The following is a 70,454-nucleotide window of genomic DNA, read 5'->3' as shown; positions in this document are numbered from 1 at the left end:
CCACTTGCTCTTGCCTCTTAATGGAACTTATCACAGGGCATTCTAACTCTCTATTTCCATAGCATCTCTTCCAGACCATGAGCTTTTGGAGATAGGAACTGTGTCTTACTAAAAACACTTACAAAGTTGTTACCCAGATGGCCCAGTGCTGACCCTGACAAAAGATCACCACCCAAGATGGCATATCAAAATTGCTCCAGTTTTTCCCTTCCTTGTCAAACAACTTGCAATGACTCTGCTTCTTAAAGTGTCCCTGCCTCTCCCACCTCTTCCCTTACACTCCACATTTGCTCCTTCACTTCTCCAACACTGGCTCCAAAAATGTTTCCCCTTGAACTCAGCCTCCCTTCTCGCTTTTGTCTTTTTTTTTTTTTTTTAAGATTTTATTTATTTATTCATGACAGACACAGAGAGAGAGGGAGAGGCAGAGACACAGACAGACGGAGAAGCAGGCTCCATGCAGGGAGCCCAATGTGGGACTCCATCCCGGGTCTCCAGGATCACACCCCAGGCTGAAAGTGGCGCTAAACCACTGGGCCACCGGGGCTGCCCTTCTTTTGTCTTTTTTAAAGATTTTGTTTATTTCTTTGGAGAGTATATTTTTTTTATTTTTATTTTTTTTATTTTTATTTATTTATGATAGTCACAGAGAGAGAGAGAGAGAGAGAGGCAGAGACACAGGCAGAGGGAGAAGCAGGCTCCATGCAGGGATCCCAATGTGGGACTCGATCCCGGGTCTCCAGGATCGCGTCCCGGGCCAAAGGCAGGCGCCAAACCGCTGCGCCACCCAGGGATCCCTCTTTAGAGAGTATAAATGGAGAGAGGGGCAGAAGGAAAGGGAGAGAGAATCTCAAGCAGACTCCACACTGAGTGCGGAGTCCAATATGTGGCTTGGTCACATAACACCGAGACCATGTCCTGAACCGAAAATAACAGACACTTAACCGACTGAGCCATTCAGGCCCCACTTTTGTCTCCTAACTAGACTGCAGAAGGCCAAAAGAATTGCCTAGCAAGACTAAGCTGTCCTCAGGAGCCAGACAGAAGAGCTGAATGAACCCTCCTTAGGGAAGGGGAACCAAAGAAATATTTTGTCTCCAGTGTCCTGCCTACAGAAGGAATCAATGAATGAGAAAATGTAGTGAGGTGTTATAAGTCCAATTTTTCACAAAGAGAAACTGAGGCGCAGAGAGGATTGGTGGTTTTCCCAAGGTGACACAGAGAATAATGGCAGAATTTGTCTCCCAAACCTGTCCAAGTAGAAGCCTCAGCCCCACCACACCCATCAGACCATCCCAACCCCTCCTTTCTCAGACAGGGCCCTCTGACCAAGAGGTAGGTACCCTTGGAGAATGGGCTTGGGGTCACTCTGTTGCAGGATGAAAGCTGGAGCCAGGATTCGTGCCTGCAGGTGGGCAGCGCCTATGTCATTGTGTACTCCATCGCGGACAGAGGCAGCTTCGAGAGTGCCTCTGAGCTCCGCATTCAGCTGCGGCGCACGCATCAGGCAGACCACGTGCCCATCATCCTGGTGGGCAACAAGGCCGACCTGGCACGCTGCCGGGAAGTTTCCGTGGAAGGTGAGCCCTCTACTCCCCCCTCTTCCACTTCCTCTCAGCCTGCTGACACTGCTACTTCTCCAGTGCTCTCCATCTCAGGGGCTGTCACCCCACCCCCAATCCCTGTCCCCATCCTGCATCTATTTGCCTAAGCCTGAAAGCTAGGAACTATTCTTGCTTCCTCTCCCACTCCCCCAAACCAGTCCCCAGATCCTGTCAGGTCCACCTCCCATAACCCCATGTTCCCTTCCCCCTATGCCCACCACTTCTGCCCTATCCAGGCATCTCCACCTTAGCATGGGCTAGCCCCTGTACTTCTGTCTCCCCATTCAATCAGTTCTCCTCGCCAGCTACCAGAGTTTTCCAAAACCAGATCTGACCTTGTCATTACTCTGCTTAGAAATTCCCCATGGCTCTCCCATGCCCTCAGTCAGAGACACTTTATCCACCAGGCATGACAGGCCCTGTGCCTACAAGCTTTCCAAGGGTTTACATCTGGGATCTGAAACAATTATTAGTTCCAAAACACAGTGAGAAAATTGCACATTAAAATTTCACAAAGCTTTAGTCATCTACAAAACACAATATGGTGGCAGCTGAGAACTGCGAATCAAAACGTTTGGTTATATGTGATTTGTATTTAAAGTGGAATAGAGAATATTTGGATACGTTTGATAATATGTGGGACCCATAAAGACCTCAAAATGACCCTTCTCACAGGGCAAAAATCTAAAAAAAAAATATGAAAACTGAGAGCCAGAGAGGGTAAGCCAGTTCCACCAGCCACTAGGGACTAGAACCGAGGCCCCTGTCTCCCAGCCCAGTGGCTTCCTGAAGATAGAAGACCATTTTCTGAGCAGACATCCCCAAATTCCCCAACATAATCCCCGGGGGGAGATTTTGTTAAAACGCTGGTTCCCAGACCTCATCCCACCCTAGTGAATCAGTCTTTCCTGGTGGGCTCGGGAATCAGCATTTTTAACAAGCCCCGCCCCCCGCCCCCGGATAATCCTGATACACAGCGCAGACCCCTTACCTGGCGTGCAAGACCCTTCCTAGCTTCTCTGTCTTTCCAGCCTCCTTCTGCTACCAGTTACCAGTCACTGCCCTGGGGACTAACTCCTCAGAGCCAGGTCTCATTTCCCGCCGAGTCCCCTGGCGCCCAGGGCAAGGTAGGACCAAAAGAAAAAGTGCTTGGCCTGGGACTCAACACCCTTCTTCCCACCTTTATGTTCCCCTCTACCTGGCGCACCCGGCCCCGCCCCGCAGAGGGCCGCGCCTGCGCAGTGGTGTTCGACTGCAAGTTCATCGAGACGTCGGCCACGCTGCAGCACAACGTGGCGGAGCTCTTCGAGGGCGTGGTGCGCCAACTGCGCCTGCGCCGCCGGGACAGCGCGGCCCCCGAGCCCTCGGTGCCCCGGCGGCGGGCGAGCCTCGGCCAGCGGGCCCGCCGCTTCCTGGCCCGCCTGACGGCCCGCAGCGCCCGCCGCCGGGCGCTCAAGGCCCGCTCCAAGTCCTGCCACAACCTGGCCGTGCTCTGAAGCCGCCGCCGCCCTGGGGTGACGGAACACTGGGCTGCGCTCCGAGCTCCGCGATGCCACCGAGGGGCCCCGCGGGAGTCGCCCGGAGTCTGCGCAGTGGGCTGTGCCTGCCGGCTGCCCCGGGGGCAGGAGCATCTTTGGGGCCGCAGCTTCAAGGACCTCTCCGCCTCGGGAAGCAGTGGACAGACCATGGGGCCGAAGCCTCAAGCTGGACACAGTAGGGATTTTTATGCGGTGCGAGCCTTTTTGTAAAAATCTTCCCTGTCCCTGGGCTCTGGCCAACTCCCCACAATAAACCAGACCAGAGGGGTATCCAGTCTGAATGCCCAGATCTCATCTTTTGGGCTCTTCCAGGCATCTCCACCTCCCACTCTCCCGTCTACACTGGCTACAGACTGGGTTAGCCTGTCACCTGGTTCAAGTTAAGTCAGTAAAATCACGGGACCCTTCTCTCAACCACTGGGCATGGCCCCTGACGCCGGTCTTTGAGGGAGACCCAGTGGTGCACAGACAACCACATTCAGTGTGATGACCTCCTATTTTCTCATAAACCCGTTGTTTAGATTATAGATTCATAAAATCCTATCTGGAAGGAATCTCAGCATTCATCCTCACAATATTATAGCTCTTGTTTGTTAAGAGCTGTGTTTTAAACTGTCCCAACTAGTAATTAATCTTCACAAACCCTGTTTACAAATTAGAAAAATAGAGGCACAGGACAAAGGTTCATACTCAAGATCACATAGCTGCTATAAGTGAAGTTTTCAGGATTCCAACCCAGGCTTGTCAGGCTAGAGTCTGTGCCTTATCCACAATACTCTTGGAGAATGTGACAAAAAGCTATAGAGTCCCAGGGAAATGGACTTTCAAGCACAAGTTTGCTTACAATTTAAAGTGGAGGGGATGCTTGCCTCCGTGAAATTCAATCCATTAATCCCCAAGATGGACACCCTATTCAGTCCATCTCATTCATTTTTCTGAATGTGGAACCTGAAGCCCACGGAGGGGAAGTGAGCATCCCAGAGTCACCCAGCTAGTGAGAGTGAGGACCAGACCCCAGGGCCCAGCCTCCTCTGTGCAGGAAGGAGGAGGTAGTGAGGAATCCAGCCTGGCTGGGGCTGTGGGGCTAGGGCTGGGCCTTAGGGGTCAGGTCAGGAGTTTCCAGCTGAAGGGGCAAAGGGTGTCACTACTTTGAGAGGAGAACAAGAATGGTTTGGAAATCATGTCCCTAATGCCTGACACCCCCGCCCCCAACCAGCTGCCTGCCCCGATGCCTCAGCCACCAGGAACACAGTGCCAAAGAAGACCAGAGCTTGAGCAGATGAGCCATATCCTCTGTTTTCCAGCCCCCGATCTTGCCAGGAGGGCACTGATGGGATTTATTTCCCCATCCTAACTCCAGCTTGGGGAAGGGAGGAGAAGAAGGAGGGTCTTCCCCCACCCCAAGCTGTCTCTGGCCTGCGGTCGTGGGGGAGGGGCTATAGTTGTGGAAAGTTGGCAGAGGCAGCCGGCAGCAGCCGGAGAGTGGAAAAAATGATATCAAACCCGGAAAAATGCAGGCCGGATGGAGGGCCTGAGTCGGCCCTGGGAGGTGAGAGGGAGGGAGGGGGCCCCACAGGCTGAGAAAGGAAGGGGAGCCAGGGAGAGAGCACAGGAGCTAGTTTTGAGAAAACTGCAGGTAATCGCTGTCATTCCTTCCTTTCTTCAGCCACAAATATTTACTGAGGGCCTACTAAGTGCAGAGCACAGTGCCAGGCTCTGGGGAGATATGGGGCTGAAGATCAGGGTGGTCATGGAAGGCCCTGAGGATAACTCAATACAATCCTCTCAATCCACAGATGGGGAGACTGAGAACTAGGGAGAGAGAGAGAGAGAGGGCTTACCCCAGGCCTCTCAGAGTGTGGAAGAAGTCCTTGAGACCAGGACTGGGGATGGGAGAGGAGGAAAGAAAGAAGGAAAGAGTGCAGACAAGAGTCAGGGGGAAGGAAGAGTATGCAGCCAGCATGGCAGGACAACTCAGTGGTTGAGGTAGGTCATGAGTTCTGTGTTCAGTCCTCCATCTGTTTCTTAGCTCCCCCATCTATAAGATAGAATTTGTGGCAATTCCCTCCTTCAGGGTTGATGTGAGCATTAAATGACTTAAGATGTTGGGTACCTGGGTGACTCAGTCGGTTAAGCAAATGCTTTCAGCTCAGGCCATAATCCCAGGGTCCTGAGATTGAGCCCCGAATCAGGCTCCCTCCCTGCCTAGTGGGGAGTCTGCTTCTCCCTCTCCCTCTGCCCCTCCCGGCCCACTTGTGCTCTCACTGTCTCTCAAATAAAATCTTTAAAAAAATAAATAAATGACTTAAGATGTGTAAAGTACTTAAAACATTTCCTGCATATAAGAAGATTCACTAAATGTTGGTTTCTACTTGCATATCTTAAGACCTTGGGGGAACCAGGGCTTGTTGAGAGTAGACTATTCGGGCAGCCCAGGTGGCTCAGCGGTTTAGTGCTGCCTTCAGCCCAGGGCCTGATCCTGAAGACCTGGGATCTAGTCCCATGTCGGGCTACCTGCATGGAGCCTGCTCCCTCTGCCTGTATCTGCCTCTCTCTGTGTGTCTCTCATGAACAAATAAATAAAAATCTTAAAAAAAAAAAAAAAGAGTAGACTATTCTGGGACTGTGAAGACTTGCTTGGAAGTCTTTGCCCTGCTATGACACTAGAGGACTTTAAGAGAGTCTCTTCCCCTCTTGGGCCTCGGTTTCCCCATCTGTAAAATAATATGAACTTGTGTCATATATTCATGGACTCACCCATTTACTGTCTATCTCCCCCACAGGAATAAAAGCTCTATGAGGGTTAGGGCCCTCCGTGCTGCTCTCTCCCCAGCACCTACAACAGTGCTTGGCTCATAATAAACAAGTGATCGGTAAATATCTGTTGAATGGATTGATGAACTGATCCGTTAAATGGCCCTTCTCATCTTGACCTCCCTGATTCTAGGAGTCTGTGAATAAGGCATAGCTGGGAAAACATGTGACAAAACCACAATACTCCTCCCAGGGACATGGCCCATTATAGTTTAGAAAGTTCCTTTCTCAGATTAAAGGGGAAAGGAGAGAAAATGAGTGGGAAATATCAGACAGAACATGAGAGACCTAATTCTGGGAAACAAACAAGGGGTAGTGGAAGGGGAGGTGGGTGGGGGGTTGGGGTGACTGGGTGATGGGCACTGAGGGGGCACTTGACGGGATGAGCACTGGGTATTATACTATATGTTGGCAAATTGAACTCCAACAAAAATACATACAAAAAATAAATAAATAAAATAAAAATAAATAGAAAGTTCCTTTCTCATCCATTAAAAAAAAACAAAACCTGTTTTAGCTTTTTCTATGTGCTAGACCCCATAGTACATGCTTGGTACATATGTTCTCATTTAACTATCACCACACCCATCTACTTAATAAGTGACATTTAACAGATGAGCAAATTAATAGATTGAGGCTAAGAAAACCCAAGAAATTTGTCCAAGAAAAGATAGCAGGGTTTGCACTCAGCTCAGGCAGGAACTGCTTTCTTCATTGTACAGCTGGGGAAACTGAGGCCCAGACAAAGAAGATGAATTGTCCAAAGGTGTGTGGTAATAGCAAGCAATTACATCACTCCATGTATCAGGTACTGTTCTAAGTGCTTTTAATATATTCAGTCCTCAAAACTGGTCATATTATCACCATGCCAGTTTTCAGCTGGAGAGCTGTAACACAGAAAAGCCCAGTACCCTGTCAAATTTGTACAGCTAACAAATAGCAGGGTCAAGATTCAAACCAGGGACATCTAGTCCTGTGGTTTGTTCAGGGCTTGCCGACTTTACACCATCTGTCAGTGCAGCAAGTCCAGAGCGGGCTGGTATAGAAGAGGAGGTGTCTTTGACCAGCACCCTGCTGCCTGGACTGGGGGCAGGGCAGAAAAAGCACACTGAGAGTATCCTCAGCTGCCAGCTGGGACTTTCCACCTTGAAGGGAGAGTACTGTTTTGGAAAAAATGATAAAGCTCTGGAAAGACAAATGTCTCCCAAGGGGCCCCAAGTCTCTTCAGAGTCCCTCCTCTCCTCGCAGTGGGAGAGGGCCACAAACTGTGTCGGCCTGATCCAGATGAGATGAAGGCCACCTGGAACCCGACACACCCCAGCCAGGCTGCTTGAATACTGAGGATCACTGGCCTTGGATGGAAAGTTCCAGTTTCTCAGCCAAGGGCACGAAGCTTCCACTCAGGGACCCCCCGCCAAGTAATCAGGTTCAGGCTGACACTGCTTATCCTTGGATGGTGGCAAATTCCCATCTCCTAGGGGCACCCCAAACCTCCCTCTATTCAGCAAACTTGGACATGGTGTGCTCTGAAGAAGGATAAGGAGGGTAAAGAACGTCCCAGCTGGCTGCTTTATAAAGACTAAGCTAAGGATCCCTTCAGTGCTGCCATGACCATGTGGCTTTAGGTGAGTCAAAATAGACAGAGTGAAGGCCTTAGGGTAGAATTCTCTACTTGACTGTCTCTGTCTCAAGAATTATTTGACTATTCTAGTTCAACAGCTTGAAAAAAATATACAAGTTCCGTTTCAATTTCATCAGTGTTCCCTTCTGCTCTGATCGGGGTTCAGTTAAAAATAATACTAATGATGGGATGGGAGCTCTGGGTTCAGCAACGTGTGCAATTTTCCCCAGCTCCATCTGGTTCAAGTTCAAGGCAAGGATAGGTCATTGTTTTGGTTACTATGCTGCCTAACAAACCACCCCAAAGCTTAGTGGCATAAAAACAATCATTTTATTATGCTTCTACATTTTGTGAGTCAGGAATTTCGGCAGGGCAGAGTGGGTACAGTTCCTCTCTGGGGTCTCAGCTGGGAAACTTGAAAACTGGAGTGACTGGAATCACCTCACAAGCCTGGAGGTTGATGCTGGCAGTGAGCTGGGATCTCACCTCCACATGCCCCCTCTGAGGGGCCTGGCCTCTTTACTTCCTGTTGTTACTCTAACAAATCAACACAAATGTAGCAGATTAACACCGCACAAATCTATTATCTTACAGTTCTGTACAGTAGAGGTCCAACATGGGTCTCACTGGGCTAAAATTAAGGGGTCGGGGGACACCTGGGTGATTCAGTGGTTGGGCATCAGCCTTTGGCTCAGGTCGTGATCCTGGGGGCCTGGGATCTAGTCCCACATCGGGCTCCTTCACAGAGAGCCTGTTTCTCCCTCTGCCTATGTCTCTGCCTTTCTCTGTGTGTCTCTTATAAATAAATAAAATCTTTTTAAAAGTATAAAATAAAAAATAAAATAAAATCAAGGTGTCATCAGGGCTGCATTCTTTTCTAGAGGCTCCAGAGGAGACTCTGTTTCTTTGCCTTTCCCAGCTTCTAGAGGCCTACACTTTCCTTGGCTCATGATCCCTCCCTCCATCATCAATGGCAACAACGTCAGGCCAAGTCCATCTCTTGCTTCCATCTCTGGTTCTCTCTCCCTCCTCTGCCTCCCTCCCCACCCTTGTGATTACATTCAGCCCACCCAGATAATCCAGGATAACTTTCCCGGTTTAAAGTCAGCAGATTAGCAAACAATTCCATCTGCGACCTTACCAGGATAACTTCCCTATTTTAAAGTCAGCATATTAGCAAACAATTCCATCTGTGACTTTAATTCCCTTTTGCCCTGTAACATCACATATTCACAGTTTCCAGGGATTAGGACATGGACATTTGGGGGAACTAGTTTTCTGTTCATCACAGAAGGATGGAATGGAAGATATGGCAAGGTGATGGCTGGGTCTCCACTCTCCCCCAACACACACACACACACACACACACACACACACACACACACAGTCTTGTTGTAATGAAGAAATAGAGAAAATCCTAAATCGAAGGGCTTCCCTCCTGGTAGGGTGTTAGGGGCAGTAGAACACTCTTCCTAGCATCTATCTAGCCTTGCCTCCCTTCCTCGGGTTCACACTTCTCTCCAGGAGGACCAGCTTCTTCAGACCTCTACTGGGCAAATCTCCATCCACCGTTCAGAGGACCTTATTCCTTAGCCACAGATGGAGGTCTTGCCTCAGAATTACGCCTCTGTCCCAGCAAAGCATCTTCCTAAGTCTGAGTTAAGACACCATGTGACACAGCAGGGCAGTCAAGGGTGCTCTTAGCTCTTCTGGTCTTATAGAAGAACCTAGAGAACAACCCACTACAAACCCAGCCTTCTGCAAAATCTGTCCACCTATGTGAATGAGGATAGACGCCTTGCACATGACTGATTGCCTAGAAGGCAGCTGTTGAATCTTTTGTACATACATATGCACGCGTGCATTAACTCTAAACCCTAAACCCAGGGGTGACTAACACAAATGCTCACAGAGTCAGATAGGTAAATCAGTGAAGTTGACTGGTGAAGCAGACATTAGGGCACACCAAGGTGTGCGGCCAACTGGAAGCACCAGCCTTAGGTAAAGGGAGAGAAAGAGATCAAAGCTACCAATTACTGCTGTTTGGAAATGAACCCTGCATTGCCCAATATTTCAGTTCTTCCAAGAAATCCAGCAAGCCAGATATTGATGTGAAGTATACCAATTCTTAAATACTAATTGCTAATTTTAATTTTTAAAAACACTGGACAGGAGAAGCCAAATATGTCCACCAACCAAATTCTGACCAGAGGCTGACAGTTTGTAACCTCTGGTCTAAACCCAAATAGTGATAGATAAATGTGTTCTCAGCCATTCCTCCATCTGCAAGGTTAACCCTCAAACCATGAAGCTAGTACTTAATTATAAAGAACAACTTGTTCCTTTTTTTCAACTCCTCCCCCTGGCCTCCTTTTCAAGAGTGCCTCTTCAAGCCTATTAGGATACCAAAGGTGCCCAATGCCAAGTAGTATATATATTTTAAGTTGAACTTTGAATTACAAAAATAATATATTTTAATTATAAGAACAAATCAAAACAATAGAAAATATATGGTAAAAAGTAAAGAGGCATTTATCTACTAAGCTGCCCTCAGCCACACATGATAGAAATCCTTATAAGGATATTTTCTAACAAGATGTTCAGAGACCTTAAAAATGCCAGGACACTGGGTCTGCATCTCCATAATTCTCTTGGCATTTCCTTCGTGGTTGCAATATGGCTGCAATTACTCCAAGGATCACATCTTCACACCAGTATCCCAAGCAAGAATGGAAAGGAAAAGGTCAGAAAGAGGGTTTCTTGGAGTGCCTGGGTGGCTCAGTCGGTTAAGCATCTGCCTTTGGCTCTGGTCATGATCCCAGGATCCTGGGATCCAGCCCCATGTTCTGCTCCCTGCTCAGTAAGGAGTCTGCTTCTCACTCTTCCTCTGCTCCTCTCCCTTCTTGTGCTCTCTCTGTCCCTGTCTCTCTCTCTCTCTCTCAAATAAACGAAATATTTTTTTTAAGTTTCTTTTTATTGAAAAGTAAATCATTCTCCCAGCAATCTCCCTTCATATCTCATATCTCAGTAGCCAAACTGAGGGCCACCACTGCTATAGGCGGAGCTGAGAAAGCAATTATGTGGCAGAAGAAAGAGGTTGCCGAAGCTGGCTTGGGCCAGTCATGATTCATCCCTTTGCTGCCCTAACAAGATGGCTTTTGTGAGCAAAGGAGAAATGGGGAAGGTTGTTGAAGGGGCAACTTTAGGATTTGCCACAGAACTCCTTTCTCTCCTAGTACCACTCCTCTCTCCAGGGGTTTCCTACCATGAGCAGTGTGGGGTGGATCCTTGCAGATTTTTGAGCATATATATATATATAATATATATTATAATATTTATATATAAATATGTGTGTGTATTTATATATAAAATATATGTATAAAATATATATTAATATATGTATATTTATATATGTATATATATAAAACTATAGGCTATATAACATATATATAATACATGTTACAAGAGGCATTTGTCTATTTTTCTTTTCTTCCACACTATCAGAGCTATGATTTTGCCTGGCTGTTCTCTTTTCAATGGGATCAAAAATAAATCCCAATTGCTCTAAACCAGGGATTGGTTTAAAGATGAACCAACAACCCAGCTATAACCAAGAAGACGTGAAGGAAGTTTCATTGGAAGGTTCTAGAAAAAAAGTTTATTTGCTTAAAAAAAGAGCTGGAAAATAAACAGAGCTGCAGCAGGAAGAGACCATCCTTTTCCTTCTACTAGTCATTGAGGTATATGAATGTGATACCTGGAAATGTAGCCACATTTCACAGTTGCAACAGGATCTAATTGGAGGATGGCAAGCTACAAAAATGGGAAGTACCCAAATCTTTGATGATGAAGTCAAGTCACTGAGTTACCCATCACTGCATTAAGCTGGTCCACCTCTGGACTTATTGATATGTAAGATAATATATCTTCAGTGCTAAAGCAAATTATTTTGGAGATTTCTGTATGAAAGTCAAAATCATCCATTTCATATACATATATAGGTTTGTTTGCTCTTTTTCACATAAATGGAATCATATGGGTTGGCACTGAGTTCATTTGCAAGGAATGAAACCTAATATAGCAGTGATGGAAATAAATATATTTCTCAAAAAAAAAAAAAAAAGAAATATATTTCTCCTTCATGTAAAGAAGTCCAGAAGCAAAAAAAAAAAAAAAAAAAAAGAGTCCAGAAGCAGCTAGCCTATGGCTGGCCTGGCATTCCACAGGGCAGGGACATTGACTCTTTCTATCTTATGGTTCCACCATCCTCAGTATAGTATGCTTCTCAAGCTCTAACAGTCACATCCACAATCCAGCCAGCAGGAAGTAGGAGGGAGCCAAGAAATGAGGGTGGACACAGCCTCTCAGAAGATACACACATGACTTCTGATTATCTCCCATTGGCCAGTGCTTAGTCACATTGCCACATTTGATTGCAAAGGAGTCCAAGAAATGTACTTTACCCTGACTAGTCATGTGTCAGCTCAAGATCAGGGATTCTCTGTTTAAAGAAGGGGAGAATGGACATTGAGAGGCAACTAGCAATCTCTGCCATGATATGTACATATTGGATATAATTTGATTTTTCCATTCAATGTGCCCTGGCTTTCTATCAATGTCAGTACATATAAATTTACCTTGCAATTTTGAGGTTTATTTTATTCTTCTTTTTCTAGCTTCTTTTTTTAAGATTTTATTTATTTATTTGACAGAGGAAGAGCACAAGCAGGGGAGCAGCAGAGGGAGAAGCAGACTCTCCGCTGAGCAAGGAGCCCAATGAAGAGCTCCCAGGACCCTGGGATCACCACCTGAGCCAAAGGCAGATGCTTAACCGATTGAGCCACCCAGACACCCCCTTTTTCGAGCTTCTTATGATAGGAAATTATATTATTTACTTGTTAACTTTCTTCTTTTCTAATATGAGCATTTAAAGCTATTTTAGGGGGCACCTGGGAGGCTCAGTGGTTGAGTGTCTGCCTTTGGCTCAGGTTGTGATCCCTGGCTCCTGGGATCCTGTGTCCCACATCCGGCTCCCCGCAGGGAGCCTGCTTCTCCCTCTGCGTATGTCTCTGCCTCTCTCTGTGTGTCTCTCATGAATAAATAAATCTTTTTAAAAAGCTATTTTAGGAAAAAACTATATAACTTATATGAAGCTATAAATTTCCCTCTATGCACTGCTCTAGATGCAGCCCAGAGATTTTGTGTGTTGTGTTTCCACGATCATTCAGTTCCAAATATTTTCTAATTTTCCCTGTGATTTCTTCTCCCATAGCCTATTCAAAAGAATGTTGTTTAATTTCCAAATATTTAGGGGGGAGGGGGCTATACATATCTCCTAGATCATTAATTTCTAATTTAATTTGATTGCAAATTTGAGACTTGGTTTATAGTTCAGCATCTGATCTATCATGATCCATGTTCCATTGTGCACTTGAAAATAATATTTATTCTGGGACTCCTGGGTGGCTTGGTGGGGTGGTTGAGCATCTGCCTTTGGCTCAGAGCATGATCCCGGTATCTGGGATCGAGTGCCACATCGGGCCCCTTGTGGGGAGCCTGCTTCTCCCTCTGCCTGTGTGTCTGCCTGTCTCTCTGTGTTTCTCATGAATAAATAAATAAAATCTTTAAAAAAAAAGAAAAAAATTCATTCTGCCATTACTGGGTATAGTATTGTAAAATGTCAATTAGGTTCAGGTGATTACCAATGCTGTTCTAGTGTTCCATGTGCTTAGTGATTTTATCCCTAATGTTTCACCAATTGCTGAGAAAGTCACGTTGAAATCTCTGATTATAATCGTGTTGTAACTATTCTGCTTTTGGTTGGTCTGTCTGTTTTGTTTTTACCTTGTTCTTTTTCATGGGTATAAAATATTCCACAATATGGATGCACATATTCTATCCTTTGAAGGACATTTTATTACTGTAAATGTTTTAACCTTATAAGTAGTGAGGCAGTGAATATTTTTGGACCAAAAGGAGAAATGCAAGATTATTAGGTCAAAGAACATGCACATTTTACATTTTGTCGGACACTGCCAAATGGCCCTCCAAAAGGACTACTTTTGTTTATATTCAGACCAACAGTGTCCAATTCCCTACACCATGACCCACATTAGATATTACTAGTTTCTTTCTTATTTGATATTTTCTTGGGCACAGGATGAGGGAAGGTTGGAAATGAAGATGCCTATTTGCTTACTTGGCATTTCCCTGATTGTAACAAAGTTAAGTAATATTGCTCTCAATGACCATACCCCTTAGCTTCCCAGAACCCCAGTGAAGCTTTGAAATTACAGCTTGTAAGGGTTGGATTAAGATCTCAGCCAAAGCTAGCCAAAGCTATTCTGCTCTTCATTATCTGCCTAAAACATAGGGGTTTTCTTTCTTTCAGTTACCAGAGCCTTGGTTATAATAGGAGACCTAGGGACACCTGGGTGGCTCAGTGGTTGAGGGGTCTCTGCCTTGAGCTAAGGTCGTGATCTCAGTGTTCTGGGATTGAGTCTCACATCAGACTGCTTCTCCCTCTGCCTATGTCTCTGCCTCTCTTTGTGTGTCTCTCATAAATAAAATCTTTAAAAAAAATTTTTTTAAGAATAGGAGATCTGTAATCAGCCAGATCTGAGTTTGAATCCCACTGGCTCAGCCATTTGACATCTGTGACCCTAGACATGTTACTTAGTTTCTCTGAACCTTTGGACCCTCAGTGTTACAAAGGGGATGGCAAGCACTTTGCACAGGTGTTGTATATATAGATTAGAAACCGGGTATGTAAAGAACCTAACACAGCATCTGGCACCAACTAGGCTCTAATAATAATTAATAAAAAATAGGTATCCATTGAGCACTTGCCATTTGCAGAGAGCTGAGCTAAACCCTTTTCTCAGCTTATTTCACAACAGTAAGACACAATATCTTTTACAGATTGGGAAAACTTGAGGTTTTGAGATGAGTATCTTTTCTGAAGTTACCCAGTTATTAACCAGCTGAGCTAAGGATTAAATCAAGAATGTCTGACTCCTGGAGCACTTGCCTAACTCAACTGGTAAAGCATGCAACTCTTGCTCTCAGGGTTGTGAGTTTGAGCCCCGTGTTGGGTGTAGAGATTACTTTAAAATAAAATCTTAAAAAAAAAAAAAAAGTCTGACTCCCAGGCCTGCTTCCCAGGGTAGCAAACTCATTTTACAGATTAAGAAACTGAGGCCCACGGGGACCCTTGGGTGGCTCAGCAGTTTAGTGCCTGCATTTGGCCCAGGGCGTGATCCTGGGGTCCCGGGATCGAGTCCAGCATCTGGCTCCCTGCATGGACCCTGCTTCTCCCTCTGCCTGTGTCTCTGCCTCTCTCTTTCTGTGTCTCTCATGAATAAACAAAATCTTAAAAAAAAAAAAAAAAAAAAGAAAGAAAGAAAGAAAAAGAAACTGAGGCCCAGGAAGATAAAATGGTATACAACATTAAGTGGTCAGGGGGATGCCTGGGTGGCTCAGCAGTTGGGCATCTGCCTTTGGCTCAGTTTGTGATCCCAGAGTCTTGGGATCAAGTCTCACATCAGGCTCCCTCTGAGGAGCCTGCTTCTCCCTGTGCCTATGTCTTTGCCTCTCTCTCTGTCTCTCATGAATAAACAAATAAAATCTTAAAAAAAAAAAAAAAAAAGAAAAAGAAAACAACTAAGTGGTCAAGGAGCAGCAACCAGTTGACCAAGTATTTCCCCTCCTTCTGGGTCCTGGTGACCAGCTGGAGGAGAGGGTGGAGAGAATGGAGGCAGGGACAGCTCCCCAGCAGAGGAGTCAAGAGCATGGAAAATGTCTCTTTCAGCCAATTTTCCTGAGGAACCCTGGCTGAGGCTCAGGGCTGGGAATAGAAAGTGTGCAGGGAGGAGGCAGCAGCCACGTCCCTCCGTCCATCCGGAGAAGCTGTTTGCAAAGTCCTGCTGAGAGAGACGAGTGGGCTGGGGGTGCATGGAGAGGAACAGATCGGGGAGGCCAAGTCTCTGGCATCTGCCCAGGGCCTGGTCTCCTGGGAGAGGAGGAGCAGGCGTCCCCGAGCTCTCTGCTTCCTCCTTGGCCTCGCCTGCTGTGCCAGCTCCTGCTGTGCCCTCCCCACTCATCTGGGCATCAGCCATCCTGGAATTGAGACGCTGGCACGTCTGACTCTCCAGGGATTGTGCACAACCTAGTCAGAAGGTGCGGTGACCAGGAAGAAGGATCCATCTTACTCTCAGACAAGGGCCAGGGCTAAAGAGCTTCCTCAGCGGCCTGATCTCTATGACATCAGTGTGCTTCCTCTGCTCAGGAAATCTCCCTTCACTACTCACAGTGTTTGTTACTCCACCATTATAGATACAGCGGAGGCTCATGTTCAGACAGTGTGTCAAGATATGGCCATACCAGTTGTCAAGATATTTAGAGATTTGCCTACTTATTGTTAATAACCCCTGTCCTGGGGCACCTGGGTGGCTCAGTGGGTTAAGCATCTGCCTTTGGCTCAGGTCATGGTCCCAGGGTGCAGGTATCGAGCCCTGCATCTGACTCTCTGCTGGGCATGGAGTCTGCTTCTCTCTCGGCCTCTGCCTACCTCTCTACTTACCTGTGTGCTCTCTCTCTGTCAAATATATAAAATCTTTTAAAAATAGTAATAATAACCCTTGTCCTGGGTGCCTCCACGTACCCCTTAAGCAAACTGGCCACTCTGGACCCTCCTCTGAGGCTACTTAGCCCTCCCGGCTTCTAGCTGCCATGGCAGGGCAGTCCAGGCCTGTGTGGGTAGGTCGGTGAGTGATGGTCATAACGGTTGTTAATACTTTTCATATTCCTGGAAACAACACTTGGTCTTAAAACGTCTCTTATTTAAAGGCAGATAGAAAATGAGTGAAAACATCAGTGAGGGAGACAGAACATGAGAGACTCCTAACTCTGGGAAACGAACAAGGGGTGGTGGAAGGGGAGGTGGGCGGGGGGACGGGGGGACTGGGTGACGGGCACTGAGGGGGGCACTTGATGGGATGAGCACTGGGTGTTATGCTGTATGTTGGCAAATCGAACTCCAATAAAAAAAATAAAATAAAATAAAAGATATATTTCTAGAAATACAAAAAAAAAAAAAAAAAGGCAGATTGCGGTTCGCCTGCGCCGCGCGGGGAGCTGCCGCGGGACCCAGTGCCCTTCCGCCCGCCGCCCCCCGCCGCCACAACAGCACGTTGAAGCTCGGCTTCCCGGCCCAGGGCGAGTTCCCCGACCTCGGCGGCCACGACAACCACACGGCCAAGGTGCTGACCCCCGAGCTGTACGCGGAGCTGCGCGCCCAGAGCACCGAGCAGCTTCACACTGCGCGGCGTCATCCAGACCCGCGTGGACAACCCGGCCACCCCTACATCGTGACCGTGGGCCGAGCGGCCGGCGACGAGGAGTCACATGACGTGTTCAAGGAGCTCTTTGACCCCATCATCGAGGACCTGCACGGCGGCTACAAGCCCAGCGATGAGCACAAGCCCGACCTCAACCCCGACAACCTGCAGGGCGGCGACGACCTGGACCCCAACTATGTGCTGAGCTCGCGGGTGCGCACGGGTCGCAGCATCCACGCCTTCTGCCTCCCCCCGCACTGCAGCCGTGACCATCGAGCAGCTCGCCGTGGAAGCTCCGTCGAGCCTGGACGGCGACCTGGCCGGCTGGTGATACGCACTCAAGAGCATGACCCAGGCGGAGCAGCAGCAGCTCATCCACGACCACTTCCTCTTCGATAAGCCCGTGTCGCCCCTGCTCCTGGCCCGACGCCCGCGGCATCTGGCACAATGACAATAAGACCTTCCTGGTGTGGATCAACGAGGAAGACCACCTGCGGGTCATCTCCGTGCAGAAAGGGGGCAACATGAAGGGGGTGTTCACTCCGTTCTGCAACAGCCTCACCCAGATTGAAACACTCTTCAAGTCAAAGAATTACGAATTCATGTGGAACCCTCACCTGGGCTACATCCTCACCTGCCCATCCAACCTGGGCACAGGCCTGCGGGCAGGTGTGCACATCAAGCTGCCCCACCTGGGCAAGCATGAGAAGTTCCCAGAGGTGCTCAAGCAGCTGCGGCTTCAGAAACAAGGCACTGGTGGTGTGGACACAGCTGCTGTGGGTGGCATCTTTGATGTCTCCAACGCAGACCACCTGGGCTTCTCAGAGGTGGAGCTGGTACAGATGGTGGTGGATGGTATGAAGCTGCTCATCGAGATGGAGCAGCGGCTGGAGCAGGGCCAGGCCATTGATGACCTCGTGCCTGCCCAGAAGTGAGGCCCCAGCCCGCATCTGCCACCCCACCAACCCCACTGCTTCCTAACTTATTGCCCGGGCAGTGCCCACCATGCACCCCTCTGATGTTCGCCACATGGCGGCTGAGCCCTTAGCCTCGCTGTAGAGACTTCTGTTGCCCTCGGTAGAGTTTATTTTTGTGATGGCTAAGATGTTGCTGATGCTGAAATAAACTAGGGTTTCGACCTGAAATAAAATAAATAAATAAATAAATAAATAAATAAATAAATAAATAAATAAATAAATAAAATAAAGGCAGATTGATAGGAATGTAGAGTGAAAAAGACCTTGGGGAACTTATTCAATTTCCAGATGTGGAAAAAAGCCCAGAGAGAAGCAAAGACTTACCCAAGGTTACACAGCCTGTCAGTATAAGAAAGCACTACAGTGCAGGTCCCTGCTCCTGACAAAGCCCTTGGGTGTCAACCTCTCTGGCCCCACAAACACCGAATTTTATTTTATTTATTTATTTATTTATTCAAACACTGAATTTTAGAGGAGATGGTCTTCCAGGTGATGTCCAGGTGACAGACTGGGAGGAACCTGTCTCGAGGCATAACTGATAGCCAGTCAATTGGCTCTTGGACCTTGTAATCATAGTCATGGCAACAGTGTCCTTGGTCACTATCTCCACAGCGATAGTTGTCACAGCAACCACCACCTGGGGCCCCAACTTCCTGACACCAAGAGCCTTAAGATAAACCAGAAGCAAGTCTGTTCCACAGCACTGACCCAGATCAGAGCTCTGAGTAGGAAAGAGACTTAGCCAACATCACACAGCAAGTCGATGAGGAAGCCAAGCATCCTGAGTCCCCAGGCCAAGGCTCTCACAGATGCCCCGCCCTTTGACTGACACCTCCACCCCTGACCCATTTTTCTGCCTGCCTCGGTGCTTCCCACATTCCTGCAGCCCTCGAGGACTCAGGATCTCCTTCCCACGGCATCTCACCCTTGGCTGCCTGTCAGCCAGATCATCCTCCTGGGAACAGGCTGACGTGAGCTTAGTGTAGGACTCATCGCAGGGGTTTTCATCATTAGTTGGGGCTCCCTAGAGACCAAAACGCCTTCAACACCCTTTGCCCACCCCCTCAAAAGAAGTGATCTCTAATGGCAGAATTTCAGGCACTATTAAAATTGAGGGGCTCTTTTTGGGCATTCAGGCCCTGTTCCCTGTATAACGCCAGAGTTGCTGCCCCACTGTGGAAAGAGCTCTGGCCTGGGAGGCCCAGCTGGGATTCTAGCACAGCTCTGAATCTGATTCCCCGCTGTGCTTTTACCAAGTCCCTTCCTCTCTCTGGGACTCTGTATTCCCCCCCAGAGAGATGGGCACAAGGATACTATTCTTCTGGCCTCCTTCAGCACACCACCATCATAAGGCAGCTGGAGACCAGGTGCAATCCAGTGTTTTAGTATTACCAGAGAATGATGTGGTTTAAAAACCTGGCCTTCCTTCCTCATTTCTCCCTTTATGAAGAATGTAATCTTAGGATTGGAAAGATGGTTTCAGTACAGGGAAGAGTCTGAGCCAAAGCATGAAGGCTGAGAGAATCTAGGGACCTAAGAGTCACTAGTATGTTGAAGTGTAGGTATAATGCTGGGGGCAAAGAGAGAATAGGCTAGAAGAAAAGGCCAGATGTGGTTAAACACCACCAATGACTAGTTCTAGGATGAGGACATTGCCTCAGGGACTTCCTAAGACAGTCTCCAGCCTGGGTCCAACCCATGTACTTCTGCTATTGTGAGACATAGCCGTGTTGGATGAGGGACAGCCTGGAGGCCAATGAGAACACACCAGGAATCAGTCCCTCATCTATTAATTCATGAGTACTTATTAAGTGCACCAGGCTGTGTGACCCTGGGCAAATCATTTAGCCTTTCTGTACCTCAGATTCCTCACATGTAAATGAGGACAATGAAGATGCTGACCCATAGGGTGGCATGAGGATCAAATGGGTTAGTTACTTATAAATGTCAAGCACACTGCATGGGAAGTAAGTACCCCATGAATGCAGATTATAATTACCAAGATGATGATTGAGCATCTACCACATGCCTGGTCCTCTCTAGACAGTAGATGTGCAGGGTAAAAAGTGGTGAACACTGTAGATAATTCTGCCATCCAGGGGCTCACAGTCTAACACAAGGGATAAACCAAAAAAGAAAACTGCATAAAAGCAGAAATAATTTTTTTTAATTACAGATTGTTGCATCAGATCTCAATCTTAACCCCCAAATTTAGGCATGCAAGAAGTACTCATTTTTTTATTTTCTCAGAAAGCAAATTAATTTCAGGAAGTCTGGCTGGCTCAGTCGAAGAGTATGTGACTCTTGATCTTGAGGTCTTGAGTTTGAGCCCCACATTTCGGGTAGAGATTACCTTAAAAAAAAAAAGGAAAGAGGGGCAGATGGATGACTCAGTGGTTGAGCATCTCCCTTGAGCTCAGGTGGTGATCCCGGGATCCTGGGATCGAGTCCTGCATCAGGCTCCCTGCAGGAAGCCTGCTTCTCCCTCTGCCTATGTCTCTGCCTCTCTCTGTGTGTGTCTCTCATGAATAAATAATTAAAACCTTAAAAAAATAAAATAAAAATAAATAAATAAACAAAAACAAATTAATTCCTATCTTTATTGCCCTTGTCCTTCTATACTAGAGAGAAATTCAGTCTCTGCCCTTACTGAAAACTATTCCCCACCAAGATAAAAGAAGGGAAGCCGGGGGCCTCTCCCTGGCACTGGACCACTCTGGCTGCTGTGCCCAAGCCCTGTACAAGCCCCAAAGTCCAGCAGCCCCTGCTTCTAAGCCTGGGGCCTCGAAGTCTTGCTGGAGGCTGGGATCACCAGGCCTGGATCCATCCCCCATAGAGTCTGGCTGCCTCTTTTGGGGACAGTGTCAAGAAGGGGACAAGAGGATCCCCGATCCCAGACTCCATCGACCTTCCTTCCCTCCTAGAGTTCCTAGGGTTCCTTTGCATCTCCCATTGCCCTTTCCCTCAGAAGAACTGAGCTCTCTCTACAACAAGAATTTGCAAACTCAACAACAAAATAAGTGTGAAGCTTGCTAACCAGATAACTCATGCCCTACCTAGAGGGGGCAACATAGCTTAGCCCACAAACTGCCATCAAGCAGTGTGGTCTAATGGTTAGGAGCCCACATTCTAGAGCTTTGCTGCCTGGGTTCAATACTGGTGTTGCTGCTCACTATCTGTGAGCTCCTAGGCAAGCTACTTAGCCACTCTATGCCAGCTCCTTTAGCCACAGAAAGAAATACCACTTGTACCTACCTGTACAACAGCCTCACGGGAGGAAGCACTTGGAACCATGCCTGACATCAGTAGGTAGTCAATAAATATTAGTGCCCATGACATGAAAACAAAGCCTGAGATTGCTGGAGCCTCTAAAGGTTCAAGAGAGTCCAAATATCCAAAGTTTTATTTTGAAATCACTCTGCTTTTTAGCTTTGGCAACAGAGTGAAAACAGTTTTTGAATGTGTGAACGTAAAGGGTGTACAAAACACATCTGTGAGCAGGACTGGACCTAAGAAGCTGGCACCTTCCACATCTGTTCTGCAAAGTTTAAATGTATAGAAAATGGGGGACGCCTGGGTGGCTCAGTCGCTGAGTGTCTTTGGCTCAAGTGGTGATCTCGGGGTCCTGGGATCAAGTCCTACATCAGGCTCCCCACAGGGAGCCTGCTTCTCCCTCTGCCTATGTCTCTGACTTTCTCTCTGTGTTTCTCATGAATAAATAAATAAAACCTTAAAAAAAAAAAAAAGTAGAGAAAATGGAAGCCAAAAAGGAAAGAGTCTTGGAGACAGCTTCAGCTTTGAACTCTATGACCAAACCTTCCCTACGCAAGAAATACAAAAAGGAGAGGAGAAAATAGAGACAAAAACCACAAATTGATTTCTCAAATTATCCTAGTACATAGCACATTACCCACTGCAGAGTTATGTGCTATGAGGATTATTTTTTCTTTTAAGACACTGAGATAAAAAATGTAAGGTAGCATTAAAGCTAAGACTCATGCGAAAGAGCTAAAAAATCCAGGTGAGACGAGTGCCTGGGTGGCTCAGTCAGTTGAGCCTCTGCCTTGGGCTGAGGTCATGATTCCGGAGTCCCGAGATTGAGCCCCGCATTGGGCTCCCTGCTCGTCAGGGAGCCTGCTTCTCCCTCTCCCTCTGCCTGCAGCTCTGCCTGTTTGTGCTCTCTCTGTCAAATAAATAAATAATTTTTTAATTTAAAAAAGAAGAAAAAAGATATTGAAATATCCTGGAAGAGATGATGTGGCCTGGATTGTCCAGCAGCCTTGGATATGGACAGCCCCCAGATTTCTGTGTCTGGATTGGCCTCAAAGTCAAAGGCTGTATTTAAGCCTCAGAGCAGACCTACTGCTTTTCCACAGCCAGTGTCCTGAGGACCATCTTGGATATACTGGTGCCGCCCAAGCTGTGTCGGTTAATTGGCCTAGGCTGCCCTCTGCTGACAGAAGGGGACATTAGCACAAGGGAGTAGCTGCCTCCCAAAGAAACACCACCAGATTGAAAGAGAAAGATAGAGGACACCTGTCCCCGCAAAATCTTCCCTGTCTTGGTTAATGTCATCTTTGTCATCCAGTAGCTCAGTTCAGAGATGCAGGACTCAGTTTCTCCTCCTTCTTTACACCCCATCGCGGAGTGTTGTTGATTCTATTTTTTTTAATATTTTATTTATTCATGAGCGACACAGAGAGAGAGGCAGAGACACAGGCAGAGGGAGAAGCAGGCTCCATGCAGGGAGCCCGATGTGGGACTGGATCCCGGGACTCCGGGACCATGCCCTGGGCCGAAGGCAGCCATCAACCGCAGAGCCACCCAGGCGTCCCTGATTCTATTTTCTAAATAAAATCCCAATTCAGAAATTTCCTGAGTATATCTTTTATTTTAAGATTTTATTTATTTGAGAGAGAGAGAGAGAGTGAGTGAGCGAGAGAGAGAAGAGGCAGAGGAAGAGGGAGAAGCAGACTCTCTGCTGAGACCCAGAGCTTGATCCTAGGACCCTGAGATCATGACCTGAGCCAAAAGCAGATGCTTAACCCACTGAGCCACCTAGGTGCCCTTCCTGAGTATGTCTTAATCATACCCACTTTTTCTATCTCCACCAGCCCAGCCTAGCCAAAGCCACTAGCATCTCTTCTTTTACCATCACTGCTTTTAATTTGTTCTGGCCAATCCCTTTCCCACTCAGCAGCCAGAGCTCTCATGATATCCTCGATTCCAAAATTATTTCTCCTCGATTTGTAGTCCCTCACTCCATGCAGTGTTGAGCCAAACAGGGTAATCCCTGAAAGACGCAATGCGCCACCTCTGGGAATAGTCCCCTCTTTCCACATGGTGTCTCAGACTCTTGCCATTCTGCTGGTTCCTCTCCTTCCTCCATCCTCCCCTTCATTTTTACTTATCTCTTTCTCTCCCTCCTGTTCATTTCTAATGCAAAGCAGATTTGCCATTTCTGTTTCTTCAGCACTTGCCAGACAGAGCTCCTAAGGTCTCACATTCAGCTCATGCAGATTGTCAAATTATTTCCCATATTAAACATATACACCTTTCTCTCCCTAGGAAAAACACCCATGCCAAGACGATGACACTTCCACCATGAGTGCATTGTGCATCCTGTGGCTCTTAACATTTCATCATTCCAACACCCTCTGGCTTAGCCTGTGATTACAGAAATCCTCACTGACCCCTGACTCAGACCGTGTAATGGAACTCTCACCCACCCCAGAGGCCTTTTGGACATCATGACCACACTGAACCAAGAGGGTTTTTGAACCCAGGAGCCTCCGGGTTTCAGAGGCAAATCATTACATGTTAAGTCAGCTCCTGGGGTACCATTTGTAGCACAGAGGTTTGCTGTGAAAGAGAATAAATACAGCATGCAGAGATAAGCAGAGAGAGAATCTGGCAGCATAGATGACCCAGTTGCTGGGGGTAACTGAGGCCCAGCTCTGTCCCTGCCTATCCTGTCCAGTTGTCCAGTGGTTCGGTTATTTACACCTTCCTTGGAATTCAAGAGCCAAACATTCCCACCTTTCCCTAAAAGTGCTTCCGGCTAAGTTTCAGTCCTCACAAACCAAAGAATCCGAATCCGACTCACTGTCAGAAGGGCACTTGTCATTCCTTTTGCAGATCCAGCCTCCATCCCCAGCCCCACAAAGAACAAACGGAACTCTGAAAGGAGTTTTTTCTTCAAGTCTTCAAAGATCTTATATTTTTTTCTTTTGTAAGTAGGCTCCATGCCTAACGTGGGGCTTGAACTCATGATCCAGAGACCAAGAGTCATAGACTCCAGTGACTGAGGCAGCCAGGTGCCCAATGTATTTTCTTTTTTTTTTTTTTTAAGATTTTATTTATTTATTCATGAGAGACAGAGAGAGAGAGGCAGAGACACAAGCAGGCTCCATGCAGGGAGTCCAATGTAGGACTCAATCCTGGGACTCCAGGATCACGCCCTGGGCGGAAGGCAGCGCTAAACTGCTGAGCCACTCAGGCATCCCATATTTTCTGAATCTCAGAAGCAGAGGGATGAGTTCATCATATTCATTCCTTCATGGCAGACCATCTTCACCATTTTCTGGCAAAGCTCCTGTTTTGTTTTATTTATGTACATTTTGTTGTTGTTGTTGTTGTTTAAAGTTTATTAATTTTTAGTAATCTCTGTACCCCATGTGGGGCTCCAGCTCATGCCCCCCTGAGATCAAGGGTCCCATTCTCTTCCACTGAGCCAGCCAGGTGCCCCTGTTGTTATTGTTTTATTTTTATTTTTTAAGATTTTATTTATTTATTCATGAGAGAGACAGAGAGGCAGAGACATAGGCAGAGGGAGGAGCAGGCTCTATGCAGGGAGCCCGATGTGGGACTTGATCCCAGGATTCCAGGATCACTCTCTGGGCCGAAGGCTTATCGCTTAACCGCTGAGCCACCCAGGAGTCCCTTGTTGTTATTGTTTTAATCCCCAATTCCCACTCTCATTGGAATCCCTCTATTGGGAACCATTCAAATGTGCTTGATGTATACTCTTTAATAATAATATTCTAAAATATTCTTGTTAGATTTTCAATGTTCCTATGTGATATGTACTTTTAATTTATGCAAATCATATCATACATTTCTTAATGCTCATCTCCACATTTTTAAAAAAGATTTTATTTACTTATCTGAGAGAGAGGGAGAGTGGGAGAGCACAAGTAGTGGGAGGGGCAGAGGGAGAAGCAGACTCCCTCTTGAGCAGGAAATGGAAGTGGGGCTCGATCCCAAACCCTGAGATCATGACCTGAGCCAAAGTCACTTAATCACTGAGCCATCCAGGTGCTCCTCAGCTCCACATTTTAAAGATCTATACATGTTGTTAAAGATTAGGGAGATTATAAGGAAGGCATTTGGTACCCTACCCAGATCCCCTTCAGGAGACATAGTGGCTGAACCCCTAGCTGTTGGGGGTGTTGACTGAGAGCCACTCACCATGGCCACCTTCTCTGGAGAATTGCCCTTGGTCAGACAGGAGCCAACCAGCCAGGGTTTCTCTCCCCTGACTCCTAGCTGTGGCCAATGACAAACACGTACACGGTGCAAGAGGCCTGGGCTCAAAGCAGGAACAATACTGTGGTGAAGTCTGTGCCCCAGAGCTCTCTTTTCAGGTCACCGTGAAAGGAGTCTCTGGCCAAGACCTCCTCTTCACTTAGCCTTTTATCTCCTGCATTCCCTCATACCCTTCCTCCTCCTAAGAACATTCCTCCTTGGAATCACTTAAACAAGAATCCTCACCTCAGGCTCTGCTTCTACTTGACCCATGAAAGTGACCATACATTATCCTCCCAACTGGTACCCTTTTGAGAGTGCAAGGGCTTCTATCACTAATGAGGCCAGTGCAGGGCACTTGGGTGGCTCAGTCGGTTAAGCATCTGCCTTCAGCTCAAGTCATGATCCCAGGGTCGTAGGATCAAGCCCCACATAGAGCCCCACAACAGGCTCCCTGCTCAGTGGGGAGCCTGCTTCTCCTTCTCCCTCTGCTGCTCCCCCTGCTTGTGCTCTCTCACTCTCTCTCTCTCTGTCAAATAAATAAATAAAATCCTTTAAATAATAATAATAATAAAAGGGCATATAGCATGATTGTTCTCCCCAAACCAGGAGGCAACATCACCCTTGCTTAGTGTGCTCTCAGATTGTTGCTTCTTGTTGCTGCCCAGCATCGCACGTATATACATCCAGCATATTTTGTCAATCCTTTCCCCAGTGACACATGCCTAGGTTTGCTTTAACCTCCTGCTACCAAGAAAAATAACAAACACTGCTGGAAATCCTTCGATCTGTCCCCTAATAGACCTGAGCAAGAATTACTCTAGGACTGTGGAGCTGAAAATAATTCACATGAGCACTTTGGGCCTCCAAAAAGATTTTTCCAAATGAGGATTTCAGCCTTAAGGCAAGAAGGTGCAGAGGCACCAAAGTGTTTCTCTCTGTTTCTTTTATCTTAGTAAGCCCCCTGGGATACTTATGCCAACTCCATCCTGCTAGAAATACAGGGGTTCCTTGGGATTCCCTGACTTTGGAACCCAACACAGAGCTGATGTTCAACTCAAGCTCTGAGGGATTATAGGGTGAGAAAGTAAAAGCTAGGTTGAGAGAACAATATATTCACTCATCCATATATAAACATTTATTGAGCACATTTTTGTGAAGGCCCTGTGGTCTTGGCAGATAATAGGAATGACAAACATTTATACAGTTTTACTGCTTTCTGCCCCATTCTCTCAGAAGATCAAGAAAATGGGACTACCTGGGCCCTGGGTTGGGCCCACGAATAAAGAGCTTCTCCTACACCAACATTTCTCAGACTACCTGTGCATGTGGATGGGCTGGAGATCCAGTAAGATCTGGGGTGGAGCTGAGATTCTGCATTTCTTCTAGGTTCCCAGGTGATGCTGATGGGGCTAACCTGGGCACCACACCTTCATTAGGAAGGTCCTACAACCACAATACAATCACACCCAAACAATCCATATTCAAATTTCCTCATTCATCTGAAAATTTTCTTTACAGCCTACTTAAAAATGTTGTGACCCAGGATCCAATCACGGATGGTATTTTACACTTCTCTCCTTTCATCTGCAACAATCCCCATGGAGTTGTTTTTTTTTTTTTTTTTTTTTTTACATGGTACTGACATTTTCAAAGAGGCCAGGCTAGTTCACTTGTAGAATATTTCACAGTCTGTATTTTTCTGACTTTTTCTGATGTTCCTTCATGAGTAGATGTGGGTCAAACATGTTTGGCAAGAAGGCCACACAGATGATGTGTCATGCGCATCATAGCACATCTGGTCATTTTATCCCATCCCATCCCATCCCATTTTGTCACTCCATCATAAAGGAAACTTTTTCCTTTTGTAATTAATAGGTAAGCTGTAGGGTAATGCTCTAAGACTGTATGGATAGCCTGTTCCTCAAAACTGACAACAGTTTCAGCATCCATTCATGATCTTTGCTTGTTATTTTTAGAAATAATTAAACATTTAATATTATGCATAAATGCATAATATTATGCAAGTATGTGTGTAAGTATATGTGAGAAAAAGTTGGAAAATCTGAAATCCGGGGACACCTGGGTGACTCAGTGGTTGGGTGTCTGCCTTTGGCTCAGGTCGTGATCCTGAGGTCCTGGGATTGAGTCCCACATCGGGCTCCCCACAGGGAGCCTGCTTCTCCCTCTGCCAATGTCTCTGTCTCTCTTTCTGTGTCTCTCATAAATAAATAAATAATCTGAAAAAATCTGAAATCCATCCACAGTGACTGAGTATGAGTGAACAGGAGAGTGGGGCTACATCCTTCTCTAAAACAAATATTTGGTAATTTATCCCAGACACTAAACAAGCTACATTCTTGACCTCAGTTCAGATATCCTCTGGGAAAGTAACCCCGTAAAGGAGGCTTCGGCAGATAAAGCCTCAGGGCACCCACCTACAGACTGCCTCATCCCTGTTTTCAGACAAAATCCAGACAGGTCTGCTCCAAACCGGAAATCCAACACTCCAGAAGCCTTGACAGGATCTTTCTGAGCTTGGTCACCCCCTTAGTTCCCTGGGTCATATTCACAATCTCTGACTCCGGAGTGTAAAGAGAGATGGCCAGATCTGCCCTAGACAAACTAAATCAAATGCTCAGCCCAGTGGGAAGCAGGAGTGTCTCCAATTTCCAATCACGAACTCTCAGATGAGGAGGCACAGAGCTGTGAGGCCTGGTTGCTGGGCAAATCCTGTGACTTGAATTATTGATGGATGAATTCATCAGGCACACTGCCTTCATCCATCCATTCAAGTCATGTCCAGCTTATTGAAAAACACAGCCTGAAACTGTACTCCATCTGCCCAGAACTAAGTTATTCCGGTCCAAACTCCTTAGCTTCCTTGTAGCTGAAATGTTGCAAATAGCAAAGGCTTTGGAGTCCTACAGACCTGAGTTCAAGAGTCTCCTCTTCTATTCTGGCTGTATAACCTTGGTCTGGCTAGTTTAGCTTACCTCTGTGAGGCTCAGTTTCCTCATCTGTAAAATGGGAGTAATCACCTCTTACTAATGTTATGGAGATAAAACACACACAGACACACAGACACCTACACATACATGAAGTTACTAGTTCAGTACCTGGCACACACTAGACTAACAACTCTTTTTTTTTTTTTTTAATGTAGGCTCCATGCCCACTGTGGAGCCCAACTTGAGGCTTGAACTTACATCCTGAGATCAAGACCTGAGCTGAGATCAAGAGTCAGACACTTAACGAACTAAGCCACCCAGGTGCCCCAAAACAACTCTATTATTCAAACTCTTATAGTCTGGGATATCTGGGTGACTCAGTCAGTTAAGCATCTCAACTCTTGATTTCAGCTCAGGTCGTTGTGATCTCAGGGTTATGAATTGAGCCCTGCAAGGAGCCCCACCTTGGGCTCTGTGCTGGATATGGAGCCTGCTTAAGATTCTCTCTTTCCTTCTCCCTCTGTCCCTGCCCTCTAAAAAACACCCAAAACAAAACAAAAAAACTTCTTGTAGTCTGACTTCTTACCTCTGCCTGCCCTCCCCGTGAAACCCATGTTCCAACCCCACCTCACCACCTGTTAAGCTTGGACCAGGCCATGTGATTTTATATTGTGTCATTTATCAACTTATACCTTCTCAGCTTTAAATCTACTTGTTTTGTCTGCTCCGTACTAATGGAGCTGGGCCTTGTTCTCTCCTTTCCCAGCTGGCATGGTTAAGCTTTTTCAGTACAGTGTACCAAAGGGACATCGGAGAGGAATGGATCTTCTCTTCCTCGCTTCGGGTTGGCTTACCTTCTGGGTTCCTGGAGAGCATGCTTTTTTTCTCCACTACTTACTTGGCCCAAAGTTTCTCTAGTGGTAGGTGTCTGCATGGTGCAAATTTCTCAGTTTGCCTGCCACATACTTTCTCCAGCTTTTAATTAGGACAGCAATTGCATAGGCAAGAGTCCCAGACAGCACGGGGCTGCACCCAAGTTCAGGTTGCTCCTACCCATACCTCCTCAGCCCTAGACACACATACTTTGGAAGCTCCACAAGACTGTCCACCTGCAGAGCCAGCCACCTGGTATCTGTCCTCTGAAACTGACGGGAACCACCCTGGCCCAAGCCACGTGCAGAAGTGAACTAGATTCCTAGAGAGGGAAGTCCCTTTGAATTACTTAAGTCCATTAGCACACTATGTAAAACATAAGTACACACGGACATCCTCCAGATATCAAATTTTATTTATTTTATTCATTTTATGGTCTATCCAACATCTTCCCCAACCACCGCACTAAAAATGCAAGCTTTCAGTCTCCGAGTATTGAGACGAACTCTTGCCTGTATTGTTCTTCTGTGTCCCCAGAGCCCAGGACAGCGTCTGGGCATCAAATATTTAAGGGGTTAAGGAACAATTGAATATTGGATGAATCAGTCATGAATGAACAAATTCTTAGTTATTAGGATGAGGACTTGAGGGGAGCGGAACAGCCCGGGTGGAGGACGTCGGCGAGGCCCGGGGCACAGGACCCTCAGGTCTCGCTAGGGACGGCGGATGCCCACCGCGGTGGTTGCGAGTTCCCTCCCCCACCGCTCGGGAGTTGCTTAGCAACTGGTCGCCCAGCCCTCCGCCACCGGTAGAGGGCGCGCGGGCGGGGAGACGTGAACGCGCACGCGTGCGCGGCGCGGACCGGCGAGGGCTGCACGTCACTTCCTGTTTCTTTAAGGGAACGTGGCTTTTCCCCGCAGCGCCGGTCTTCCCGTCTGTGTCTCTGCTGCGGCGGCCGGAGCGGACCCCGAGCGCAGCGTCGCCATGGACTCGGCCCTCAGCGACCCGCACAACGGCAGCGCCGAGGCAGGCGGCACAGCCAACGGCACGACGCGGCCGCCTTCCACGCCCGAGGGCATCGCGCTGGCCTACGGCAGCCTCCTGCTCATGGCGCTGCTGCCCATCTTCTTCGGCGCCCTGCGCTCCGTGCGCTGCGCCCGCGGCAAGGTAGGGTCCGAGGCAAAACCGCGCGCGCTTTCCATCTCCTACCCGGGACATGACTGACACGGACCTTCCGCACGCCCGCCCTAGCAGGACAGACACCTCCTCTCCCCGGACGCTGACCCTTGCCGGCACGGATCACCACCGCTTCCCCACCCCGAGCCCACATCCGGGAGCTGGCCTTAGCTGCCCCGGGATCTGACACCTTTTCAGATAGGGACCGGCTTCTACCCCCACTCGGACCCTGACACATCCCTTCCTCTGTGCATCATGCTGCAAACACTGTCAGCCTCACATTGCGATTCGGGCATGTATTGTTCTGAGCCTGCTGGACCCAGCCAGCCTGGCCCCACTCTCTGCTCCGGCTGCTTATCCCATATGGGACACACCTCATCCTGCGCTCTGAGTCAACCCGCATCTGTACCTGATGCGCTCTGGTCCTGACAACTGAATGGTATAATCCCCTGTCATTCCTCCCTTGGAAACCTTGCCACATCCACCCTAGGGCAAATTCTAGCATCCAGACCCATCCTGAAACGGTGACACCTGTCTAACTGGAATCTGTGGCCTGTAGTGTGCTCTTCTAGAACCACCAGATCAGGCCCTTGCACCACCTCAGAAAATTAACTCAAGGATATAGCCACAGCTCAGGCCCCAGTTTTTGCATCACTTCTCAGACCAGTTCCACTCAGCCAGCCCCTCAGAACCTATCATCCTAGCACCTCTTTTTTTTCTTTCTTTCTTTTTTTTTTTTTTAAGCAAGCATAGACACCTTCTTTTGCTGATTTGCTCTCCCTAACTGGTAGACACTCAGTCTTGGACCTGTTCTAGACCGAGCCCAGACCCTGTTCCCAAATCCTCACCCTGTTCTCACCCCAGAACCTGACCCTCCCTCAAAGTAGCTTTTCTCCCGGTGCGCCCTGAGACAGTCCCTCCACCAAAATGGGCTCACCTGCTGAGCAACTTGAACTCTTGGCCTCTCTTACCAGACCAGGCCAGACCCATTCCTGACCTTCCTCAACATATGTCCCATTGGGTACCTAGGAGGATTCCATCATCTCTCCCCACCGTCCATCTTCTTCCCTATATTAAGTCCTCTCCAGCCCCTAGCACCAGTGGCTTCTCATTTCCTGTCATCCTTTCCCCTCCTGATCTGTAGCTCCTCCCCTACCCAAACCTGAAGTTGAACCTAAACGGAAGCTGTCTTACCCAAAGAGGGCAGGTCCACAAAGCAGTTGCCACTTTGGAAACTGCTCAAGTGCAGGTTCTCAAAACATTACCCAACTTGAGGTCTGCCACCTTCCTTCCCCAAGATCAGAGAACTCTCTGTTGGCTCCTTCTGTGGGCAGACACAAAGGGGAGTAGTCAGCAGGGCTTAGATGGCCCTATTTGCCTTTCCATTCTGCCTCTTCTAAGCAGAGTTCAGGTGGCCTTCAGCTTCCCTGCTGCCATGCCTTTTTGCAAACCCTTGGTACAGGAGGAGGTTTTGAAGTAGACCAGGACAAAGGAGGTAAAGGCAGCATGGCATGAACTGGGCAGCTTGATCTAAGGGGCTCCCAAAACTGAGTAATTCTCCTTGGTGTCTTCTACACAAGGATCACTAATCTCTTGAAGCATTTTACCAACAACAGAATTTCCTGAACTTCCACTGTTGTCATAGGGGGTGGAGGGTCAAAAATGAGTAAGTCAGAGCCCTGTTACCAAGGACTTTAGGTACCTGGACAGAGGAAGAATAATTGGCAATGTGATTGCAGTACAGTAGTGCTGTGGGGTTTAAGTAGAAAGTTTGAGCATACCTGAGGCAGGGCAGAGAGGCTTTACGCTGGAGGTGGGCTTAGGTCTTGGTGCAGAGGCAGAATTTCAGCCAGAAGGCATTCCAAGCAGTAAACCAAGTAAGCAGCAGTACAAGACAGTTTAGGAGAGGGGCGCCTGGGTAGTGCAGTCAGTTAAGTGTCCGACTCTTGGTTTCATCTTGGGTCATGATCTCAGGGTGGTGAGATGGAGCCCTGTGTCCAGCCGAGTTGAGCATAGAGTCCACTTGAGATTCCCTCTCCCTCTCTGCCCATCCCACTCATGCTCATGCTCTCTTTCCTCTCTCAAATAAATAAATCTAAAAAAAAAAAAAAAAGTTAGTTTAGGAGTTGGTGGAAGGTCTGATGTGGGAACAGAGGGCATGCATAGAAAAGAGCTTTCAATCCACCATAGCCTCTAAATACCTCCCCCACCATCCCCTGAAGGCTGCATGAAATCGCAGCCGGCCAGACCCACCACTAGTAACCAGGATGTTCTGAAGGCTTACAAAGCCTTCACCTTCTTGGATTCTCCCACCAACTAAATGTTACAGATGAAACCAGTTTTATTTTCCCTGTCGTATGGAGAAAGAAACTGAGGGTCAAAGAAATGACTACTCGTGATCCCGCTGCCAGTTAGGGGCAGAACTGGGTGTTGCTAGACCTAGTCCAGGGCTGCCCTTGGTACAGGTGCTTCTAAAGACCCACACAAGTGGCATTTGGGCCCAGGGGAAAAAACAAGCAAACAGTTCCCTTTTCCTACCCTGAGTCATATTTCCCTGGTCATGTGGAAAGGAGAGAGAAAAGTTAGTGTGGGGGCCCAGGAGTTTTGACTTCCCACCAGTGTTAGACCTTAAAGCCAGCTGAGAGAGGGCATGTGAGGACAGAATTCTCCATGGAGCCAAGTTGTCCATAACAGGCAGGGCAAATTGTGAAATCATGGAGAGAAGAAGGTGGAGCATCCAGGAGTATGTTGGGAAGAAGCAGCTGTGGGAGGAGCGGTCTTAGAGGGGTGCCCATCCCTGTCAGAGACTTATGTTCCCAGAAGGGAGCAAATCCCAGCCCAAGCAATAGCTGGAGATCAGATTACTTCAAAGGCCCTTGGCCTGTAACTCAGAGGAGCCCCTCAGCCAACTGGACTGGGCTTCTGCTCTGTGCCAGCACCCCTGGTACCCTGCCCAGGGGCTGGGTACCAGGGGTGCTGGGACAACGAAGGCCAGGCCCTGCTCAGTCTCCACAGAGAAGCAGATGTGTGAGCAGCTAACTAAACTGAATCCTGATATGCCTTCCAGAGGAGGCCACAGCTGCCTTTGCATGGATGGGCAAAAGTTCAGCAAGCAGAACAGGAGGGGGGGAGGGCATGGCATTGCAGGGCACGTTCAGGGAGGCAATGAGGAGTGTGATGTGAGCCAGGGGCAGGGCCTTGGAGGACATAACAGGAAGATGCTCAGGCAGCCTGCAGCCATTCTGTACAACAGAATCCTGAAGGCAACACAACAATTGATCTTCATAGTTACAAAATGACCACATACTTGCACTTGTGTAAAAAAAAAAAAAAAAAAAAAAATCCAAGCTATGGAAAAGTATAAAGGAAAAGCCTCCTTAGTACCACTCCTTGAAGGAACCTGGTTAGCTCTTTGGTGTGTAACCTTCTGGAACTTTTTCCATGTATATACAAATGTGTGTGCCTATGTGTGTATACAAATATAAATTTATTTTTATAACAATGGGATTTTATAGCACAGACTGATCTGCAGTTTAATTTTTTTTTTAATACTATGTATTGGTCATTTTTCTATGTCAGTACCTGCAAATCTGCCTTATTATTTTATGCGGGGAGGGTAAATAATGCATGCCCATGGTACAGAATTCCAAAGGTGCAGAGGGTGTCATGAAAACCTTTGTCCTACCCAGCTACCTAATCTCCCTCCCTAGAGGCAGCCCCTGTTACCTGTTTCTTAGATATCCATCCAATAAATTTGTGCCTTTACAAATAAGCATATGCTTTCCCCTCATTTTTGCATTATAACTTACATTTTGTTATAAATACACTTTTTTGCACCTTGCTTTTTTCACCAAATAGATGTTGGAGGTCAGATATATCAGTACATATGGAGTGGTCGTGTTCTTTACAAGATTTTATTTGAGATTAAAAAAAGAAGATTTTATTTGAGAGATAGCATGCTCCAGAGAGAGCACTAGTAAGGGAGAGGGGCAGAGGGAGAAGCAGACTCCCTGCTGAGCTGGGAGCCCCATGCAGGGCTCGATTTCCAGGACCCTGGGATCATGACCTGAGCCGAAGACAGGCACTTAACCGACTTAGCCACTCAGGCGCCCCTCTGTTCTTTAATAGCTATATGATGTCCTACTTGTATCCCACAATTTGTTTAGAGCACTGGTTCTCAAAATGTGATCACTGGACCACGCAGCAGCAACATCACCTGGGAACTTATTAAAAATGCAGATTCTGAATTAGAAATTCAAGGTGGGCCTGATAGTCTTTTTTTCTCAAGCCCTCATGACAATTCTGATATGTGATATGTGCTCGTGTGAGAACCTCCAACTTAGAGTCCTCTGCTAGTTGTTTATACAAGTGTCCGTCTTTTTCTATTACAATCCATGCTGAAATTAATCTCCTTATATGTTTGTTATGTCACACTCTTCTATATTCGTAGAACGATTTGTTTTCTTTTGAAATTGATTTGCAGGGTCAAAGGCCACGTGCATGTTTGATTCAGATTATGCATCATAGAGATGTGTAAATTTATACCCCCACCAGCAGTGACCTCAATTCCTGTGTAATGGCTGCGCAGTAGTCCAGTCTCCAGGGCTTTGTGAGCCAGGTATGTGATACAATCAGGTCTAGGCTTCAGAAAGAACTCAGTGATGAGAGGGAGGAAGAACAGGAAGGAGGCTGGTGAGGTGGTTGCAGTGAAGACTGTAGTGGGGCACAGGATTGGAGTTTGGGGGTTAGTTCTAGAAATGCTTAGGAAGCAGTCATGGTGAGGTGAGTAAGTGAATATGGTGGGAAGAAGAGGAGACCCTGGGGTCTCCAGCTGGGGTTACAGAGTAACAGAATGGTCCATAAGTCCCAGATCATTTCTAGGGCATGGCCTGGAAGCAGTACTCCCAGAGGTCAGGCCGAGCCAATGACTTGAGGCTGGGTATCTGTCTTCCCTTGCTGCTTTTGCTTCTGTCCTGATAACATCCAGAATGTCACTGGAAGCTAAATTTATTTCTGCTATTTGTGTCAGCTTCACACACACACACACACACACACACACACACAAATTATGTTTTATGTTTGGGGAGCTATTGCATTTGCCTAAGAGCATCTGGCTTGACAATCTACATGGAATTAGAAAATCCTAACAACTTTTTTTAACGTTTTGTATTTTTGTAACAACAAAAGTTAACTCTTGGGGGAGGGTTGTTTTGTTTTGGGGTGGGGAACTGAGGGAGAAAGAATCTTGGGCAGGCTCCGCACCCAGTGCCAAGCCCAATCCAGGGCTCCATCACGACCTTGATATCATGACCTAAGCAGAAATTAAGTGAGTAAGATGCCTAACTGACTGAGCCACCCAAGTTCCTCAAAGGATAACTGTTCCATTGTCACAGGCTCCCTGAGCATCATATCACATCTTGCCAGCAGAAATTTCCTGGTAGGAAAGAGAGGTTATCTAGGAAGTAGTGGCTAAGAGTTTGGACACTGGAATCCTGTGTTTGAATCCTGGCTACACCACTCACAAGCTGTGTGACCTTAAGCAAGTTACCTCACCTCCCTGAGTCTTAGTTTCCTTATCTGTAAAGTGAAGCTCTTAAAAATACCTGCTTCAAAGAGTTTTTGTGAGGATGAAATCATGTAAAGCACCTAGAACAGGGCTTGGCACATGGAATGCACTCCATAAGTGTTATCCTTAGTACTTTACTGTCAGATTTCCAGTCTCCCGTCTGACTCAACATTGCAGCTTGGATATTTACACAGTCACCTTCAGAGGCGCCCAGAGTCCTCTATATAGTGAAACATGTACTTGGCTTGTTCACAAGCAATTTTAAGCCTCTTCCCACCCAGGATGCAGGGAATATGTGGACATGAGCCATGGCCCTGATTTATAAGTGAGGCCAGAGTCCCACCTGCTCTGCACCTGCAGGTCTGTCTGCCTTGTGTTTCCTTTCTTTGTACATAGAGCAAATTCCTCAACTCAGTCAGTGTGTATCTGGCTCCTACCCCCTACCAGAACCTGTGCTTGACCTTCAGGGCTTTACCAAAGTGCCGACTGCTTTCTTGTGATTGCCTTATACATAGTAATAATAATAATACAGATAATCTAGACAGCTCGTGTGACAGCTCAAGGCACAACACTAAGTATTTCCAGTGCAAAGGTCATAGAATCCTGGGGCACCTGAATGGTTCAGTTGGTTAAGCATCTGCCTTCAGTTCAGGTCATGATCTCAGCATCCTGAGATCGAGCCCTGTGTTGTCCTGGGATTCAGCCCTGAGTAGGGCTCCCTGTTCAGCAGTGAGTCTGCTTTTCTCTCTGCCCCCACCCCGATTTGTGCTTGCACATACATGCTCTCTTAAATAAATAAATAATAAATCTTAAAAAAAAAAAAAAAAAAAAGGTTGTAGAATCCTAAAACTCATCATACAGCTGAGGAGACCAAGGCTCTGAGAGAGTAACATTCCCAAGCCTCAGAGCTGGGAGGAGGCAGAGCTGGAAGTTGGGCTGGGCTTTCTAACACCAGAGCCCTCTCCCAACCATTTGGCACTTGTACCAGGAATCACAGCAGTATACATCTTATTTTGTCATGTGTCACACCGTATTGTGATATTCTGTTTAAGTGTCAGGGTCTTGACCTGCCTGCCTGCCTGTGGACTCTGAGATTAACAGCTAATATACATCTGTACCTATGCCCCTGCTACACAGGACATATATGTGGAAGCGCATGGAGAGGTGGGGGAACTTTCCCAAGCCCCATGGCACACTGCTGCCAAAAGCAGAAAGAAACCTAGGGCTGGGGGCAGCCTGGGTGGCTCAGTGGTTTGGCACCTGCCTTCAACCCGGGATGTGATCCTGGAGACCCGGGATCGAGTACCACATCGGGCTCCCTGCATGGAGCCCGCTTCTCTCTCTGCTTGTGTCTCTGCCTCTGTCTCTCATCAATAAATAAAATCTTTAAAAAAAAAAAAAGGAAAGAAAGAAACCCAGGGCTGGGGAAGTAGGAAGAGGGAGAGAACCCTGCCTCTTTGTGTCAGTACTGCTTACCTGTCCCACCCCCTCCTTCCAGCAGAGCTGCCCCTGGGTGCTCCAGAAAGGAGGGTCTCCCAGGCACCTCAGTCATACATATGTTGGGGTTTGATGAAGTGCCTCCCCACTCACCTCTCCCTGACAATATCAGCTCCTCATACAGTCACAGTACTTTATAGTTTGCCAGGCTATTTCACATCCCATATCTCATTTGGTGAAAGTCCCTTGGCCCTTTTAGAGGTAAATAAAGCTAGAGATTGTGATCCTGTTTGACAGAGGAGTTTAAACTGAGACTCAGTGAAGGATTTGCCTCAGTCACCCAGCAAGCCATTAATAGAGCACTGAATACCTTGATTTTACTTTACATGTATTATTTGCATATGTGTCAATTTTATCTGTAGGAAAAATTCCCTGAAGTGGAATTGCTTGGTCAAGGGTATATGCACTTGTGATTTTGACAAATATGTAAGTGTGCTCTTTGCAGGGAGACCAGTTTACCCTCCTGAAGGCACTGTTTCCCCATAACCTTACCAGCTCAGTCTGTTATCTAGCATGGGGACGTTTGCCATTCTGACAGATGAAAAATGGAATATTAGTGAACTTCAAATAGAGTTTCTCTTATTAAAAATGAGAATGAAAAAAAAGGTGAGGATGAACATTTTTTCCTGTGATTAAGAGCTTTGTGTGCTTCTTGCTCTCTGACCCTTCTCTGTATCCTTGGGCACATGCAAACTACAACTTGAAGCACCTGCTGAGTTATACTCCCCAAAAGACTGGACCAGAACCAACAGTGTATGCACGTCCTAGCTCCCCGCCTCCCAGTTCTATTTCATGACCATTTCATGGGTTTACTGCTCTCTGACTTCATCTCCTTCCCCTTCTGCATTTTTCCTTCCATCCTTGAGCAGAAGGTCTACCTGACCCAAAAACTGCCCTCTCCAGGCAGCTTCTCCTTTAGCATGTTTTGTTGGTTTTTTTAAGAGGCAGCCATGAGCCAAAAAATTAATGAGATACTGAGGCTGAACATGATCCCTTGTCCCAGGGATGCTTTTGCCTTATTCACAGGATGGACACGGTGGCAATGGAATCTCAGGCATTGTGATGAGCCTGTGGAGAGAACCTCTCTTTGACTTGAACAGAAGTCTCATCTGGCATTGCTAGGACTTTTGGTAGCTAGGATATAAAATAGAATAGACATAGAAAAGTGGGAATCGCAGTGGTGGAGTCAGCTTAGCCCAGTGGGAAGTCTGGAAAAGCTTCACGGCAGTAACATTGGGCAGGATCTTGACGACTGAGGATTCTGCGTAGCTGAGAGAGCATGGAGAGCATGATCTTGAAAGCTTACAACTCTGCTTTTTCAATATAAATCTAAACCAGAATTATCCTACCATTGATAGATTTTCATTAGAAAGGTTTCTGGGGGCAGCCCGGGTGGCTCAGCGGTTTAGCGCTGCCTTCAGCTCAGGCCCTGATCCTGGAGACCCGGGATCGAGTCCCGCGTCGGGCTCCCTGTGTGGAGCCTGCTTCTCCCTCTGCCTGTGTCTCTGCCTCTCTCTGTAGCTGTGTGTCTCTCATGAATAAATAAATAAAATCTTAAAAAAAAAAAAAAAGAAAGAAAGAAAGGTTTCTGGTAGGAATTCTGTGAAGTTGATAAAATCTCTATGCTGTGCTATTGCTCTACTCCCAGTTTTTTCCTTTTTTTAAAGTACTAAAATTATTTTGACCACATTGAGGTTTTTTCATGTACGTATTTATCCTCTGTCATGTCTTTACCCAAATCACATTGTTGCCAACTATAGCATCTGCCATTATGGATTTAATCATGGCTTTTACTCTTACCAGATTCAATTTTCCCAAATTCCTCAAGTTTAAGTTTGATCAAGATTTGCTCCTCCTCACGTTTGGCATCTGCCCAGTTGCAGCTTCCGTTGCTGTCAGTTTTATTTGTTGTTGATTTGTTTCTACTCCGAACTATTGGATAACAAATTCATCACATCTACCTGGTAGCTAATCCATAAGGAAACTGGGAGTAGTTCTCAGGAGGTGTAGAACTGCTCTACTGTCCTGAGCTTTCAGAATTCTCTTGCAGGTATTGCATACCATACCTGCCTCTGCCATCACTCTTCTCCCTAGATCTGGCACACATGCACTGCCAGAGTCCAGATTGCCCCAATGGCAGAATGGCAGGGTGGAGCATCTTGCCCCTGGGTGAGCAGAGGGAACCACATTGCCACGGCCTGGGGTCAGGAAGATGGGGTGAGCTCTAGCCCTCAGAAGCCAGAACCACACCCTTTGCTAACAGGCACCTTTCTTGTCTGCTCTAGAACGCCTCAGACATGCCGGAGACCATCACCAGCCGGGACGCTGCCCGGTTTCCCATCATCGCCAGCTGCACGCTCTTGGGGCTCTATCTCTTTTTCAAAGTAAGTCTTCTGTCACTTGTTGCGTCATTTGGTTAAATAACTTCACTTTGTTTTGTTTTATTTTTCCCATCACAGGAGACATGCATGTTCATTTGTAGAAAATAATGAGCAAGAGGGGGGAAAAGTCATCATAATTCACCTCAAGACCAACTACACAGAGATAACCACCGATGGTGTTTGGGACTCCTCCCTATAGTCTTTTATTTCTTTTCTCCGCGTGGCTTTTTTTGTTTTGTTTTCATGATACCGTTTTTTGGTTGCATTGTACTGTTTATGCTGGGACGGGATATAGCTTGTGTCTCTGATGCACCTCTACCATACTAATTGCCTTTTTTTTTAATTTACCGAGGTTTATTTTCCCAATAAAAGTTACACAGGCTCAGTGTTGAAAACGTGGAAAACACAGAAAAGTAAAAAGGGGAAAACAGCAATCATCCAAAACCCCACTACCAGAGACAATCACAGATTCCCTTTGGAGGTGTGTCCTTGCGCTGTTTTCCTGGTGCATGGTTTCTCCGTAGCTGTGGCCACGTGGCGTACTCAGTTTTGTAGCTGCCGCTTTCACTCCCCATTAATAACATCATAAGCATTCTCTCATGTTACTGCAAACTCTTCTTAAGCTTTTTTTTTTTTTTTAATAAAACCTGCACTATTATGAAAATAAGATGCAGAAAACATAAAGGGAGGGAAAAATACACAGAGGTAACAATTGCTATTAACATTTGGGCATGTTTCCTTTCAGGCTTTTAATAAGCATGCTTTTAACATAATTAGAATCCTACCCTAGCTGTAGTGTTGTGTCTTTTGTTTTTGTAGGAGTGCCTCACAAGTGCTTTTTTTCTGGTCACTGAAAAGCTCTCAAGAACAACTTTTAATTCACATGTAAAAAATACATGTAGATGGTGAAAGAAATGTTTTCAATCTAAGGGACAATGTAAATGAACCATAATCTTCCTAATTTGGTTTCTTGTTACTCTTACACATAGATGTACATTTATATTAAAATTTTAAAACAAATGTATCAGATGTAGGACTTTTACCATGGAGATATTTTTGTATCAACACAGTCAAATCTACCTCACTCTCTTGCACACCAGTTTGTGGCTCTGTTTTATGGCTGTGCCCTTGAGGGATGTCTAGTGCTGGGATATCACAGCAGTGCTGCCGCAAGCACCAGGCACAGTATCTTGGCCTGGGCACATATTTTCAAGTATGTTTGCAGTAGGAGCACCAAGTCATATAACATCTCCATTTGCAGTTTGAACAAATAGTACCAAATCCCCCCAAAAGATTGCATCCATTTACATTTCCTCTAACAGTTAGGAGTGTGCTGGCTCCCCTATACTCTCACCAGCATTGAGTAGCATCAAAATTCCTTATCTTTCCCAGTTTGTGAGTGAGTCAGCAACATAATTTTTAACTCCTGTTTCCTGTCCCATTGCTCCCTCATTGTTGGATCAGAGCTACACTTCTTAACTGGTTTCAGAATACCCCCACAGGCAGATTCACCACAGTTCACCTCCAGCATCTCCTTCACTTTAAACAGAAAAAGTTATCCTGATTTTTATTCTTACAAATAAGAGTCCATCAAATAACAGGAGGTATTCACAGATTTTTCCCCCCTGGACCTTGGGTGAAGAGTTGAATTTATTCCATGCTTTGGTTCATAGCACACCATCATCAGTCCATGCCAGGCCCCTTCTTCACCCCTAGTGCCCACCTGCATCTCCCACCTTCATTTCCCTCTCCACAAGAAGTATCTGCTCTAATGCGTTTGCTTTGTCTTCAGATGTGTGTCTCCTTATAAAACGTACAGTGTCAGTGTATCTGTGTGTATTGAGAGTCCAGCTTCCATAAATAGAGCTGTGTGGTACATCTCTCTCTCTGCTTTTTCTCTCCTCTATACTTTTGAAATCTCTCTGTGGCCATCTGTATATCTAGCCCATTGCCCCCAACTTGGCTTTTGGCAGATATTTCTCAGGTCTCTGCCATGCTGAGTGCCAGGAATACGTACCCAGCCCCTTGCCTCAAGACCTTCTAACATTTTTAGAACTTAGATTCTTTCCTTCAGCTATGTTCCCTCGGAAGAGAATTTCTGGCAGTGGAAGGTATGAGCATTTTTCTTTAAGACATTGGATGCTCAGCCTGTCCCCCAATCCAGGTGGGTAAGTTCCAGCCTGCTGGCGCCAGAGCACACAGCATACCTCTTGCCCATGTCTCTAGAGGGTCCACACTAAGATTTCTGAAAAGTGGCTGCCTAGACAACACAGCCAACAGATTCCTCCCAAACTCCAGGCTGGTGGCTGGTTTCCTCCTCTCCCCTGAGTGGGACATTTCTCAACATCGTAAAATTTACCTTGTCCCACCTCCTTTAAAACTGATTGTTTTAAGTTAACTTATAAAAATTATACCCCCCCCAAAAAAAAAAATTATACCCAGCAACATAAGTAAAGGAAGAAATTGGGGTGAAGGAGAAAATTAAAATATGATAAAACAAAGCCTAGGGTGAAGACCATACCCTGAACCCAGGCTCTAAACTTGAAAGACAGGTACTCTTGTCAGAGTGACTGATACTGGTGTGGCTCTGAGTTTCTAGCAGCTAAAGCACAAAGAAAGCCAGACTTGGTGCAACCTGGTGCACAATTTATAGGCCACACAGTCAAGCCAACTGGTAGCTATAAGTTGCAGCCAGAGAGATTTCCCCAAGGCCCCCGTGGAAGGAACACTACTGAAAGGTATACCACATCTTCATAAAACATGGCCCACATGCCTAGGAAACATGTTCATAGGGCTTTTTCTTATAGTAGTTGTATTATCGGCCACTGCGTTGCTTATCCATTGATTCTGCAAATATTTATTGAGTGCCTGCTGTGTACAAGGCCCAGAGTGAGAAGAACAGCTGATGATCCCTGCCCTCAAGGAGTTTCCTATTAATTGGTAGAGATGGACACCAGTCAGTCACACCGTAACTAATATGAAGTTACAGTCTGGGAAGTGCTATGGAGGCAAGGTATAGCACCAGGAAAGGATGAAAGAGCCAGCCAAGCTAGCATGAACCTCTACTCCTGCCCATCTCTAAAAGCAGCACCTCCATCTACCTCACTGTTCTACTCGACCCTCCAGGCACAAGCCCCTGGAGTTGTCCTCCCTGCTCCTTCTCCCAGACAGCCCCTCAGCACCTCCCACATATGCCATTCCAGAGCAGATCTGGAATCTCACTGCTGCTCGTCACTTCCCTCCATCTCCCAGCCGAGAGCACCATCCTCTATCCACCAGACTGTGCAGTGCCCTCCTCACCAAACTGTTTGCTTCCACCCTCGCCTTGTCTTCCACGCAACAGCACAGGGATCCTCTCAGACCATCTGATCATGTCACAGCCCTGCCCTCAGCCTCCAGTACTAGCCTGTCTCACCCAGAGGAATCTAGTTTTTCTCATGGCACTGCAGAGTCTCTTTCCCTCTTGACTTCCCAGCCTCCTCTCCTGACATTGCCCCTTTACTCCCTCAGCTCCAGGCTCACAGGCTCTGACTGTTCCCCACATACATGAGCAACATTCCTACCTCAGGAGCTTTGCACCCACCCTTCCCTCTGCCCCAAATGCTCTTCCCCCTCGAGTACCCTCACAGTAGCTCCCTTACTTTGTTAAGTTCTACTCCTGAACGAGGTATCTTCCCATTGAGAGGCCGTCACCAGCCACCTCTCTAAAAGAGCAGCTCTCCTCTCTTCTGTCTCCTGGCCCTGCTTTGCTTTTCTTCTGAGCACCCATCACCACTTGACAATATATTGCATTTTTGTTTCTTTTGAGATTCTTTCTCCCTTACTGGAACATGAACTCCATGAGGGCAGGGACTTTAGGCCTTTTTCCTTGCTGTATGTATCCCCAGCAGTTTATACAATGCCATGCACATAGTAAGCAGTCAGTAAATGTGAGCTGAATTACTGAGATGTGGTTGTATCAAAGAAAGCTGCTCTGAACTGAGAGCTGAAGAAAGAAGGGTGGCCTAGATGTGAGGAGGGGAGAATGTTCTGGGTGGCAGGAGAGTGTGTGCAAGGCCGGCTGCCAGTGGTGGGGCTGTGGCACAGACAGGGCCCTGCAGGAAGGCCAGTGTGGCCACAGCATGGAGAAGGACAGCCAGCATGTTGTGAGCTGCAACTGAGAAGGTCCACAGTGGCCATCGCAGGTGCTGAGGGCCAAAGTGAGGGTAAAGACCTTGAGCCTCTTGAGTGTGGCTTTAAGCAGGGGAGCAATGTGGGCAGACAGGCATCTAGACAGATTCTGTAACCATCTCCTTGAGAGTGCCTGGTGCCTCTGTGCCCTATACCACAGCACATGATTCCCTCCCAGCTGGTGACCCTCAGGAAAACGAATTCAGGAAAGGACGAATGTGGAGGGAGATGGCAAAGCATTCCCAGAGTCCAGAATTCACAGTAGTGACAGGAGGCTTTGGAGCATAAGAGAGAACGTTTCTTAGTTTGACTTGACAGACCAAGAAGCAGAAGGCAGGTCCTGCTGTCACCGCTTCCAGCCATCACCACAGGAATACTTATCCAGAAGAGCATCATGTAAAGGATGGAGCTGGGCACAAGCAATTTGTAACTAGTGTGCTTGGAGCCTTGGTGGCTGCTGTGAAAAAATCCCTAGATTTTTGATAATATTTCCAAACTTGGAAGAGTGCATTCTGAGATTCAGGTGGCTCCCTTGGGACATTGCACTCCAGACTGTCCTCCCCCATGATTCTCTGCCAGGGCCCTGAGCACAAACATCCTGCTTGTCTCCAGATAATGGAGCCACCAGACACCAACATACAGACTCTTTTGGGAGTGCATCTGGGGGGCCTGAGGTTCCTCCCTTTTTCTCTATAGGCACAGAAGGTAGAAGGCCCCTAGCATTGTCTGAGATTCCTGACACTGTTCCCTAGCTCCAGAGGGGTGAGACCAACCTCCAGAAGGGAAGCAGGGACTCTGGTTTCCTCATAGCCACTGGCAACCCTGACTTCCTATTTCTTTTTTTATTTCTGCCTCAGATATTCTCCCAGGAGTACATCAACCTCTTGCTGTCCATGTATTTCTTCGTGCTGGGGATCCTGGCCCTGTCCCACACCATCAGGTCAGAAGGCATCTCTGCAACATTTGAAGCAGCTTTCTCAGGAGCCAGTACAGGGTCCTGGATGAGAACATGACCTTTGGCGTCATTCAGAGCCAGGTTTGAATCCTGGCTGTAAAATCCAAGAGCATCTTTCCCCTGTGTTACACCGTGGATGACCTAGAACAGGAACTGTAACCCCTGCAGGATCCAGTTTCCTTACAAGGAGTAAGAGTATCCAGTGGATGTTTCCCCAACCGCTGTTGTTGGGAAAGTTACTTGTGAACAGCAACCTGACATCACTTGTCACGGTGCTGAGATGGGTAATACCAGTGCCACCTACCAGATGTTGTGGGCTGTTGTGTACCAAGCACTAAGCCTATCTTCTCATATGTGATCTTATTTCATAATGAGAGAGAGGCAGTGTAGTGAGAAGTTAGCAGTACAAGCTCTGGAATTTGATTACCTGAATTTGAATCCAGACTCTGCTACTTAATAGCCCTGTGACTTTGGGCAAGTTACTTAATCTCCCTGGCCTCAATTTCCTCACCTGAATGTGGAGGAAGATAATAGAACCTTCCTCATGAGTCATGGGAAATCTTTCAGCCCAGTATCTGGCACCTAATATGTCCAGTAGCTGTTAACTGTCATTGTTACTATTATTTCCTGTGCTGACCTGTCAGGTAATTTATTGATGTTAGCTTTTGCTTTTAATTCTGTTATCTTCCGAAACTGAAGCTCGAAGAGATTAAGAAATTTGCTAGGATCACACAATGGATAAGCAACAGAGCGAAGATTCAAACTCAGATCTGAGTGGCCCTAGAGCCATGTTTCTTCCCACTGCCACCCTGCTCAGACTGCCACATGCTTGTGTGTATTCGGTGGGGATGAAGGACCTAGGTGAAGGACCCTCAAGGAACTCTGCTATGAGCATCATGAACAGGCCAGGTCTCCATGCGTTGTAAACATTTGGCATCCCTAGCCCTGCTTTACTAAATAGGAGTTGTGTCCCCAGTCCACCCCCAAGTTTGTGACTACGAGAGCTCCCCACCTGTTTCCATTTGGCTGCTGAGGTGGTATAGCGTCAGGTTGAGAACCACTGAGAGATGGCCGACAGACCAGGGAAGTTCCAGAAGGAATGTAGGAATGTAGCTTGAAGTCAGCTTTGAGGCGTGGGAAACCTGAAAGAGGCATGAAGGAGAGGAGAAAGCCAGGAACTGGAAGGTCTGTGTGCAGTGAGGGCACAGTTGGGATGGGATCTTTCTGCTGTCGTCAGAAAGCTGGAGAGGAAGCACCAGGCCTGCTCACAGAAGGCACTGAAAGCCAGTTGAGTTTGGCCTCTTCTTCGAGGCACACTGGCAGGACAGTGTGGTTAATCAATAGCATGGGTTCAAGAGACGTTGACTTTACGACCAAGTCCTGGCCCTGCCAGCTGTATAGTTTATGTAAGCTTCTCAAGCTCTCTGAGCATCAGCTTCTTCATCTATAAAATGGACACACTCCGAGCACCTCCTCTCTAGAGTGTGGGAAGGATCAGGGGAGCCACGGCTATAACACAGCTGGAGCACAGTGCCAGGCACACTGTGAGTTGTGCTTCTGGCCCAAGGTCACACAGCTGGGACTTGAATTCTGGTCCTTTGACTGAGTTCAGTGTTGTCTTCAACTCTACCTGCCTTTTACCCACAGAATCTTGTTCTGGCCATCTTAAAAGAATTTTAGTCCAGCCCCCAATCCTAAAAAGTGAAGGCTCAGAGAACCTACCTGAGTGACAGACCTGCCAAATGGTTAGCAGACCCAGCCTCAAAGGGTCTCAAATGCTGATTAGGATTCCCCTCGACCATCCTGCCCCTGCATCTGCTTGAGAGTCCCAGGCCTCCTCATGGCCCAATCCCCACCTCAAAGAACCTGGTATATTTTGTCTTTTAACTGATTCATAAATTTGACTGGTAAAAATTGTTGACAGAAATAGAACCAAGAGCAACTGAAACTGCACATAGTAAAATATATTAGTGACTAAAACTTAACAGATGAATCATTTTCTTGATAAAATTAGAGCACAGTGTTTGTCCTGGGAAAACCAGACCTCATGAACACAATGGATGACCATGAGCAGGAGAGACGCTCCCCACTGTCCTATGAAAAATTTCATATGAACCAAAAATGGTAGGATGACAGAAGTTGGTTTGAAAAATTTACATGGAATCAGATGTGCGTAATTTTAGCAAAATGGGAAGAGGGCGTAATTTAATCATGTTATTTAGAAAGTTGAGCCAAAAATTAAATTTATTTTTCTCCTTCAGTCAAATCCAGTTTTCTGAAATACTTTCTCAAAGAAAGTCTACAGTGTAGTTAGAATTTCCATGAGCTGTTTATATGCAGAGACTTGGAGTCAGACCTCCATCAGGATCCAAAGGGTCTGAAGGTGGGATTCAGGGAAGGTGAGGCTCTGAGGGCTTGTGTGACCACCGGGATGCCCAGCTGGTAGGGGCAGCGGGTATTTTGAGTCCAGGTCTGTCTGACTTCGCGGCCCATGCTCTTCCTGGTTTGGTGAGAGAGAAGAGGAAACAGCTTGTAGAGGGTGGGCTGGCCTTCCCCTCCCAGCAGTCCTCTGGTCCCCAGAGGACTGGGTAGGGACAGACCCGCTGATGGGCTGGAAGAGCCCAGCCCCAAGCTGAGTCAGCCCCACATGGGGATTCTTGTGGATCCTTCCACCCCCGCCAACCCCCAGCCTGCCGCCTACTTTCCCCTCATGCAGCCACCAAAACTGGAGCCCATGCCAGAACCCTTCCTGCCAAGGGAGCCTCAGCTTATTTTTATCATCTGTGAGCTCACACCCCATTCAGCTGACCTTTAGAGGGAAAAGGGCCCGTGAGGCCAAAATCTGCCACCCCAGGAAGAAAAGGTCAGTTTCACTGACCCTTGCTTTCCACTCCCAGGGGAGAAGGGCACCAGGATGTGGTTTCCCAGCAGGAAGCGATGACCTTTAGGTTTGATGTGAGCCATTGAGGGCTAGAAAGAATCTCTGCCTGCTACAGAAGTCTGCATTCAGAGCCACCATTTACCAACTGCCTCCCAGACACCAGGCCTGCCCTGGGTGGGGTGAAGGTGAAAAGATGAGATCCCTAACCAAGTTCAGGGTCACCAGTCAGGTTGCTTGACTCTTGCTCTGTGTTTTCCAGCAACCCTTCCTTTCTCGGGATAACCAAGTCATCAGTCTGGAGACTTCTTGCTTGAAGTAGAAGCTGCAGTTAAGTTTACAGGCTGCCAAGCATTCATTTAATCCTCTTAATAACTAAGAGAAAGATATTATTGCAGTGTTCCAAATGAGGAAACAGTTGCACAGAATAGTTAAGTAACTTTCCCACGGTCACACAGCTAAATCAGTGGCAGGGTCAGGATTTGAATCCAGGAAGTCTGGCTCCAGAACCCATGCTCTTAGCCACGGCGCTAGTTCAGAAGCTAGGCGTCAAGCTCCTGACGGAGAAGCCAACCTGCAGTGAAGGGTTTATCTCTCAGGCCTTTTCTCTGCCTCTGCCCACACACTCTAGCTTTAGGCTCGTCCAAAAGTGATTCAGCAGACTGAGCAGAAGTAGCTTCCAGCCTCCTCTGTCCCAGCTTCTGCCCCCCACCTCTTCAGAGCCCTCCTGTGGAAGCCCACTCCCGGCTCTATCCTTGTGCCCAGCACACTTGTGTTCACAGAGCTCTCTCGTTCATGCCACAGCCCTGCAGACAGGGAGGCTGTTTGACAAGTGGGGAGACAGGCCCTGAAATAGTTCTGAACTCCACATCTTTCTCCAGCCCCCAGGGTCTTAGCAAGGAAGCTCCCTTCCTCTCCCTCTACTGCTATGCCTGGGAACCTCTTGGCCTCCTATGTTTACCTGCCAGTTGGGAACACCATTCTGGATGTGCCCACATCCTCAGTCATTGTCAGTCTGATTTGGTGTTGCCAGCTGCTTTTGAGCTCAGGCTCTGGACAGGCACCAACACTGATGGACACTTAGAATTTTTATGTCCCTGCTGTGGGTCCAGAGTTGGGCTCAGCCTCTCCCCTGCCTTCTCTCATACCTTCACATCAAGCATTTGAGACAGGTGGTACCATTATCCCCACATACAGCTGAGGAGATGGGCCACTGAAGTGACTTGCCCAAGGCCACACAGCTGGCATACAGCAGAATAGTCTCCAGGGCTGAGCCTCCTGCAGAGCCAGACTGGGCCAGGAGGTCCTGATTTGGTCATCTTTTTCTAAGGTGATCCAGAAAAGAAAGTTTCTCTTCCCTCCCTGGCCAGGGCATAGAGTATACTGGGTAATCGGAGATTGTTTTTCTAGAGATGAGGCTAAGCCCATCCTGAGCAGCAGAGGCCTCATGGAGGGAGTGAATGTCCACGATTCATCATCTAGCTGATTGAGTCCAGCTGAGCTTATCAAAAACCCAGGCCTGACAAATCATGAAGTGGAGGGTAGGCAGTAACCATCAGGTCATCTGACTTGATAGGTCTGGAAGAGAGTCCAGGAATATGCATTCTTGACAAGGGACTCTCATAGATCATAGAGACAGTGCACAGACCAGGCTTTGGCACCCATTACTGTTTTAAAACTGCATTTTACATGAAGTCTGGCCCTGCTTTTTTTTTTTTTTAAGATTTTATTTATTTATTCACGAGAGACAGAGAGAGAGAGAGGCAGAGACACAGGCAGAGGGAGAAGCAGGCTCCATGCAGGGAGCCGACGCGGGACTCGATCCTGGGTCTCCAGGATCAGGCCCTCGGCCAAAGGCGGCGCTAAACCGCTGAGCCACCCGGGCTGCCCCCTGCTTTGTGTTTCTTGGACAATAACCAGGAGGCAGTGCAGAAGCACTGAGATTCCAGAGACCTGTGTTTGAGCCTCAGCTCAGATGGGGAGTCAACTCTCTGAGGGCCTCTGTTTCCAATTGCAAAATCGGGATGATACCTCCTCCCCATTAGGGCAGCTGTGAGGGTGCCGGGAAGTAAGAGATGTAAGTGGGTGCCTCCAGGGTGGTGTTGGGCCTGCGGGTGCCCATGGGGACCCTGTTTGCCAACCTGCTTTGTCTTTCCTTCCAGCCCCTTCATGAATAAGTTTTTTCCAGCCAACTTCCCAAATCGACAGTACCAGCTGCTCTTCACACAGGGCTCTGGGGAGAACAAGGAAGGTCAGTGCTCCCTGCGTTCCCTGGTCTTGGGGACTTCCCACCTCTATTCCCCTTTGTCTCCAATATCGGGGCTCTCCAATAGAGCAAGTGATGGAAAAGGTGGGCTCTGGAATTACATTCCCTGAGTTCCCATCCCCGCTCTGCCACTGCCTACACTTGGGACTCTGGGTGAATGCCTTTACCTCTCCAGGTCTTGGGTGTTTTTGTTTTTGTTTCATCTGTAAAATGAAAATGATAAATCTAGTACCTCCATCACAGGCCTGTTGTTAGGACTGGGAATAAGTGATGGGGGGAGCACTCAGCACACTGCCTGGCTCGCAGTAGCACCCAGTAAAGCTGGCTGTCATAGCTCCTTATTTCATACCTGTTTTTAATGTGATCACTCTCCCACTTAAGACGTGGAAAGAGGGGGTGTGGTTCTTTGGCTTTTAAAAAAAATAAAAACTATGGGAACTTGGGGAAGCCTGGGCTTTGGGGATTTGTCCACATATGTGTTCGAGGACTATAACAGGATTGGCAACGGCTTGAGCAAATGGAAGGTATTTCTTGCATAAAAGTCTAATAAGCTTGTGAGTGTCACTCTCTTATGGGTGCCTGCCACATTCTGCCTTATTCCTAGGGAACAGTGACTTTATGTCTTTCCTTTTTGCATCTTGAGTGCATCTGTGCCTAAGAGATGATCGTTGAATTTAAAAAAGAAAAAAAAGGCTAAGCTTGCACCACAGAGTCGTTGGGGTCTGAGATTCCATCTGCCTTCTGCTCTGCCACCTTTAGGTGGCCCTTAGACCCAGGAGAGTGCATTACCACTAGATCTGGGCCCATTTAGCTACAGGGCAAGCCTTGAGATGTGGCCAGGAGCTAATTGCCCTCATGTCCAGTCAAAATCCACCAGGGTACTTCCTGAAATCAATGCTACACTATATGTTCACTAACTTGAATTAAAAAAAAAAAAAATCACCATGGTGCTGTTACCACAGAGAACAAAATTTGGGGCCCACCAGCAATCTGTTGGACTCTGGAATCTGAAAGAAGTGGCTGTGCTCTGTAACTGTGGGCAAACCCTACCAACTTCTGGGCTGCCTCACTAGGAAGTTTGGAAGTGATGGAGAATGGCTTAAGAGGAATGTCCACCACAGGGCTCCCCATGGGAACACTCAGCGACCCCCTCCTGCTTTTTCTCCAGGCCTCCAGATCTTACCTTCTTCCTCTTCCTCTTCCTCCTTTGCTGGTGATGTAGGTCTGCCAGTGACCTTGGTTTTCTTTGGTGGCAAAGTAGAAAGATTTCTGAATGGACTGGGACCTAACTAAAGACCTGGCTCAGTAGCAGCTGGCATTGATTGAGCACCCCCTGTGTTCCAGGCACTGTGCTGAGTGCTTTGTAAGGACCATCTCACTTGCTCCCCAAAGTAGCCCTATCGGGGAGGTGCTGCAGTCCCCTTTTTATAGAGGAGGAGGAGACAAGCTCAGAGCACCCCCCACAGTCATGCAGAGTCTGTGCTTCCAATACCATGGACCATCTCCCGCTGACCCTGCACCAGGCCTCTGTTCTCTCTGGGCCTCTAGTCCCTCCTCTAGGAAATTGGTGTGGGAGGGGGGGATGCTGGGAAGGCTCTGGCAGTGCCCACAGCCATGCCCTCCTCCGTCCAGGGGCTGACAGGTGGGAGGGGCAGCCCCGCCCCGGGGAGTGGACTTACCCGGCCTCTCTGCCCAGAGATCATCAATTATGAGTTTGACGCCAAGGACCTTGTATGCCTGGGCCTGAGCAGCATCGTTGGTGTCTGGTACCTGCTGAGGAAGGTAAGGAGCCAGGGCCTGGGGAGGATGGGGATTCAGGGGCATGGTAAGCAGACAGCCAATCTCACTCCCACCTTCCCCCAGCACTGGATTGCCAACAATCTCTTTGGCCTGGCCTTCTCCCTTAATGGGGTGGAGCTCCTGCATCTGAACAATGTCAGCACTGGCTGCATCCTGCTGGGCGGACTCTTCATCTACGATGTCTTCTGGGTGAGTCGGGCTGGGACACAAGGGATCCCTTGCTGCCTCCGTCCCTGTCTCTCTGGTCCCAGTGGCAGTCATCTGATGGAAGGCAGCTACCTCAGCCTAGAAGTTGAGGCCCCAGAGCAGCTCCTCTATGGGCCTGCTTGCCCTCATCTGTGAAACCACTGAAAGCAGATTTCCCCTTGGCTGAGAGCCCTCCCTGTGCCCCATGCCTTCTAGCCACCCTTGCCTCTTTCTCCCAGTGGCCCTGGCAGAGCTATTCCTTTCCTGTGTCTTCCCAGCAAGCAAGTTGAAACTCAGAGAAGTTGAGGCACGGGTGGTTAATGCTAATGGATAAGCTCAGCAAGGGCACCAATCTGAGGACAGAGACTGCTGTTGGCAGCACACTCTGGCACACACCAGCCCTAGGCTGAGGGGCATGCCACACTCACTCCCGACAGGCACCACTGAGGGCCCGAGGTCAGCCTGACTTAGGCACCTTTCCCTGGCCTCAGACAGCCTCTTTCCCCGTTATATGGGGATGGTGCTGGAGGACTTTATCTCCAAGGAGGAGCAGAGCCCTGAAGGAACAGAAGGCCTGGCCCAGGCCATCAGAGGCTCTTTCCAGCTCCTTCCATTTGCCCCGCTTATTGCCCAGATCCAGGAGCCCCATGAGGTATCCATGTGACCAGCGTCAGTGGCCACCTGATCTCAACTTCCCATCTGCTCTGGAGCACCTCCTTACCTCCCCCTCCCCCCATGAATCTCAGGCAGCATTGCATCTGGCATCCCAAGGACAGGGTAGCTCAGATAAGCGTCTGACTCTTGGTTTCAGAACAGGTCATGATTCTCAGGGCCTTGAGATCGAGCCCTGCATCAGGCTCCAGGCTCAGCCAGGAGTGTGCTTGAGTTCCTCTCTCCCTCTGCCCATCCCACATGCTCACTCTCTTTCTCTCTCTCTCTAAAATAAATGTTTAAAAAAGGAGTTCCTAGGACAGCATTACTTTGCCACCTGGTCCTCACCTCCCTCCACACTCCTGTCTTCTTCTCCTAGGTATTTGGCACCAACGTGATGGTGACAGTGGCCAAGTCCTTTGAGGCACCAATAAAATGTAAGTGACCACATCCACTATGAGGAGCCCTTCTGCTTCTACCTCGTGGTCCTGCCCCCCTCCTGGTTTCTGTTTTGGTCAGTACCTCTCCCTTGTCTCTTCCCCATGCATCTCTTCCTCCTCCAGGCTGTCCTGTGTCTCCAGCCTGGTTTCCTTCCCCTCTTTGAGTCATCTGGCTGTGTTCCCACACAGCCACCCTCTGCCCAGACCCTGGCATCCTTCCACCTAGTCCCACTATGATATGATGCAGGATGAGCTAGATGGGGTGGAGCAAGCACAGAATGGGCTTCTAACACAGCCTGCAGTGGGGCACATGGAGGCTCTCCAGGAAAGGAGTTTCTACACTGAGGCCCAAAGCCTCTCACTAGGTGCCTTTAGCACCTAGCCACTGGTGCAGTCTGTCCCACACCCCTCACGCTGCTCAGGTTTTCTTCTTCCTATAGCTACCCATTGTTTATAAAGATGAGCAAATCCAGGGACAGGCATCTAGGTGTCAATAAGCAGTGCAGAAATGTCATCTCACACTGAGGCAGAGCACCTCAGCAGTATGTTACCAGCCCTCACCAAGACCTGGCTTGCTTCAATGTCCACCCCACCATCTTCAGCACATCTGCCTGTCCCTTCTGCTCATCACCTCATGGTCCCAAGCTGGCTGCCACAGCTCCTAGCACTGACTCCTCATGCAGCTATGTCCAGAGCAAGAGAGAGGGAACTTTGTGTTTCTCTCATCAGAGAGGGAGGTTTTTTCTCATAGGCCCAAATCCAAACTGGTCATCAGCAAGAAGGTGGGAAAAGCATGATTAGCTTTGAGTTTAAGGCTCAGACCACTCAAGAATCCCCTCCTGGGATCACGAGACCCAAAGAAGAGGATGGAATGAGTCAGGCTGATAGCAAGGAAGGAGAGAGTCCTGTTGGGAAGGCTTTGGTCCTAAGAACCACACTCCGTGGGCACTGGGCAGCCAGGGTAAAGCTGGCCTCAGCAAGAAACAACTGTTCTCAAACTCTGGCTCTCCACTGCTTTAGAGAGGCCTCGATGAGCCGGACAGAGGCTCCTGGCTACACCCTGCTCCCAGATGCTGTGGTCCCAGCTCAGTGACCCCAAGGGAAACAAGTTTCTGCCAGCTTTGTCTTGAATAAACAAGTAGGCCCATGAGCCAGGCCCTCCTGCTGGGGAGACAAGAGGATCACGATGGACAGGCCTGGGTCGCTGCCCCCCTCAGTGTCTGGAAGCAGAATATTTGAATTGGCAGCCCCCCAGAACCAAGGATGTAAAGCAAGGCAGTTCTCCAGCAGGAGAACAGATGCTGGGCCAGCCAGAGCAGCAGCTATTCCCCATGTGCTATGATAGATGAAGCCAGCCAAGGTGCCAGGAAAGCTTTCATGAAGGATGAACACATGTTTACCAAGGAAGCAGGGGCAATGTGGGCCATTGAAAGAGAAAGCAGAGCTTCGGCAGAGGGCAAAGGCAGGGAAATGCACAGAGGGCCCTGGGAGCAGAGAATCAGGGAGGGAACGTGGCTGAGTTTAGGGGAGCAGCAGAAAAGAGGCCAGATTTGGGAAGCCCAGAGTGTCAAGCCAAGAAGCCTAGACTGCCCAATGGGCAGTGAATGAGCCATTGGAAGGCTCTGAAGAGGGCAGTGACACTATTATACTTGGGTTGTAGCATGGGTAGAAGGCCCATTGCTCTCCACTGCTAGGCGTGGAGCTCAGGCAGGATAGCAGTGGTTAAGTCAGGCTGGCTGGACTGGCATCTCAGATCTGACACTTGCTGGCTGGATGGCCTCCAGCAAGAGACTTCACCTCTCTGGGCCCTGGTTTTCACATCTGCCTCTCGGAATATAATGGTACCAGGATCGGGAAGATAGAATGAGAAGATCTGTAAATCACTGACTGTGCATTCATGGCGGGGAGTAGTAGTTGAGGAGGGGTATCTGTGTGTTCCTTAGGGAGGCACAAGCTTACCTAGAAACCCCAGTGTACCTCTGTTTGCATATCACTGGCCAGAGCTGGGTCATGTGACCACCCCTAGCTGGAAGGGAAGTCAGGAATTCAGGGACTGGGGTTGTCCAGATGCCCTAGCCTTATGCTACTTGATCCATCACCCAGGAAGGCTGTCCTGCCCAAAGTCAAACTGGATTAGTAAAGAAGGCATGGAGTGACAGTTAACAATGCATGCAAATCATCTGATTCTCACAACTCTGTGGGGTCAGTTCTGTTATACCCATTCACAGGTGAGAAAACTAAAGCACAGATCCCCTAAGTAACCTGTGCAAAGTCACACAGCAGAGCCAAGATTCAAACCCATGCATCTCACCATGAGGCCCACACCTAATGCTCTTTTGCTTACAAGTTGCCATGGAGGGGTGCCTGGGTGGCTCAGTCAGTTAAGCATTTGCCTTTGGCCCAGGTCGTGATTGGGATCCTGGGATCAGCCCCTGCATCGTACTCCCTGCTGAGCGGGAAGCCTGCTTCTCCTTCTCCCTCTGCCCCTCTACCCGCTTGTGCTCTCTGCTTCTCTTGTGCTATCTCTCTCAAGTAAATATTTTTTTTAAAAAAAAGTACTATGGATGAGATCCAGTTACAGCTACCTCTTGCCATAACTGGACACAGAAGAGGCATTTCTCTCCATCTACATTTATCTAAACGAGTGGGTCAGCATGATATTTGAGTGAGAGCCTTTAGGTAAGGAGTTTGTAGGAGTGTGACCTTTTTTCCTTCAACACATCCAGGAAGTGCCTCTAGCCCGGGATCTTCCTGCTGCAGATCAAGGACCACCCCCTGCCCCCACCCCTGCTGTATTGAGAGGGAAAGCCTATTAGATGTCAGCACTGCGTGGGCTCTTTGATCTCTTTCATACATATGGCTTTAAGGTAGATCCCCCTTCACCAGAGGGTTCCATAGCTAGCAGAGAGCACTAAAATGGTGTGCTATGTGAGTTCTAGCTCAGTAAAGGCAGTCAACCTTTGATCTAGATGATCCCAGATTCTTCCCCCTCTAACTAGCTGTGGTTCCAGATAGAGACTTTGCCCTTCAACCTGTCACCATCCTCATGCCTCCCCATCCCACCCCCTTAAATGCAAGTGTGTGAGTTTCATGCAGCAGGTCGGGGGCTGGGAGGCACTCTGAACCCGGCTCTTAACAATTCCTCGTATCCCTGCTTCCCCCCACAGTGGTGTTTCCCCAAGACCTGCTGGAGAAGGGCCTCGAAGCAGACAACTTTGCCATGCTGGGACTCGGAGATATTGTCATTCCAGGTGAGCCAGCCAGGGTTGGGGGCCACAGTGCAGGTGGTGGAAGGACCTGAAGGGAGGAGGAGGACGAAGACTACTCTGACACAGCCTCGCTACAGTGAACAGGGAAGGGAGGGGCCAGGCGATTCCGGACACCCAGCCCCAGGTCAGCCCCGGGTTTCGGCCCACATAGAACAGCAGTCATGCCAGGCCCTGAGTCAGGCAGCAGGGGGACAGCAGTGAGCAAGACCATCCTCAGAGCTTCTGGTCTCACTGAACAGACATGACCCAAGAACAGCAGAAATAGGTGTCTGCGACAGAAATACATTCTGTGAAAAACACATCTCATGAGCCTTCTCACACATTCCCTCCCTTTGCCAGTATTTACAAGTAGTACCAATATGCTGGCACTGCCACAGTCCCTGTGGTCCTCCTGCCCCTGTTACAGGGAGAACATGCCTGTGTGTGTGGACACAGGGGGCACCATGAGCATGGGCTTCTGTACTCCTGACAAAGGGACATGGGACACATACTTGCTTGTCCACATGAGTTGACCTCTGAACTGCTAGTCGGTGCATCTGTGGCTGTGGGCACATAGGTCCCAGGGGCCCACAGCCTCAACTGGCCTTGGGGCACCAGCAGCCTAAACTACTAGTCAGAAGACTCGGTAAAGCCGAGCTGCTGCTGTAGGTCACTGTGGTAGCTGAACCTCAGATGTGTGTATTTGCGGATCCTGGCCTGGTGACAGGTATCCAAAGGACACGCTTGTTCTTGTTACAGTCCAGAGGCTCAGAGTCCAAGGATTAGAAGCACCCCTGGTGCTTGCTTAAAAGAAGAAAATGCGGAACAAATGAAAAGCCAACCTATTTTTCACTCTAAGAGGCAATAACAGTTCTAATATCCTGGGATGATACAGACACTTCCATTGTGACACTTGGATTTTGTGTGGCAGCAAAAGAGGTTTTTTCCTCAGCCGAGGAAACTGAGGCTCAGAAGTAAAAGGACTTTCACAACTTCACACACTGTTAAGGGCCAACACCAGGCCCATGCCAGGTTATCTGTGTGCAGAGAAAGCCTTTACTGTCAGAAATATCCTATAACAGTAATGCCAGTAATAAGATGATGATCACCACAGCGGCCATGTGTCAGGCACCTGCCACATGCCTGCCCCTGTGCTGAGTGCTTCTTGTATGTTTGTCTCTTTGCTGCTCTTAACAGCCCAGTGAGGTAAAAGGTGTTTCCATTTTACAGATGAGTTCACTGAGGCTCAGATGCCAGACTTGCTCAAGTTCCTGGGCACATGGGAATGTGGTCTTGAACCCAGGCCTTTGCATGACTTGTAGTGCTGTGTGGCTGGGAGAAACAGCTCCATCAGACAGAAGAAATTGAGTCCCAGAAAGCAGTCAGCTCACTGTGCCAGGCATGGGCTGCTCCAGGCACCCACACAGACTTCCCCAGTATCCTCGTTGCTTGTGGTTCTGCACTTGTGGCATGCACAGGACACCCACCAATGCACATACCTACGTATCTAAGTCTTCAAGTAATTTCTGTAGCTGAAAGTTGATCACACCCTCACAGTGCCCCAGTGATATTCTTCAAAAAATAGATTCCTGCAGACTATTGTTTTGAGGACCAGATGCGTTATTAAAGGTGAAAGCCTTTAGCAGAGGTCTGACCTCTGCATTAGTTAGAGAACAGTGTAGAATTCAACTGCTAGGGGGAGGCTGCATTCCCTGCTTTGTTTCCAGAAAGGCAGCATTTGTCTTCTCTCTCTACCTACCATCTCCCTACTCATACACAGTCTCAAGGTCTCAGGGAGGACTAAATCCCTTCTAATTTAAAATCAGTCGTATGTTGAGGCGCCTGGTTGGCTCAGTCAGTGGAATGTGGGACTCTTGATCTCAGGGTTGTAGGTTCGAGCTCCACATTGGGTGTAGAGATTGCTTAAGGATGGAATCTTTTAAAATAAATAAATAAATAATGAAATTAGTCATGTGCTGCCAGACAGACACAGATAGACCCAGATGGTGTGGCATGTGAGCAACATACAGAGGCTGGCCTTGTTGGCTGGATCTCAAGGACTCTTTGGCTTTTGGGGTGTCTGGGCTGGGATTTGAAATGCCAGTAGGAGGGACACCTGGGTGCCTCAGCGGTTGAGCACGTCTGCCTTCAGCTCAGGGTGTGATCCTGGAGTCCCAGGATCGAGTCCCACATCGGGCTCCCTGCATGGAGCCTGCTTCTCCCTCTGCCTGTGTCTCTGCCTCTCTCTGTCTCTCTCATGAATAGATAATCTTTAAAAAAAAAAAAAAAAACAAGAAAGAAAAGAAATGTCAGTAGGAGTGCAGTGGGTAGGTAGAGTTAATCATCTTCTATATTGCCAGAGAGCCTTCCGATGGTCTGCTTGCTCCTATTCCTCCCTCCAGCCAAGCAATTGCCACATGGGTTGTTTTCATAATCTGGCTAGGTTGTTCCCCTGCTTGGAATTCTTCCCTGTGTTCCCTTACTCGGAAAAGAGACTCAGTTCCTCCTCGCGCCCCATGGCCCTGTGTGGCTGGTCCACCACCTGCATCTCCTGCTCTGTCCTACAACCTTACTGGCTCCTTGACCTATGCTACATCTCAACCCCCTCTTTCCTTGGGTCCTTTGCATGTGCTGTTCCCTCTCCCTGGCAAGTCTCACTTCCTCAAAGAAGCCCTTCTTTGTCTTCCCTGCACTCCTCTGAGCCTGGCATATCTCCAGATACACCTTCCCGTAACACAGAAAGCACCCTTTCATGGTTAGGGTCTTATGTGGAATTTTGTTCCCATTTGATCAGCATGTCTACCTCCTGCTGCCTTGGCTGAGCTCTGTGGGTGCAGTGATTTTGCTTCCTGTTGTCTACAGTGCCTGGTACTTAGAAGGCCTCAATAAACATTTGGGTGGATGGGCTCAGGGTGACACATTATGGCGCTGTGAGGTGCCAGATCAATGTGGTCCCAGACCAAAGCAAACCCCTGGGACCTTCTCACTGTTCTAAGGAAGCCTAATGGTAGAGAAACGGGATTTCTGCCGGCAGCTGGTGGTGTTGGGCCCCAGCGATTGCTCCATGACTGGGAACATCAGGTTGGGGACCCGGTTGTATCTTAGTCCACCACCCTACTTCTCCCCGTCACAGGCATGGGAGCTCCATCCCCCAGCCTTCCTGAGGTGCTGGCTTCCCTGCAACCATCTAACTAACCCTGGCTCTCTGCCCACAGGGATCTTCATTGCCTTGCTGCTACGGTTTGACATCAGGTAAGCTACTTGGAAACTCTAGCCCTCAAGCTTCACAAGTGAGGGGCCTTCCGTGGGCAGGGTACTCCGGGGGTTCCTTGGGGGCTTTCAGGAGCCCAGAGGAGGTGACCTGCGATCAGACCCTCCACCTCTGCAGCAGCCAGTGCAATTCTGACTCTTATCTGCACTTTGAAGTTCTGAGTATTCCACGACCCTGTGGAATACTTTTGGCCCAGTGGCCAAAAAGAAAAAAGGATCACACTCCCAAGAGATTTAAACCCAGAAGGTCCTAGTGGTACTCATAGCGCTTTCTCACTGCGTGACCTTGGCAAGTGATCTGACCTTTCTGGGCTAAAGTGTCTCCTTCTTAACTTGGTAGTAAACAAGAGCTTTGACCTCGGCATTACAGAGAAAACCTGGGGGGAGCGCTGAGCACAGGGCTGCAGGGAGACCCAGCTGCAGTCCATTCGTCATCACGCATTATCAGCCCAGGCTCAGGTCACTGTGGCCCAGCTGCTCTGGCTGCTCCCCGCAATCCCTCACTCCGATTTGTTTTGTTCTGTTCATCGTGCATAGTGAACACAGGGAGAGGGAAGGGTCTGACTTGAGTCACCCCTTCCAGCAGAAAACGTGGCACTGTTAATGCATCTAGGCATGCTGCCAGCAGGTGGCGCTCAGCCTTCCCAGTGGAAGGTTTGCTTTATGTGCACTAAACTTCAACGTGGTTTGTGCTCAATCTCCTCTTGCCTGGTAATTGCCAAAGCAGTAACACTGGTAACAAGAAACTGTACCAGTGTCATTGAAGTTGAGTTTGCCTGTGAAACTTGCCCCTGCTCACGTACATCTGGGTTTTTTGTGTAGTGCGACTCAAACCTTCCGACCATGGGTGTACAGACAGCCTTTGGGAGCCACCTGGCTCGTCTGCAAGTAGTGGCACGTCTGTGCCAGCCAGCTGCTCTCCTGGCTGTTCAGAGGGGATACAAAGAGAACCCCATGAGAGTCTCTGGGCCACTTGCTAGAGACACAGATTCACTTTCGGCTGCCAGCACCCTCAAGGGCAGAATCTCATTCCTAGCCTGGATTTGCAGGACTGGCCAGCCTTTCAGAGCTGGTTTCAGAATCTGTGCGGCATGCCCAAAGTGGCTTCACCCCAGGCTCCACAGCAGCATAACTCCTAGTGCGTTCACAGCTCCAGGCTCTGCGGCAGCCAGGGCAAGGAGAAAGTGGGCCGCAAGTACTCCTTCAGTCCACAGATGGTGCTGGGCACTGTGCTGAGTGCCGGAGACACACAGAGGTCATGGAGCTGAGGTTGTAAAGGGAAATCCTGGAACGGCAGTGTGATTCAGTCCCGGGGCTGCTCTTGGATGACTCGCCTCCAGGAAGCCACTGGCACTTTATCCACGTTGTCAGCAGCTATTTAGCATGCACGACAGGTCACTGAACTGTTAAGTCCGCTGCACTGAAAAGGAGTAAGTCAGCTTTGCAGCTGCTGTAGTATCACTCGAAGCGTAGTTCCCCCATAGCACATTCACCTGAGCAGTTTCTCAACATGTGGATTTCTGGACCTCCCCAAACTTATTCAATCAGATTCCCAGGGAATTGGCCCTGGAAGTTTGGGGGTTTTTTTTGTTTGTTTGTTTTGGGGGTTTTTGCAAGCTTTCTAGGTGATTGCTATCCTGGCTAAAATCTTAAAGCCACTTATGGCACTTGATATTCACACCACTGAATAGATGGGTTGTGGTTTTCCCATTTTGAAGATGAATAAACAGGCCTAAAGAAGGAAAGTGTCTTGTCCAAAGACCTATAGCTGGGACAGTACCAGGATGCACGCCCAGTGCCAACTTCTCAGCCATCCCATATAGCCTCCAGGGTCTTCCCCGGCTCCCCCTCTTAGAAGAGATGGTGCTGCTCCCACACCTGCAACTAACCCTCCTCCTCTTTCTCCCCACATCTTCCTAAAGCTTAAAGAAGAATACCCACACCTACTTCTACACCAGTTTTGCAGCCTACATCTTCGGCCTGGGCCTTACCATCTTCATCATGCACATCTTCAAACATGCCCAGGTGAGTGGGACTGTACTTCATGGATCAGGAATGCTCTGTCAGTAGCAGGGACTCACATATGTAGGGCTTATTTGTCACATGCACAGGCAATCCAGAGGTAGGTGCTCCCCAGCAGAGTGAGAGTGGGCATATCTGACCCCTGGCCTTTTACCTATGGCCATTGCAGAATGTCGCCAGGTGCTCCAAGTAGCACAGGCATGTCAGTGGCAAGGGGAAGGAGCACAGATACAACCGTGTTTATTCCCTTCATCAGGAAAGCAAATCCTTTCCCAGAACCCTTTTGGCAGATTTTTGCTCACATTTCATGGATCAGATCAGTGTCACATGGCCCCCGCTGCCTGGAGTCTAGGTAAGAGGGGCTGTGGTTTCTGAGCCTCAGTAGTGGGGCAGATGGAACAGTATTGAGATGGGTGTTGGATGTTTCAGCCCAGTGCCCATCTTACCAGGTGAGTGATAAGGTGTCAGGGGCCGTCTCTGATTCCACAAGCAGGCTGACCTCTGCCTCCTCCTCCCACCAAGTTGGGTACTGAGCTACCACAGAGTAAATCATGGTGGAGTGAAGGCTGAGAGCTGTGATTGTGGCCTGAAGAGGGTAAGGCCGGGAGGGGACAGCCAGCAGACAGGATTACTCTCTACTAGAAATCAAAGCACTTCTCGTATGCCAGGCTCCGCTCAGTTCTTCATGAGAGTCCTCATGAGCAGACGTGGGGACTGGAGATCAGGTACTACATGGCAAGCATGTAGTAGAGCCAGGATCTAAACATGGGTCATGGATCCCTGGGTGGCTCAGGAGTTTAGCGCCTGCCTTGTGCCCAGGGCATGATCCTGGAGACCCGGGATTGACTCCCACATCGGGCTGCCTGCATGGAGCCTGCTTCTCCCTCTGCCTGTGTCTCTGTCTCTGTCTCTCTCTCTCTGTCTCTTGAATAAATAAATAAAATATTTTTTAAATAAATAAATAAAAATAAATAAACATGGGTCATATGGCAACCAAGCCTGGCAGTGGGAAAGGCTAGGTGGAATTAAGGCTAAGGGGACTCAGGTGGGAGGAAGTCCAGACTTCTCCATCTGTTCGCAACAGGGCTCTGGGCAGATTGCTGAAGTTATGCTTGATTTCCCTCAGTGTTTTTAAAAAAGGTGGGGGGGGGGGGGGCGGTAAGTATTAGTAGCCAGCTTGGAGTTTTTTGAGGATGAAATGAGTTAATAGAAGGAAATAGCTCAGAATTTTGCCTGGCCCAGGTACTAGTACTAGCTGTCATCGTTGTCACTGTTTCCTCCATCCTGCCCTCCCCCTGGTCTCCCCTTTCCCCCACCCCAGGGCACCAGCCACAAAGAAGCCATCTTTGAGTTAATCACAATAGCTGTTGAGCTGTTACTGTGTGCCAGGCACTATGCTAAAGAAACCCTTTTACTGGATGCCTGGGTGGCTCAGCGGTTACAAGTTTGCCTTCAGCTCAGGGCATGATCCGGGAGTCCCGGGGTCAAGTCCCACATCGGGCTCCCTGCACGGAGCCTGCTTCTCCATCTGCCTATGTCTCTGCCTCTCTCTATGTCTTTCATGAATAAATAAAATCGTTAAAAAAAAAAAAAAAAAAAAAAAAAAAAAAAAAAAAACTTTTACTCATTAACTTATTTAGTCTCTACAGTGTGTCTACAATATTTAGGAAGTAGATAGTATTTTCATTCTACAGAAGCTCAAGGGTCCAGGGTCCTCTAGCTTATAGGTGGAGAAACCAAGAACCAGTGAGGAACCACCTCTCATTCATTTCTCCAAATGGATTCAGGAGCTATATAAGCCAAGAGTGACACACACTTGACAAGGAGGTCACTGAGAATGATTAGACCTGGCTTGGGGGACTAGCTTAGAGGCCTCTGGGAAGTCTCTGCTTCCACCCCATTAGGTTCCAATCTGAGAGCCATTCTCCCAGAGGCCACCAGGTGGCAGCCTTGCTTCTGCCTAGGCTAGACTCTGAGGATCCCATTGGGAGCTCCCACTCTGGCTGGAGGAGAGCTGATCCTCCGAGTAGTGACTCTGTAACCTAGAGAGAAAAGGAAACTTCCTGGGTCACAAAGCAAATCAAACTGGGCCCTAGCTGGAGCCCTGGACTCCTGACCCCTGGCCCCAGAGCTCCCACACTGGCTGGAGGAGAGCTGATCCTCCAAGTAGTGATTCTGTAACCTAGAGAGAAAAGGAAACTTCCTGGGTCACAAAGCAAATCAAACTGGGCCCTAGCTGGAGCCCTGGACTCCTGACCCCTGGCCCTAGGCCTGTGCCACTCCCCAACAGCAACCCAACCGTTTTCCCATCATCCACGTGGGCATCTCCCTGGAAATCTTGGAAAGAGGATCCAGGACATAAGGGGAACCTGTTTCTTGAGGACTCTCCTTTTCCAAGACACAGGCAGTCCCAGTGCCTGCAATTCCCTAGGAGGGAGTCACCATTGCTTATGTGGTTTTCAGCCCATGTAGCTTCTATCAAAAACCCATTCCAGGGGCGCCTGAGTGGCTCAGTCAGTTCAGCGTCCTACCTTTGGTTTCGTCTCAGGTCATGATCTCAGGGTCATGAGATTAAGCCCAGTGTCAGGCTCCACACTCAATGTGGAGACTGCTTAAGACTGTCTCTTGCACTCCCATGCACGCTCTCTCTCTCTCAAATAAATATTAAAAAAAAAAAAAAAAAAAATTCAAAGCCAGGGGTCTGGCAGCCTCCTAGAAAGACCATTCAAGATGATCATGTATCCTCATAATACAGAGAGAGGGAAGCAGTTTAGCTGGGATCACACAGTGGAGCTAAGGCTGGATGGAAAGTCAGGAGCCCTGATGCCCAGCTTGCTATCCCAAGCTATACATCCCAGCCTCTCCTCAGCACTGACTTTGGAGAGGTTCCCTGGTGCCTTGGAAAGAAAAGCATAGGCTTGTATTCCTCTAATAATAGCAAACTCGCCGCTTCCCACAGCAGCCCATCAGTGGCTCCTGGCTCTCAAGTGAGGCAGGCCTTGGGGGAGCTAAACTTGTACCACCCTCCCACCCCACCCCCCAGCCTCTGGGAAGCCCTCTACTTTGCCTGGCCTGGCCTTGGTAAAGACTTAGAGATGGAGGTGCCATATCCTGGCCAACCACATGAGGAGGGCAGTTCCTTGTGTCTTCTGATCCTCAGTCTTTTTGTCTGTAAAGTGAGTACAAAAGGCCTTCTGAGAAATTAAATTCTAATAAGTTTATATTTGTTTAATTTTCTATTTCATCAATTTCTGCTTTTGTCTTTGTTATTTTCTTTCTACTTTTTGGTGTTCTTTTTCTGGCTTTTTGACTTGACAGCTAAGATTATTTTAAGTCTTGTTTTCTAATAAATGTACCTAGAGTTAATGTTACAAATTTTCCTCTGAGTACTGCTTTGACTGCCTCTCATGTTATGGTGTAGACTTTTGTCATTGTCATTTCTGTCAACTTCCAAAAGGCCTAAAGCCTAGTTTACCCAAAGCCTAACTCAGCAAATGAGTTACTCTGACAAGAATAGGAGAAGCTCAGCCACTTGCACACCTCCTATGACCTTGGGCAAGTCCTTTCTCCCTATCTAAGTGTCAGTAGCATCATCTGTAGAACTCAGATTATGTCATTAGCTTCAAGGATAGTACATATGAAGTGATGTGGTTCACAGGCAACATGGTTTGAAAGTCAGGCTTAGCAGGCTGTGGAGCCCTGCTCTTTGACCAAACTTGCCATAGGAGTGAGGTCTCCTCACCCTAGTCACCTCCAAGACACCTTCTTCACTTTGTGAGCACCCATGAAGAAGCCAAGACACCATGTGCTTTGTATTTACTGGGCCCTCTTCTGAGTGCCAGGAATAGAGCAGTGACGAGGACAGCCGTGGACACTGCCCTCCTGAAGTTGACAGCCTGGCAGTAAGACCAAAGTCTAATAATACAATGATGGTCTGCTGCAGAGAGTGGCAGGGGGCCCTGAGAATAGGTGATAGGAGGGCCTGGCTCCCTGCCGCTGGAGGCTTCCCCGCAGAGGTAACCACCAAACAGAGGTCCAGAGGAGGAGGAATCTAGGCAGAGGTGTGAAGAGCATCACAGGCAGCAGAAACTGCCCATGCAGAGGTCCTGTGGCTAGAGGTGATGGAGAGGACCAAAGCAAGGCCCCTGTGGCCAGAGTGGGGCAAGTCAGGTCATGTTGAAGAAGAAAGCGGGGTCATATCTTCTGAGGCCTTCAGGCGACCGGGGAGCATTGGGGGTCATGGAGGGTTGAGCAGTAATGTCCAACTTTCAGATGCTGTGGGGAAAAGAATAGCTTTAGAATCTAATGTGCCTGAGCCACAGTCCCCAGTTTACCATTTAGATATCCAAGGCCTGCACTGTGCCCTGTCCTCCCAGAGCATAAGCCTTCCTCGTGTAGACGAGGAGGGTTATAGGGGATGTAGAGATGGACTGAAATGCTCCTCGGGAGGCTGAGCTCAGGGTGTATGCAGTTTGTGCTCCATCCAGACCAAGCTTCACCAGGAGTCCACACATAGGCTCTAGAGCCAGACCACCTGGGTCGTATTTTTGGAACAGCATTGAACAGTGTCTCCTGGAGCTTTTTTTTTTTTTTTTTTTTTTTTTAAGATTTTATTTACTCATGAGAGACACAGAGAGAGGCAGAGACATAGAGGGAAAAGCAGGCTCCATGCAGGGAACCCGATGTGGGACTTGATCCCGGGATCATGCCCTGGGTCCAAGGCAGTCGCTAAACTGCTGAGCCACCCAGGGCTCCCCTCCTGGAGCATTTAAAGATGCAAACCTCCACCCCCAGACTAAGGAAGCAGAGTCTCTGGAAATAGGACTGACCCAGGAGGCTGCTTGTTAAACCCGATGTGCCAGATGATTAGGATACTGCCAGCCAGACTCCTGGGTACCCTTAAAGCCCTGCATGCTTGATTTCCTTTGGGTTCCTTGCATTCCCTCCCAGGGAGGAGGAGCCCTGCTCTGGGAGTCAGGAGCCCCGGGTTTAGTCCCAGCCACTGACTTCCTCTGGGCCCCTAGACCATCACTGTCTCAGTCATGCCCCGGAGAGGGTTGGGGTGATGGGAATGGCCCTGAGCAGGTGTAGTGACCAGCAGTTCACCACCAGCTCTGTTCTCTCACAGCCTGCCCTTCTATACCTGGTCCCTGCCTGCATCGGCTTTCCTGTTCTGGTGGCACTGGCCAAGGGAGAAGTGACAGAGATGTTCAGGTAAGACGGGACGGGGGCAGACGTCTGCATGGCACAGGTGCACCCGCAGGCAGCCAGTGGAGCCTGCCTGGGCTGCTTGTACACGTCTCCAGGGGAACATTGTTCCCGCCACCAGCCCCACCTCTCATCCTTTGTGCCAGCACGTGGGTGCCTGGCCTGTGGCACCAGCGGGAACCTGTCTGCAGGGCCAGGAGCCAGGGGAGGGCAGCCCCCACATCCAGATGCCTGCTGAGTCTTCAGAAGGGACTGGCTAGTATAATTCTCTCCCGCCCCAGGCTGCCCCACTGTCAGGAGCCCTGGGTTCCCAGCCTGATTTTGCCACCATGTGACTTCAGGCAAATCTTTCTCTTTCCCAGCCTCAGCTTTCCCATGTGAGTAATAGGGAGGATCCTAGTGGGGTAGGAGGTGCCCCAGATTGGAAATTAAGTGTCGGTCCCTGTTGAGCTGCCTCAGTGGCTCTCACCCCCTAGTTCTGTCTCAGCAAGTGTCTCACTTGCACTCATACCCCTTCCCGTGGCCATATGCACACCTGCCACACCTTGTGCACAGCTCCACCCATACCCCGAGGCCTGCGTGACTCTGACAGGTGTCTGCTCCCCAGCACCACTGACTCTGCCTGCCAGGGACCCAGAAATAGCTGCCAGCTGCTATTGAAGCTGCCCACTCGGGGGCCTTCCACCCAGCTCCACCTGCCTGGCCTCCAGGTTGTCCCTCGAGTGCCTGCCAGGGCCATCTGTGCACCTGGCTGCCTGCAGGGGAACCTGTGACTCACCCCTCCCCCGTACCTGCCTCTGCCCTCCCTGTCTTGCCTAGAAGCCCCAGGCTCCCAAGCTGCCTGCCCATATATCCTGGGCTGGCAAAGCCCTGTGGACTCTGAGGCCAGGCTGGGGGATGAACTTGGGGGCACATCTGGGGGCAGGGATGGGATCTGATCTCTGAGCTCAGCATCTACCCTCACCCTCAGGCTCATCTATCCTCAGCCACCCCCGTCTTGAGTAACCGTCCCAGTCCTGGTATGTCCACATCGGGTCAAGCTCTGCACATCCAGAGCCAGGGTACCTACTTGGTGCTTGCTTTCCCTAAATGTCCTACTGCTCAGGCACTCTGCACCCCTTTCTGCCCCTGCCCCCAGGAAGTTCTCAGATTGAGATGAAAAAGCAGGTTGGTCTCTCTCTTTCTCCATCTCTCTCCCTAATTCTCCACCTTCCCTTCTGTTTTACTTTTCCCTTGAGAGGTGCTCTACTTTTCTTTATCCACTTGGCTCACACACTCACATGGCTGAAAATTTTGTAGCCGGGAAAGGGAAAACTGCCTCACAACCCATCCATCCCAGAGCTCTATCACACATTCAGAGACAGCTTTGCTACTAACAGTAAATGTGCACATGTAAGTTCCTGCACAGATGGTGGCACTCTCAGAATATCCTGCATCTGGATTTTTCACACAACAGTAGGTCTTAGAAATGTTTCTGCAGCAGCACCTGTACATCTAGAACATCCATGTTCCTTTGCACAGCTGCATAGTGTCCCTTTGTATAGGTGCATCTTTTTTATTCACCTAGTAAGTCCCGCTTCCTTCCACTGAGTCTGAAAATATAGAAGATAAAAATAAGACACAGTTCTGCTCCCTGCTCCTCACAAGAGAAATTTCTGTGTCCCTCGTCACCCCCTCCCTCCCGTCTTTTCCTCTCCATCTTTTTTCTGTCTCTCTGTCTCTCACACAGCTACGAGTCCTCAGCGGAAATCCTGCCTCACACCCCGAGGCTCACCCACTTCCCCACAGTCTCGGGCTCCCCAGCCAGCCTGGCCGACTCCATGCAGCAGAAGCTAGCTGGCCCTCGCCGCCGGCGCCCGCAGAATCCCAGCGCCATGTAATGCCCGGCGGGTGCCCACCTGCCCGCTTCCCCCCACTGCCCCGGGGCCCAAGGTAGGGCAGACACCCCAGCTCCAGTGTACGGGGCAGGGAGCATTGCCAGGGGCAGGCAGCAGGTGGTACCTCCTGCACAACCACCCAGGGGTCACTGCACCCAGCCTCAGGGCCGGGAGCAGGGCTCTAGAACCTCTTGTCCTCACCAGTGGTTTGGGGTTCATGTGAGAGAGGAGATCACAACAGCCCTTGTCATCCAGGATTAGATACTCTTACTGCTGGCCTATGTATAAGACCCTGGGCAGACCACTTTCCTCTTCCGAAGCCCCTCTCTCTTTCATTCCTGCCTCATGAGGTTCTGGGGAAAGATCTGGGTACTGTCCTTGGTGTCAATGCAGTTGCTCAATAAATGGGGCCCACAGGAAGAGCTAATAAGCCAGGGTGGCAACCTTCAAGAGTGGCACCTTGCCACTTGCCAGTATGGCAAACCCCTGCCTGCCTGTACCCCTGGGGCTGAGTTGTTTGACTCCTGCCGTGCACCCTGGAAAGCGGCCCATCTCCCATAACCTTGTCCTGGCTGCCCCATTTTTTCCCACTCTCTCCAAGTGGAAGGTACAAGAAGCTTAAGGTTAGCCCACCCAACCTCTCCTCCATCTGCCACTGCCTTTTGCCACCTTTTGGCACCACCAGGCACAAAGAAAGGAGAGCCACCTGTCTGAGAAGGGCATACAGTGGGGCCAGGGCCAAGTCCTGGAAGGTGCTGGGCCGTGAATGCCAGACTGGTGTTCTTCATGTGCCTGGGGACTTTCCTGGGATGGTGGGGAGGCGGGGCCTGGAAGTTCTGCTCTCCCCTCCTCTAAAGGTGGTGTTCTTATTGTTTTGTTTTTTGGTCAGTTATGAGGAGTCAAATCCTAAGGATGCAGCAGCAGTGACAGAGGGATCCAAAGAGGGAACAGAGGCCTCGGCATCGAAGGGGCTGGAGAAGAAGGAGAAGTGAAACGGCTGGGGCCTGACCCACTGAGGGCCGGGCCAGGCAGGCGGGGGCAGGCCGGCACAGGCCTGCAAGGGCAGAGGGCATGGGAGGCTAAGGGCGCTGGAGGCTGGGCAGCCCCAGGAGAGGGGCAGGGGCAACAGGATCCCTCCAGCGGGGCCTCCCATGGCCTGGTTCCTTCATCCCCCTTCTCTGGCCTTCCTCTACCCCTTCCCGTCCCCTGCAGGCAAACGAAGCCCCACCTCCCCCCACCTCCTAGATGCCAGGCAGGAAAAGTGGGTCTGATTTTTAGATTTTTGTATTGTGGACTGACTTTGCCTTACATTAAAAATTCATCCCAGGGGCACCTGGGTGGCTCAGTCGGTTAAGTGTCCGACTCTTGATCTCAGGGTTGTGAGTTCAAGCCCCAAGGTTGAGGCTTGAACTCCTTGCCCAGTGCAGAGCCCACTTAAAAAAATAGTGTCATCCCATTGCCCAGGCAGGCCACTGTACCCTTGGAGGGATTCTCTGTACCCAACATCTTGCATTGCCTTCACCATCTCTCACCCTCCCACCCAGAAGCTTCCCTGGAGGCCCCTTCCTGGGGACTGTGAACTCACGACCTCTGGGAGAGGCCCTGACCTCCGAGTCCTTC

The 70,454-nt window shown here is 48.6% G+C and overlaps 2 protein-coding genes and 1 pseudogene across 9 annotated transcripts in view; all 3 read left to right on the top strand.

Annotated features, from left to right (window-relative positions):
- The window catches only part of REM1 (RRAD and GEM like GTPase 1), an 8,786-nt gene extending 5,374 nt beyond the window's left edge, over positions 1 to 3,412 (top strand). For all 3 annotated transcript variants that reach the window (XM_025986109.2, XM_072736163.1, XM_072736162.1), the window contains 2 exons: positions 1,379 to 1,580; positions 2,829 to 3,412. In XM_025986109.2, coding sequence (XP_025841894.2) covers positions 1,379 to 1,580; positions 2,829 to 3,100 — 474 coding nt within the window. In that variant the 3' untranslated portion in view covers positions 3,101 to 3,412. The remainder of the gene's footprint in view (positions 1 to 1,378; positions 1,581 to 2,828) is intronic.
- A 6,841-nt stretch (positions 3,413 to 10,253) lies between these two features.
- LOC112909953 (creatine kinase B-type-like) lies at positions 10,254 to 17,869 on the top strand (annotated as a pseudogene).
- Positions 17,870 to 30,084: 12,215 nt separating this feature from the next.
- On the top strand, positions 30,085 to 70,182 carry HM13 (histocompatibility minor 13). Of its 6 annotated transcripts, none has more exons than XR_003233180.2 (14): positions 30,123 to 30,410; positions 39,768 to 39,866; positions 40,216 to 40,344; positions 44,891 to 44,973; positions 50,029 to 50,117; positions 51,829 to 51,914; positions 51,996 to 52,121; positions 53,149 to 53,206; positions 56,377 to 56,460; positions 59,673 to 59,709; positions 61,650 to 61,752; positions 66,878 to 66,963; positions 68,687 to 68,889; positions 69,724 to 70,182. XR_003233180.2 is itself a non-coding variant. In XM_025986150.2 (14 exons), the coding sequence occupies exons 1-14, from the start codon at positions 30,228 to 30,230 to the stop codon at positions 69,824 to 69,826; spliced, it is 1,413 nt and encodes a 470-aa protein (XP_025841935.1). In that variant the 5' UTR covers positions 30,123 to 30,227; the 3' UTR covers positions 69,827 to 70,182. The 6 variants fall into 6 exon arrangements, 4 of the variants coding, with proteins under 4 accessions (XP_025841936.1, XP_025841939.1, XP_025841935.1 ...); XM_025986150.2 differs by having other exon boundaries at positions 68,687 to 68,833; XR_003233181.2 differs by lacking the exon at positions 40,216 to 40,344 and having other exon boundaries at positions 30,085 to 30,410.
- Positions 70,183 to 70,454: the final 272 nt, after the last annotated feature.

This window comes from Vulpes vulpes, chromosome 14 (genome assembly GCF_048418805.1).
Source record: "Vulpes vulpes isolate BD-2025 chromosome 14, VulVul3, whole genome shotgun sequence".
Lineage (NCBI taxonomy): Eukaryota > Metazoa > Chordata > Mammalia > Carnivora > Canidae > Vulpes > Vulpes vulpes.
Note: the sequence above shows the minus strand (reverse complement) of the source record. Positions and strands in the feature narration are given on the sequence as shown.

Excerpts from the sequence above, each read along its gene's own strand:
- HM13 (XM_025986150.2), top strand. The coding sequence starts at position 30,228 with ATGGACTCGGCCCTCAGCGACCCGCACAACGGCAGCGCCGAGGCAGGC. Across the intron at positions 53,207-56,376 it reads CTTTGAGGCACCAATAAAAT|TGGTGTTTCCCCAAGACCTG; the intron begins GTAAGTGACCAC and ends TTCCCCCCACAG. Across the intron at positions 68,834-69,723 it reads CCGCAGAATCCCAGCGCCAT|TTATGAGGAGTCAAATCCTA; the intron begins GTAATGCCCGGC and ends TTTTTTGGTCAG.